The following is a 72089-nucleotide window of genomic DNA, read 5'->3' as shown; positions in this document are numbered from 1 at the left end:
ATACCACATGCCCCAAAAGGTGACCAAGTCCAACCAAAACTCACACTTTGAAAACTTGGCATATAACTGACTATATCTCAGAGTATGAAGCATAACTCGAAGATGTTGCTCATGCTCCTCTCGATTGCGTGAGTACATCAAGATGTCATTAATGAATACGATCACAAAAGAATCCAAATAGGGCTTAAATACCGGTTCATCAAAACCATAAATGTTTTTGGGGCATTTGTCAACCCAAATGATATCACTATGAACTCATAATGTCCATACCAAGTCTGACAAGTTGTCTTAGGGACATCCGATGCCCTAATCTTCAACTAATGGTAGCCAGACCTCAAATTAATCTTCGAAAACACCTTGGAAACTTGAAGCTGATCAAATAAGTCATCAATCCTCGGCAACGGATACTTGTTCTTGATAGTGAGTTTGCTTAACTATCGATAGTCTATACACATCCTCATCGAACCATCTTTCTTCTTCACGAACAACATGGGAGCACCACAAGGCTAGACACTAGGTCTAGTGAATCGCTTATCAAGTAAATCTTGCAATTGCTCCTTCAGTTCCTTCAACTCAGGCGGAGCAATACGGTATGGTGGAAAAGGAATGGTCTGAGTGCCCAGAGCCAAATCAACACAGAAGTCAATATCTCTGTCAGGTTGCATCCCCGATAGATCTGCAGGAAACACCTCTGGAAACTCACGCACAAATGGTACCAAATCCATGGAAGGAACCTCCGCACTAGAATCACGAATATAGGCCAAATAAGGTAGACATCCCTTCTTGACCATACGACGAGCCTTGATATGAGAAATAACCTACTGGTAGAATGGACAAGAGTCCCCCTCCACTCTAATCAAGGCAACCCCAGCATGGCTAAGTTCACTATCTTGGTGTGAAAATCCAATATAGCATGATAAGGTGATAGCCAATCCATGCCTAAAATAACATCAAAGTCTACCATATCAAGAAGTAAAAGATCTACACTAGTCTCAAGACTCCCAATAGTAATCATAGACGAGCGATAGACACGTTCTACAATAATAGAATCTACCACAGGCATGGACATATACACAAGAGCACTGTAAGAATCACGAGGCATAACCAGATATTAAGAAAAATAGGATGACACGTCGGAATAAATAGAGCCCAGATCAAATAGAACTGAAGCATCTCTATGGAAAACTGGAACAATTCTAGTGATAACAGCGTCAGATGACTCGGCCTCAGGTCTAGCTGGGAATGCATAAAATTAGGGTTGGGCCCCACCACCCTGACCTTTGTCTCTCGGATAGCCTCTTGATGGCTGTCCTCCACCTCTAACGGCCTGACCTCCACCTCTAACATCTTGACCTCCACCTCTAGCAGCCTGACCCCTGCCTCTAGTTGGTTGAGCGGGCAGTGAAGAAACTAGTGACATAACCATGGCACGAAAACTCTGTTGCGGTATGCTGCTCAACAATCTCGGGTAGTACCTCTTGATATGATCGGTAACCCCACACTCGAAATGCCCCTCCTGCTACTGTGGCTGCTGAAGCTGAAGCTGACCCAAACAGGCCGGATAACCACGGTGATAGCTCTGGATCGGAGGTGCACTAATAGGAGATGATGGTGCACTATAGATTGGCTGCCTAGGATGAGATACATAAGGATCACGACTACCCGAAGCACTGTGGTATGCCTGAAGCGCTGACTGAAATAGCCTAGGAGGAAGGCCTCTACCAAAAGTACCCCTACCTCCAGATGAGGCACCACTGAAACCACCGGAATGACATGTCCTCTTATAAGAAACCGGCCCCCTCTCCTGACCATGAACCATCTCGATTTGTCTAGCAATATCTATGACCCTATGGAAAGAAATATCAATTCCAGTCTCCTTGGCCATCTGTAGCCTAATAATGAAGGTGAGCCCATCAATTAATCTCCCCATTCCCTCCCTCTCAGTAGGGAGTAAAATAATGATGTGGCGAGCTACGTCCACAAATAGTTACCAACTTGTCATGACCCAAAACCCCGCATGTCGTGATGGTGTCTACCGCAATACTAGGCAAGTCGATAAACACAATAATCACGCAACTTTAAATTGAAAACATACTGAAATAAGCCTAATAGTGAACATCTCAAAATAACTAATAAGAAAATACCGCAACTCAATACTAAATCCCCTAGAATTCGGGCGTCACTGAGTACATGAGCATCTAAATGACAATACAGTCTAACTACTAAAACAACTGTCTAGAAAGATAGAACAACCCTAATAAACTAAAAAGAAGGAGAGTCGAGGTTTGCGGACGCCAAGGCAACTACCTCGAAAGTCTCCAAGCAACTGAAGCTCTAAACCTAGCAACCGTCGTGTCCTGAAGTACCTCGATCTGCATATAAAGTGCAGAGTGTAGTATGAGTATAACCGACCCAATGTACTCAATAAGTAACGGGACTAACCTTGGGCTGAAAGCAGTGACGAGCTCAAATAGGTACAGTCCAAATCCAAATTTTTAACAGTACATATATGACAGGAAGAATGACAGTAATATCTTAGAGAAAACTCATAATTAGTTTGTACACAGTACATAAATGTAGACATGCTTTCAAGTTTAACAGTTTAAGTTCAACACAGATAAAATATGACAAGTATGATATGAGGAATGTTACATCTCTATATCTACATGTCAAATGTGCATGTCATATGTAATGCGTCACAGTGATAACCTCATGTACTCACACTCTCAGAGTACTCAATCTGACTATCTCAAATCTCACTCATCACACTCAGTCACTCAGCATTGTACGTTACCTACACTCACTGCTGGTTTGTTAGACTCCGGAGGGGCGGATCCTGCCCAAGCACTAATAAAACCTGTTGCGCCGCACAACCGGATCCCATGATGAATCAATAATACTTGTTGTTACGTACATTTTGATCCCATCATGAATCAATAAAACTTGTTGCGGCGTGCAGCCCGATCCCATCAATATTACTCACAATCAGGCCCTCGGCCTCACTCAGTCATCAATCTCTCCAGTCTCTCAGGCTCACAACACTCATGCCAATCAGCCTAAAACAATGATAAATGATGTAACAATAAATGATAATAGAAATTGAGATATGATATGAAAATGATGAATGTGACTAAGTACATAATAGCAATTTAAGAAAATAACTTAACAGCAAAGAACAACCTCTATGGATCCCAACAGTACCAGCATATAGCCTAAACATGATCTCTAACATGAATCACAGCTTAATTTCTCTAACACATGGAGTATACATGAATAATAACAAAATTAAATAACTACACAGTTCCACAGAATCAACCGAGTCACAATTACTACGGTGCACTCCCACACGCCCGTCACCTAGCATGTGTATCACCTCAACACCAACCACATAACACATATTTCGTGGATTCATACCCTTAGAACCAAGTTTAGAAGTGTTACATACATCAACTCACGCAAATCTCTACACAACAAGACCTTGCCTCGCGAATCGGCCTCTGAACAACTCGAATCTAGCCAGAAACAACTTAATACAATCTACACAAGCTATTGTAATCAATTCCATATGATAAATCTAAGTTCTTTAACAAAAAGTCAAAAACTCAATCCAAAAGTAAACCTCTGGCCCACATCTCAGAATCTAACAAAATTAACAAAATCTGAACACCCATTCAACAACGAGTCCAACCATACCAAAATTATTCAATTCTGACATCAAATCGTCACTCAATCCCCAAAATCTTACTCTCCAATCCCTAGTCCAAAATTCCCCAAATTCCACCTTAAAACACATAATGTAGGTGGTAAATTCAATGGGTATTCAATATTAATAGATAAAAACAACTGAAAGTTGCTTAGCTCTTGAATTCTAGTGAAACCCCTCTCAGAAATCGCCTCCAACCGAGCTTGAAAAGTACAAAAATGAGAAGAACCTCAAAACCCTCGATTTTATATTCTGCCCAGACATTTTTGCACATGCGGATTCCCCAGTCGCACCTGCGGCTCCGCTTCTACAGAAAAAAGTGCACTTCTGCGGAAAAAAGTGTACTTCTGCAGAATCCACTTACGGACCCGACCAGCCATACCTGCGGCCCAACCCTCACGCCTGCAAGACCACTTCTGCGCATCCGCACCTGTGTATTCCTCTTCGCTTTGGCGATCTCCAGCCACCTCTTAAACAAACGTTCATCCTCAAACAGGTCTAGAACCAACTTGTCAAGACCAGAAATTCCCCCTCCCCCCCCGAGGACCGTGATGGCGCCTAACATCTCACTTGCTAGGCAAGCCAAGGTTAGATATAGTTATTTACTATTTTTAACTCTTCAATTTAAATAAAACCAATAAGTTGAATAAACTGAAGTAGAGTAAATAAACTAATAAACTGTGATATCCAAATACAATCCCAGAACTGGTGTCAAGAATACACAAGCGTCTAGAGTACTACAAATAATAGTCTGAATAAAAACATAATTTTTTGAATCGAAATAAACATCTATGGTAATGTAGAAGGGGACTTCAGGGCTGCGAATGCTATGCAGTTGTACCTCAAGTCTCTGTCAACAACAAGATCCGAGCAAATCTACTGGACGCTGCTAGGACCTACTCTGAAATATGCACAAGAAGTGCAGAATATAGTATGAGTACAACTGACCCCATGTACTCTGTAAGTGCCGAGCCTAACCTCGACAAAGTAGTGACGAGGCTAAGGCGGGTCACTTACAATAACATGTACGTAGTAGTAATAATAATAACAGGGAAGGAAAAACAGGAAATGAAAGTAAGGCAGATAATTTATGAAAATGAACTCAATCCTCGCAATCAGAGAACCCAGAATAACAGATCTCATAATTTCATATAAAAATTGCTGTAAACCAACACAATAACAACAACGAATACAGTATACACAATCTGTTGCGGCGTGCAACCCGATTCCACCGTACACATAATCCTCCCTTATTTTACCATAGCATCAATTATCAATATCAAGAATCACATATAACATCTGTTGTGGCGCGCAACCTGATCCCACCATATCGTCATAATCATCCGTTATTACACCATATTATCATTTATCAATATCAAGCATTACATACACAACCATTGTGGCGCGCAATCCGATCCCACCATATCATCATAATCAATGTCATAATCCTCCCTTATTCCACCATATCAGAATTGTTGTGGCGTGCAACCCGATCGACAAATAATTTCAATAAACTTAGTCAATCCAGTAGCTAAATTCACAATAATCTCTACAATCAAAAGATATGAAAGCAAAACGATAAAGGAACCACGTACTAATCAAATGAATGCTACAAATAATACAAAAGCAGCAAGACAAATCAAGTACGTGATAATTAAGTTGTGCAAGTAAGACAATAAAGGCAAGTAACAATTACTCACGGAGTCATGGAAGGGACGAATGATTCAATACAAGAATAATTAATGACAAGTAATAATTTACGGCATAGAAGGCAATTAAAATATGTAACTTTTAAAGCATGGAATGAGATAATTCATGAAATATGAGAAAACTATGGAAACAATTATTTTTGATGCCATATAACACTCGTCACCTCGCTTATACTCTGTTTCACATGAAATTCACATAACAAGTAGTTCAAGGGTTCCTAATTCCCTCAAGTCAAGGTTAGACCCAACACTTACCTCACTTCGCAACTCAAGCAATCAACCAACCACGACCTTGCATTTTGAACAAACCTACAAATCTAGCAAATTACTGACCAAATGATTCAAAATAAGCTTTAGAAACTACCCATAAATCAAAGATGTTCAATTTAGATAGTTTTTGAAAAAGTCAACAAAAGTTAACCCCGGGCCCGCTTGGTCAAAATCGAGATTTGGACCAAGACCCGATCACCCAATCACTCTCGAGCCCGGTTATGTGATTTGTTTCGAAATTCGACCCCAATTTGAGGTCTAAATCCACATTTTACAAAAATTCTCAATTCTACCCAAATCCCTAATTTCTACAGTGAAAATCCTAAATTTGATGTTGAAATCTCATGAAATGCAATGGGTGACTTAAAAAATATGGATTAAAGTCACTTACCAATGAATTTGGGAAGAAAGGTCTCTTGGAAAATTGCCTCTAGGGTGTTTAGGGTCGAGAGATTGTGAGAAATGAGCTAAATCCCGTTTTTCCCCTCTTTTACCCAGCTACGAATGTCGTAATTGCGATGTCTTGTTCGCAATTGCGAGCATCGCATTTGCGAGACAAGGGTCACAAATGCAAACCCTGTCATAGAAGAGAAGCTCGCAAATGCGAACACAGAACCATCGCAAATACGACCCATAACTTCGCAAATGCGAAGCAGTACACCGGTGGTCAGTGATCGCAATTGCGACCACCTCCTTCGCAAATGCGAAGGTCCACTGTCCGCAAATTCAAACTATTTTTCACCACCCAAATCTCACATGTCGTGATGGCGCCTATCGCAATACTAGGCAAGCCGACAACCACAATAAACCACACATTCTTTAAGTTGAAAACATAATAAAATAATCTTAAAAGTAAAATCTCATAAATACATATACAAAAATACGACTCAATATAATATTTCCCTAATATCTAGGTGTCACTGAGTACATGAGCATCTATACAATAACATGGTCTGACTACTGATGTGAGAATAGTACAAATAAAACTAAAAGATAAAGGAGGAGAGTCAAGGTCTGTTAACGCCAAAGCAGATACCTTGAGAATCTCTTAACTGATAAAGCTCCAAAATCAGCAACCACCGTACCTGGAAGTACCTGGATCTATACACGAAGTGCAAAGTGTAGTATGAGTACAACCGGCCCAATGTACTCAATAAGTAACAAGACTAACATTGGGCTGTAAGCAGTGATGAGCTCAACAGGTACAGTCCAAATACAGAATTTTAACAGTACAGAACTGTAGACATGCTTTCAAATTCAACAGTTAAGCTCAAAACTGATATAATATGCCAAGTGTGACTGGAACGAGGAATTATACATCTATATATCTATATGTCAATTATGCATACCAACTGTAATGCAACACAGTGATAAAATTATATGCATACTCTCGGAGTATCAATTTACTCAGTCCTCACAGTCACTCATTCCTTCCAATCGCTCGACACTCTTACTCGCACTCGCACTCAGTAGGTACATGTGCTCACTGTTGATAAGTCAGACTCTGGAGGGACGGATCCTGCCCAAGCGCTATAATAAGCCAATCATGGAATGAATTAATAAAGCTTGCTACGGCGTGCAACCCGATCCCATAAATATCCTCACAATCAAGCCCTCGGCCTCACCCAGTCATCAATATCTCCAGTCTCTCGGGCTCACAATGTCATGAAAATCAGCACAAACAATGATGATATGATGTATCAATAAATGGCAATAGAGGCTGATATATGATATTAAAATGATAGATGTGACTGAGTACATAATTGCAAATTAAGCAAGTAATTCAACAGCATCACGACCCATGTGGGTCCCAACAGTACCAGCATATAACCTAAGCATGATTTCAAACATGGATCACAGCTCAACTTCTCTAACACATGAAGAATAAATGGATAGTAACAAGATTATTTGACTACACTGTTCCACGGAATCGACCAAGTCACAAATTCTACAGTGCACGCCCACAGGCCCGTCACCTAGCATGTGCGTCATCTCAACCCCAATCACATAACACGTAAATTCAGGGATTCATACTCTCAGAACCAAGTTTAGAAGTGTTATTTACCTCACACCGTAAAAACATCTACTCCAATAAGCCCTTGCCTCGCGAATAGGCCTCCGAACACCTCGAATCTAGCCACAATCAACTCGATACAATAAACACAAGCTATAGGAATCAATTCCATATGAAAAATGCTAAATTCTTAATCAAGGTCAAAAAGTTAACTCAAAACGTTAACCCCGGGCCCAAATCTCAGAATCCAACAAAAATTACAAAATCTGAACACCCATTCAACCACGATTCCAACCATACCAAAATTACTCAAATCCGACAACCAAATCGCCACTCAAATCCCCAATTATTACTCTCCAATCCCTAGCCCAAAATTCCACCTTAAAAACACATATATTAGGTGAGCAAATCAATGGGTCATCAATATTATTGAATAAAAATGATCAAAAGTGGCTTACCTCAAGAAATCACTCCAAACCACTCTCAAAAATCGCATTACTCCGAGATTGCAAAGTGCAAAAATGAATAAAATCTCTGAACACTTCAATCTTATACACTGCCAGGCTTTTCGCTTCTGCGGACTTTTTAGCCGCTTCTGCGGTTTGGATTTTTGCGGTCAAAGCTCCGCATATGCAGAGTTACACTTGAAACTCGACCTCGTGCACCTGCTATCTATCGCCCGCACCTGCGGGTGCGCTTCTGTGAGAAAACATCCGCTTCTGCGGACCTGCCTCGCCAGCCCCCTTTTTCATTTCTGCAATCCTCCTTCCGCATCTGCGAACTTGTAGGTGCGGAACTCCTCTCGCACCTGCGCATATCCTCCAGCTTACCCAAAACCACATCTATGACCCCTTGGCCGCTTCTGCGGCTCTACACCTGCGACAAATCCCCCGCAGGTGCGATTGAACCAGATATCAGCAGTAACAGCATACACCTAAGTCCAAATTCCAATCTGAATTACTCCTGAGTCACCCGTGATCTCATCCAAACATACCAACACATCCCACAACATGATACAAACTTAATCGAGGCTTCAAATCACATCAAGCAACATCAAAAACATGAATTGCACCCCAATTCAAGCCTAATGAAAACTAATGAATCCCAACTTCTACAATCGATGCCGAAACCTATCAAATCAGTTCTGATTGACCTCAAAATTTGCACGCATGTCATAAATGACACAACGGACCTATTTCAACTTTTGAAACAAAAATACGAGTCCGGTAACAACAAAGTCAACTCTCAGTCAAACTTCTCAACTCTCCAACCTTCTAGTTTTGTTCTAACTTTCGCCATTTCAAGACAAAATCACCTACGGACCTCCCAATAACTATCCGGGCACACTCCTAAGTCCAAAATCACAAAATGGAGCTATCGGAACCTTCAAAACTTCCTTCCGGAGACATTTACACATAAGTCAATATCTGGTCAACTCTTTCAACTTAGGCTTCCAACCCTGGAATAAGTGTCCGGTTCATTATGAAACATCCCCGGAATCGAACCAACCATCCCGGCAAGTCACATAACAACAATTGAGCACAGAATAAGCAGTAAATGGGGGAACAGGGCTACAACACTCAAAACGATTGGCCGACTCGTTACATCCTCCCCGTCTTAAACAAACATTCGTCCTCGAACGGGTCTAGAAGCATACCTGGAGTCTCAAATAGGCGTGGATATCTGCTCCGGATCGCCCGCTTGGTTTCCCAAGTAGCCTCCTTGATTGGCTGACCTCTCCACTGCACCTTTACTGAAGCTATGTTCTTTGACCTCAAATTTCGAAGCTGCCGATCCAAAATTGCCACCGGCTCCACATCATAAGTCAAATCACCATCCAACTGAACCGTTCTGAAGTCCAAAACATGAGGCGGATTGCCGACATACTTCCGAAGCATGGATACATGAAATACTGGATGAACACTCGGTAGACTAGGCAGTAATTCAAACATGTAAGCCACCTCCCCAATCCTCTCAAACACCTCAAACGGGCCAATATACCGAGGGCTCAACTTGCCCTTCTTCCCAAACCTCGTAACACCCTTCATGGGTGAAACTCTGAGTAGTACCTTCCCCCACACCATGTAAGCAACAACACGAACCTCTTTGACCGGCGTAACTCTTCTGTCTAGACTGCGTCATGCAAAGCCGATCCTGAATCAGCTTAACCTTATCCAAAGCATCATGAACTAAGTTAGAACCCAATAGCCTAGCCTCACCCGGCTCAAACCAACCCACAAGAGACCGACACCGTCTCCCACACAATGCCTCGTATGGAGCCATCTGAATGCTCAATTGGTAGTTGTTGTTGTAGGCAAACTCTGCAAGCGGTAGAAACTGATCCCAAGAACCCCTGAAATCTATGACACAAGTGCGTAGCATATCCTCCAATATTTGAATAGTGCGCTCGGATTGTCCGTCTGTCTGAAGATGGAATGTTGTACTCAACTCAACCCGTATGCCTAACTCTCGCTGCACTACTCTCCAAAATTGTGATGTAAATTGCGTGCGCCGATCTGAAATGATGGACACTGGCACAACGTGAAGGCGAACAATCTCGCGGATGTAGATCTCAGTCAACCGCTCCGAAGAATAGGTAGTCCCAACTAAAATGAAATGCGCGGACTTGGTCAACCAATTCACAATCACCCAAATAGCGTCAAACTTCCTCGAAGTCCATGGGAGCCCAACTACAAAATCCATGGTGATACGCTCCCATTTCCACTCCGGAATCTCAAGCCTCTGAAGCAATCCTCCCAGTCTCTGATGCTCATACTTCACCTACTGATAATTTAGGCACCGAGCTAAAAACCCCACTATATCATTCTTCATTCTCCTCCACCAATAGTATTGACTCAATTCCTGATACATCTTTGCGAGACCCGGATGAATGGAATACCGGGAACTGTGGGCCTCCTCAAGAATCAACTCATGTATCCTATCTATATTGGGTACACAGATCCGACCCTGCATCCTCAACACCCCATCATACCCAATAGAAACCTTCTTGGCATCGTCGTGCTGAACCGTGTCCTTAAGGACAAGCAAATGGGGATCATCATATTGATGCGATCATATAAGGAAGATCGAGAAACCACACAAGCTAGAACCCGACTGGGCTATGAAACATCTAATCTAATAAACTGATTGGCCAAGGCTTGAACATCTGATGGAAGCGGTCTCTCACCAACAGGAATAAATGCTAGACTACCCATACTCACCGCCTTTCTACTAAAGGCATCGGCCACCACATTGGCCTTCCCGGGAGGATACAGAATGGTAATATCATAGACCTTTAGCAGCTCCAACAATCTCCGTTGCCTCAAATTTAGATCCTTTTGTTTGAACAAGTGCTGGAAACTCCGATGATCCGTAAATACCTCACAAAACACACCGTAGAGATAATGCCTCCAAATCTTCAATGCATGAACGATGGCAGCCAACTCCAAATCATGAACAGGCTAGTTCTTCTCATGAGGCTTCTACTGGCATGAGGCATAAGAAATCACTCTACCCTCATGCATCAAGATACACCTAATACCAATCCGAGAAGTATCACAATACAGTGTATAAGAGCTTGATGCTGAAGGCAAAACTAGAACTGAAGTTGTGGTCAAGGCAGTCTTGAGCTTCTAAAAGCTCTCCCCGTACTCATCTAACCACCTGAATGGCACACCTTTCTGGGTCAACCTGATCAAAGGCGCTGCAATGGACGAGAAACCCTCCATGAAGAGACGATAATATCTGCCAAGAAAACTCCAAATCTCAGTAGCTGAAGACGGACTGGGCCAACTCTGAACCGCCTCTATCTTCTTTGGATCCACCTTAATCCCCTCACTGGATACCATGTGCCCCAAGAACGCCACCGAACTGAGCCAAAACTCACACTTGGAGAACTTTGCATAAAGCTTCTCCTCCCTCAACCTCTGTAGTACAATCCTCAAATATTGGGCATGCTCCTCTTGGCTATGTGAGTACACCAGGATATCATCAATGAATACTATAGCAAATGAATCAAGGTAGGGCTGGAATACACTGTTCATCAGATGCATAAATGTTTTTGGGGCGTTGGTCAGCCCAAAAGACATCACAAGGAACTCATAGTGACCATAGCGGGTCCTCAATGTCGTCTTGAGAATATCCGAGTCCTGAATCTTCAACTGGTGGCACCCAGACCTCAAATAGATCTTAGAGAACACCCTCGCTCCATGAAGCTGGTCAAATAAATCATTAATGCGCGGAAAGGGGTACTTGTTCTTGATTGTAACTTTGTTCAACTACCTATAGCAGATGCACATCCGCATACTACCATCCTTCTTCTTCACAAACAGAACTGGTGCACCCCAAGGCGGCACTCTAAGCCTAACAAACCCCTTATCAAGAAGCTCCTTGTCACAACCCAATTCTCCTATAGGCCGCGATGGCGCCCAACGTTACCGCTAGGCAAGCCAACAGTGAATTAAACTATGTTATTTCTCTTATAATAAGTTTTCAAGTGATTAAATTCCATTAATTAAAAGGCTAAGAAATCGCAAATTTGTAAATAAATAGACGAAAGCAATTGAGTACAATCATAACCATAGAATAATCCAAAACCATATATCTGCTAGTATGTGTGCCAAGACCTTGTGTCATAAGTGTATGAGAACTAATAGATTATACAAACTCTAGTCGCTGTCTGAAATGAAAATAGATAGAAATAAATGTAAAGGAGAGACTCTAGGTGCTGCGGAACGGCTCAGGAAGTAGTTCACCACTAGGCCTCGGGATATCTGGGATGCGCGTCGGTAGGACTGCCAGATGCACCTGCCTCAGATCCTGCACGATTAGTACAAAAGTGTTGCGTGAGTACATAAACAACATGTACCCAGTAAGTATCTAGTCTAACCTCGAAGAAGTAGTGACGAGGGGTCGACTTCGATACTTACTATGGGCTAACAATAAAATATCAAAATTCTAAATAATCATGAGTTATGTAAACAACCATAAATCTCATTAACAGGCAGGAGCAAATAATTCGTTCACAAATTAATAATTTCCAAATAAATTTCCATCATTTATAAGTGTAACCCCATAAGCCACAAAATAATATCAAGTATGATTAGGCTCGAGCATTATTAAGTACGATTTATACTGAGGTCATACGACACGATCCAGAATAATGTGTACATTGCCGAGGGACGTGCGGCACGGTCCATAGATGCATCTATCTACTGCCGAGACGTTACGCCCTCTCCATAAGAAGAGAGGATACTTTATAAGTATTTGACTTAAACGTTATAACAAGGCTAATACACAACGTAATGAAATTTCCATTAACGACCAAGTAATCTGCTGAAAATTCAAGTAAGTGAAATTCGGTCTTTCACAATTCCTCTAACAAGTTCTAATATAATTTGGCACTTAAATTCATAAGTAGGGTGCAAATATCACAAGTAATCCATGATTTGGGCCCTAAAACTACCTGGACATAAGCACAATTAGTAGCTACGCACGGACTCTCGTCACCTCGTACGTACGTAGCCCCCGCAAGTAGAAGCAAAGATTAATTAAAATCACCTATGGGGTAAATTCCCTCTTAAAGGTTAGACAAGAGACTTACCTCATCTCAAAGCTCGCTTTCCGGCCTCAAATTCACTCTAAAGCCTCAACTCGGTGCCGAACAATCCGAAACTAGTCAAATGTTGTATAAATCAATCAATATATGTTCAAAAGTTCATATTCTAACTATTAGAGTGGTTACCCAACCCTAATTGAATGATTCCTAAAATTCATCCGCGGGCCCACTGCCCGGATTCTGAAAATTTTCAAAGAAAGTTGTTACCCATAACCTTACGAACTCAAATATATAATTTCCACTCAATTACATAACCATTTTCGTGGTTAAATCCCAATTTTATCAACACCTAGATTTTTTATCTAAACCCATGATTTTCACATTTTTTCATCTTCAAATCTACCCATAATCTATGTATTTAACTCACATTGTATAGAAATTACTTACCTCAAAGTGCTAGGTGAAAACCTCTCTCCAAGAGCTCCAAAATCGCCCAAGATATGAAAGAAATGGGTTAGAAATGGCTTAAGTCCTGTAATTAATGAAGCTCACTGCCTCCAGGACTTCCGCTTCTGTGGCTCCTTGGTCGCATCTGCGGCTCCGCACTTGTGGAAAGGGACTCGCAGATGCGGTCCTCCCCTTAGTTGTTTCCCTCACTTCTTTGACCAGTGGCTCGCTTCTGCAAAACCGCTTCTGCGGTGATCTCGACGCACCTGCCCCTTCCCCCGCTTCTATGATCATCTGCTTCGCGTATGCGCCTCCGCAGGTGCGGTCCTTTCCCTGCTTTTGCAATTCCTAGGCAGCCTTTGTTGGGCCACTTCTGCAAGCTCGCACTTGCGGCAGGCCTTCCGCAGGTGCGATTACACCAGAAGCTGGATGCTTCAACCATTTCCTTGAAGTCTAAAACTTGGTCCGCACCTTGTCCGATTAACACCCAAGGCCCCCGGGGCCCCGCCCAAACATACCAACAAGTTTGAAATCATAATACGGAATCGCAAAACTAAGAATCACACCCCAAACCAAATTAAATTAACTTATGAACTTCAAGTTGTTCCAACTTACTCTGAACGCGCCAAAACATACTTAAACTACTCGGAATGACACCAAATTTTGCATGCAAGTATTAAATCACCATACGGAACCATTCCCAGGCTCGAAATCCCAAACAGACCTCGATACTCCAAAATCTACTCTAAACCAAATTTAAAGAACTTTAAAACCTTCAGGGTGCCAACTATCAATTTTAAGCCTTGAAACGCTCCCGGGTCATCCAAACCCCGATCCGAACATACGCCTAAATCCAAAATCATCACACGAACCTATTGGGGCCATCAAATCCCGGTTCCAAGGTCGTTTACTCAAAATGTTGACCAAAGTTAAACTTAGCCCTTTTTGCCAACCTTAAGGAAGCGAGTGTTCTGATTTTAATCCAAACCCTTCCAAATCCCAAACTAACCATACCTGTAAGTCATAAAACAGTAAAAGCACATACGGAGAGTCTTATTTAAGGGAACGGGACCTAGAAAGTAAAACAACTGGTCGGGTCGTTACATTCTCCACCTCTTAAACAAACGTTCATCCTCGAACGGGTCTAGAATCATACCTTGAGTGCTGAACAAGTGTGGATATCTACCCTGCATGCCCTCCTAGGTCTCCCAAGTTGCCTCCTTGACTGGTTTACCCCTCCACTGAATCTTTACTGTAGAAATCTTCTTGGACCTCAACTGGCGAACCTGTCTGTCAACATTGGCAACTGGCTCCTCCTCATAACCCAGGCTCTCATCTAACTGAACTGTGTTATAGTCCAACACATGCGTCATGTCAGCATGATACCTCCGGAGCATAGACATGTGAAAAATCGGATGAATTACAAATAGATTGGGAGGCACAGCAAGCTCATAAGCAACCTCCCCAACTCGTCTCAACACCTTAAATGGATCTATGAACCTTGGGCTCAACTTTCCCTTCTTTCCGAACCTCATAATCCCCTTCATTGGCGAGACCTTCAAGACAACTTTCTCACCCACCATAAAAGATAAATCATGTGCCTTCTGATATGCGTAACTCTTCTGTCTGGACTGTGCTATACAAAGTCGCTCCTGAATCAACTTTACCTTTTCTAAGGCATCTTTCAACAAATCAGTACCATACAACTTATCCTCGTCGGGCTCAAACCATCCGATGGGAGAATGACATCGTCGATCATATAAAGCCTCAAATGGGGCCATCTCGATGCTGGACTAATAACTATTGTTGTAAGCAAACTCGGCCAAAGGCAAGAATCGATCCTACTGCCCTTTGAAGTAAATCACACATACTCTGAGCATATCCTCCAAGATTTGAAATGTCCGCTCCGACTACCCATCGGTCTGCGGATGAAAGGCTGTGCTAAGCTCTACCCGCATCCCCAACTCACTTTGTACTTCCCTCCAGAAATGCAAAGTAAACTGAGCACCCCTATCTGATATAATAGAGACAGGCACACCATGCAACCGAACAATCTCCTAAATATAAATATGGGCCAACCTCTCTAAAGAATACGTGGTCACAACCAGAATGAAGTGTGCTGACTTGGTCAACCTGTCGACAATGACCCAATCTGCATCAAACTTCTTCAAGGTCCGCGGCAACCCAACTACAAAGTCTATAGTAATGCGCGCTCCCATTTCCACCCAGGTATAGTCATCTACTGGAGTAGGGCACCTGGTCTCTGATGCTCATACCTGACCTGCTGGAAATTTAGGCACCTCGCCACATACTCAACTATGTCCTTCTTCACCAGCTACCAACAATAATGCTGCCTCCGGTCGCTATAAATCTTTGTAGCACCTGGATGAATAGAATACCGAGAACTGTGTGCCTCCTCTAGGATCTTCTCCCTCAATCCAACAACATTAGGAACACATAGGCGACCCTGGAGTCGCAGAACACTATCCTCACCGAAAGTAACTTCCTTGGCACCACCCTGTAGTACCGTCTCTCTGTGAACCAACAAGTGCGGATCATCAAACTGGCAAGCCTTGATCTGCTCGAATAGTGAAGACTAAGCAACGACGCATGCAAGAACTCGGCTGGGCTCTAAAATATCCAACCTCACCGGTCTATTAGCTAAGGACTGAATGTCCGAAGCTAATGGCCTCTCCTCTGCTGGAATAAAGGCCAAACTACCCATACTCTCCGCCTTTCTGCTCAAGGCATCCGCTACTACATTCGCCTTGCCCGGATGATAAAGGATGGTAATATCATAATCCCTTAGTAACTCAAGCCACCGACGCTACCTCAAATTGAGATCCCTCTGTTTGAACAAATGCTGCAAGCTGCGATGATCGGTGTAGACCTCACAGGACACCCCATAAATATAATGCCTTCAGATCTTAAGAGCATGAACAATCGCAGCCAACTCCAAATCATGTGCAGGGTAATTCTTCTCATAGGGCTTCAACTGACGTGAAGCAGTATACATCCCTGAACCGGAAGGCAACACTAACACTGGTGCTGAAGTCAATGTGGTCTTGAGCTTCTGAAAGCTCACCTCTCAATCATTGGACCATTGGAACGGAACACCCTTCTGGGTCAAACTAGTCAAATGTGTTGCAATAGATGAGAAGCCCTCTACAAACCGACGATAATAACCTGCTAACCCCAGGAAGCTCCTGATATCAGTTGCTGTGCTAGGACGAGGCCAACTCTAAACTGCCTCGATCTTCTTGGGGTCTACCTTAATACCCTCGCCTGATAGAACATGCCCCAAGAATGCCACAGAATCCAACCATAACCCACACTTGGAGAACATAGCATATAGCTTTTGTTCTCGCAAGGTCTGAAGCACCACTCTCAAATGTTGTTCGTTCTCCTCCATGCTGTGTGAGTAGATCAAAATGTCATCAATGAAGACAATGACAAATGAATCAATGTATGGCTTGAACACCCGGTTCATCAAATCCATAAACATCGTCGGGGCGTTAGTCAAGCCAAAGGACATCACTAGAAACTCATAATGGCCATATCTAGTCCGAAAAGCCGTCTTCGGAACATTTGAATCCTGAATCATCAACTAATGGTACCCCGATCTCAAGTCGATCTTAGAGAATACCCTGGCACCCTACAACTGGTCAAATAAATCATCAATATGCGGCAATGGGTACTTGTTCTTGATTGTAACCTTGTTCAACTACGGTAATCAATGCACATCCACATAGTCCCATCTTTCTTCTTCATAAATAACACCGGTGCACCCCAAGGCGATACACTAGGTCTGACGAACCCCTTTGCTAGTAACTCCTCAAATTGTTCCTTTAACTCTTTCGGAGCCATGCGAGATAGTGGTATAGATATAGGTTGGGTACCTGGAGCCAAATCAATACAAAAATTGATATCATGATCTGGTGGCATGCTTGGAAGATCAGAAGGAAACACATCGGAGAACTCCCGGACTACGAGCACTGAATCGATCGACGGAGCCTCTGTAGTAGTATCTCGAACATAAGCTAGATAAGCCAAACAACCCTTCTCGACCATGTGTCGAGCCTTCAGAAAAGAGATAACCCGACTAGATATGCTAACAGATGATCCCTTCCACTCCAATCTAGGCAACTATTGCATTGCCAAGGTAACAGTCTTGGTATGAAAATCATGGATGGCGTGATAAGGAGATAACCAGTCCATGCCCAAGATGATCACAAAGTCAGTCATATCAAGCAACAGAAGATTCGCTCTAGTCTCATAATCATAGAATGTAACAATGCAGGACCAGTAGATCTGATCCACAGCAACAGAATCGCCAACAGGAGTAGACACATAAACAGGAGTACCCAAGGACTCACGAATAACACCTAGAAAATGAGAAAACAGAGATGAAGCATATGAATATGTAGATCCTGGGTCAAATAGTACTGAAGCATCCTTACCGCACACAGAAATAATACATGTGATCATGGCATCTGAGGCCACTGAATTTGGTCTCACCAAAAAATCATAGAACCTAGTTGGAGCGCCACCTAACTAGCCTCCACCCGACTGGCCTCCACCTCTAAGGCGGGCCATACCCACCTGCCCTCCGCATGTGGGCGGCCAGACGGCTGGTGGGGCAGCTGGTGCTGTAATCATAGGCTGTTGACTCTGCTTCACTGCCTTGCCCCGAAGCCAGGGGCAGAACTTCCGCACATGACTGAGATCTCCCCACTCGAAAAAACCTCTCGGTACGGTGAGCTGCTGACCTGAAGTTTGACCCTGCTGGCCCGAATACCCACTGGCGAAACCCTAAATAGCTGGTGGGCGGTATGAACTCTCTGGCATAGCGCTGAAATAGGGTCACACTGGAGCACCCCAAGGTGGCGACGGTGCTGGATATGTGGGCCTGCTAGACTGACCCCTCACAAACTGGCCTCTGCCCCCAGCCGGGGCATCTCTAAACTCTCCAGAATACCGAAACCGCTTATCCCCCGTAGCCTGCTCCCAGCTATGCTGACGTACACCCTCAATCCTCTGAGCTATCTCTACAACTAGCTCGTAAGAAGTCCCCATCTCAACCTCTCGGGCTATGATGGCATGAATGCCAGTGTGCAAACCTGCAACAAACCTCCACATTATCTCTGCATCAGTGGGAATGATCATCAGTGCTTGGAGAGACAAATCTGAGAACCTCGCCTCATAGTCGGTCATAGACATCTGACCCTGCTAGAGCTGCTCGAACTGAAACTGTAACTCTTCCCTCTGAGAGGGCGGAATATACCTATCCAGGAAAATACGGGGGAACCAATCCCAAGTCATGAGAGGAGAATCTGCTGGTCTGCCGAGAAGATATGACTGTCACCACCTACGGGCCCTGCCCTCCAGCTGGAAAGTAGTAAAATCCACAACATGGGACTCCAATATCCTCATGTTATGCAGTCTGTCCCTGTACCGATCAATAAAGTCATGGGGGGTCCTCATGTCGCTCACCTTCGAAGACAGGGGGGATGAAGCCCTGTCCATCTATCCAATAGATTCTACGGATTACCGGCCACAGCTGGTCTAGGCCCAGGTATAGCTGCTGCAACTAGCTGAGCTCCACCCACTGGTAGTGCGCCCGGGGTCTGATACACAGCAGTTGCATGCCCTGTGAGCTTGAGCAGTAAGGGTATGTGCTCCCCCTCCCACCAGAGATGTGGCTGGATCTACTTGAAATAAACCAGTCTAGATCATAGAATCCATGAACCGCAGCATACGGCCCATGACCTCCTGGAATCCCTACGCAGACATGAAATCCATCGGAGCTGGCTCTACCGTAGGCACCTCACCCTACTTTTTAATAATAGGATCCTCTACTGGATCCACTGGTGGCATAGCTGGAGCAACTCAGGGACGTCCTTGTCCCCTACCATGGGCTGGAGCCCTCCCTCGACCTCTAACGACAGGGGGAGCAGCTCCTCCATGGTCCGGTACATCCGTTGTGCACGTTCTCACCATCTGTAAGAGAATGAGAGAAAAATACTTAGTACTACATCAATTGCACGATAGGAAATGAAGAAAGAGTAGTTTCCTAACACCCTATAGCCTCTCGAAGATAACTACGCACGACTCTATACTGATCCGCAAGACTCTATTAGGCCTGCTCATAACTTGTGAGACCTACGTGACCTAGTGCTATGATACCATGTTGTCACGACCCAATTCTCCTATAGGTCGGGATGGCGCCTAACGTTACTGTTAGGCAAGCCAACAGTGAAATAAACCATGTTATTTCTCTTTTACTAAGTTTTCAAGTGATTAAATTCCATTAATTAAAAGGTTAATAAACCTCAAATTTGTAAATAAATGGACAAAAGCAGCTGAGTGCAATCATAACCATAGAATAATCCAAAACCATATGTCTGCTAGTGTGTGTGCCAAAACCTGGTATCACAAGTGTATGAGAACTAATAGATTATACACAACTCTAGCCGCTGTCTGAAATGAAAATAGATAGAAATAAATGCAAAGGAGAGACTATAGGTGTTGCGGAACGGCTCAGGAATCAGCTGACCACTATGCCTCGGGATATCTAGGATGCGCGCCGGTAGTACCGCCAGGTGCACCTGCCTCAGATCCTGTACGATTAGTGCAGAAGTGTAGCGTGAGTACATAAACAACAGGTACCCAGTAAGTATCTAGTTTAACCTCGAAGAAGTAGTGACGGGGGGCCGACTTTGACACTTACTATGGGCTAACAATATGAATACAAAAATTCTAAATAAACATGAGTTATGTAAATGATAGTAATAATTCATTAACAAGCAGGAGAAAATATTTATTTCATAAATTAATAATTTCCAAATAAATTTTTGTCATTTATAAGTGTAACCCCATAAGCCACAACATAATATCAAGTATGATTAGGCTCCGAGTATTATTAAGCACGATTTATTCCAAGGTCGTACGGCCCAATACAGAATAACTTGTATACTGCCGAGGGACGTGCGGCACGATCCATAGATGCATCTATCTACTGCCGAGGCGTTCGTCCTGCTCCACAAGAAGAGAAGATACTTTATAAGAATTTGACTTAAACGTTATAACAAGGCTAATACACAATGTAATGAAATTTCCATTAACGACCAAGTAATCCACTGAAAAATCATGTAAGTGAAATTCGGTCTTTTACAATTCCTCTAACAAGTTCTAATATAATTTTGGCACGTAAATTAACAAGTAGGGTGCAAATATTACAAGTAATCCATGATTTGGGCCCTAAAACTACCCGGACATAAGCACAATTAGTAGCTACGCACGTACTCTCATCATCTCGTACGTACGTAGCCCCCACAATTAGAAGAAAACATTAATTTAAATCACCTATGGGATAAATTCCCTCTTATAAGGTTAGACAAGAGACTTACCTCGTTAAAAGCTCACTTTCCGGCCTCAAATTCACTCCAAAGCCTCAACTCAGTGCCGAACAATCCAAACCTAGTCAAATGCTGTATAAATCAATCAATATATGGTCAAAGGTTCATATTCTAATTATTAGAGTGATTACCCAGCCCCATTTGAAGAATTCCTAAAATTCATCCACAAGCTCGCGTGCCCGGATTCCGAAAATTTTCGAAGAAAGTTGTTACCCATAACCTCACGAACTCAAATATTTAATTTCCACTCAATTCCATAACTATTTTCGTGGTTAAATCCCATTTTTATCAAAACCTAGATTTTTTATCTAAACCCATGATTTTCACAATTTTTCATGTTAAAATCCACCCATAATCTATGTACTTATCTCACATTGTATATAAATTACTTACCTCAAAGTTCTAGGTAAAAACCCATCACCAAGAGCTCCAAAATCACCCAAGAAATGGGTTAAGTCCTGTAATAAATAAAGCTCACTACCTCCAGGACTTCTGCTTTTGCAGCTCTTTAGTAGCATATGTGTAAAGGGCCTCGCAGATGCGGTCCTCCCCTCAGTTGTCTCCCTCTCTTCTTTGACCAGTGGCTCGCTTCTGCGGTGAGATCGTCGCACCTACCCCTTCCCCTCTGCTTCGCATCTGCGCCTCCGCAGGTGCGGTCCTCCTGCCGCTTCTGCGATTTCTGGGCAGCCTTTGCTGGGCCGCTTCTGCTATTGCTGGCTCACTTCTGCGAGTTCGCACCTGTGGCTGGCCTTTCGCATGTACGATTACACCAGAAGCTGGATGCTTCAGCCATTTCCTCAAAGTCCAAAACTTGGTCTGAGCCTCGTCCGATTAACACTCGAGGCCCCCAGGACCCCGCCCAAACATACCAACAAGTTTGAAATCATAATACGGACTCGCTCGCTCCTACGGAAAGCGGAAAACAACATCAAACTAAGAATAACACCCCAAACCAAATTGAATTAACTTATGAACTTCAAGTTCTTCCAACTTACTCTGAACGCGCCGAAACATACTTAAACTACTCGGAATGACACCAAATTTTGCGTGCAAGTCTTAAATCACCATAAGGAACCATTCCTAGGCTCATAATCCCAAATGGACCTCGATACTTTAAAACCTACTCTAAACCAAATTTAAATAACTTTAAAACCTTCAAGGTGCCAACTATCAATATTAAATGTCGAAACACTCCCGGGTCATCCAAAACCCAATCCGAACGTACGCCCAAGTCTAAAATCGTCATACAAACCTATTGGGACCGTCAAATCCCTGTTCCGAGATCGTTTACTCAAAATGTTGACCAAACTCAAACTTAGCCCTTTTTGCCAACCTTAAGGAACCGAGTGTTCCGATTTTAACCCGAACCCTTCCAAATCTCGAACTAACCATCCCCACAAGTCATAAAACAGTTAAAGCACATAGGGGTAGTCTTATTTAGGGGAATGGGGATGTAGAAAGAAAAACGATCGGTTGGATCGTTACACTCCTAAAGTTGTTCTTTCAATTCCTTCAACTATGTTGGTGTCATACGATAAGGAGAAATAGAAATGGGCTGAGTGCCCGGCACCAAGTCAATACCAAAATCAATATCCTTGTCGGGTGGCATGCCCGGCAGGTCTACAGGAAACATATCCGGAAAGCCTCGCTCTATCGGAACTGAATCAATAGTAGGAGTATAAGCACCAACATCTCTCATAAAGGCCAAATAGGACAAACACCCCTTTCCAACCATCCATTGGGCCTTTAAATATGAAATCACCCTGCTTGGAACATAATCCAGAAAACCTCTCCACTCGATCCTTGGCAACCCCGGCCTTGCTAACGTCATGGTCTTATTCATGACAATCAAGAATAGCATGACATGGAGACAACCAATACATACTCAAAATCACGTTGAAATCAACTATACTAAGTAATAAGTGATCAATTGTAGTCTCCAATCCTCCAATGGTCACCATACACGACCAATATACACGGTCCACAACAATAGTATCTCTCACCGACGTAGATACATGAACAGGTGAAACTAAGGACTCACGAGGAATATCCAAATAACGATTAAAATAGGATGATACATAGGAATAAGTAGAACCATGGTCAAATAATATGGAAGCATCTCTATGGCACACTGAAACAAAACTTGTGATCACTGCATCTGAAGCAACGGCCTCTGGCCTGGCACGAATAGCATAGAATCTAGCATGATCGCCCTCCCCTTCTAGAGCGACCTCTAGCTGTCTGAGCCCCAACTCAAGCTAGCTAGGCCGGTAGTGAAGTAACTGGTACGGAAGTCACCGCCTAACCCCTCTGCTGAACTGGACCTCCAAAGCAAAATGGTGGTGGGGACTGAATCGGGCCCTGAGAACCAGAATAACTGCTTGAAGGACCTGGCACAAATGAACCCTGAACCGAGGGAGTAGGGGATGAACTCAGAGATGGGAGAGCACTGAGAGATGACTGACCCGGACGAGCATTGTATGAACTATGGCTAGTTGATGCACCCCGATGAACCTAACGAGTCTTCTGAGCAGCCCTCTTGGCCTCCCTCTCCTCACGCTCCTAACTACGGACCAACTCTAGCTACCGAGCAATATCAACCACCTCGTCAAACCTAGCACCTGATGCATTCTCCCGAGTCATAACAAAACGCAACTGATAGCTGAGGCCATCAATGAACCTCCTAATCCTCTTCCTCTATGTGGGAACCAACCAGATCACTTGACGAGCCAACTCCGTCGATTTTGAAGGGTATTCATAATCTTGGGTTGATCTGTGTGTTTGGGAACCTGGGGTATATCAATGTGAACCTTGTTCATGAGTTCTATGCAGGATATGATCCGGATGATCCAGAGCAGTGTGTGCCCATTCGTGGCCGATTGATTAATTTTTTTGCATCGACTATATGAAATTACGTGGGAGCTACGGATGTTCCCCATCATCCCTTAGGTAACTTCATTACCTGCCCGACATATCAAGAGTTTCTACACATTCTATGTGGTGTCAATTTTGTGGCGTCCTAGATCCGTGACAAAAAGATCCAACATCATAGGAAATTTCCAAAGAAGAAGATGAAGCCAGAAGCTCAAGTTTGGTTGACATTGATCAACACGCATTTGTTACCATGTAACCATGAGACAATGATCAGTCGTGAGAGGGTATGCCTGCTTTATTTCCTAATGATTGACCAAAAGGTGAATGTGGGTCAGTTGATACACCACCAGATAGCGCATGTGAGAAAAAGCAAGTGAATTGGTAGGTTGTTCTTCGGCAAAATGCTGACACAGTACTTGAGAAAGGAAGAAGTAGAGGAGGAGCGAGATTTTGATGTAGTCATTCCAACACCCCTCTGAGGGACGCACATCACCAGCAATCGGGCGAAGGAGGAGAACGATATGTCTTCACTTACAGGTACCGAGTACAACGCTCGTGATGACAGATTTATGGCTCATTTCTATGGGATTCTGGACTTGCAGCTTCAGATTGGAGGGGGTCGGCTAATCTAGAGGAGAGGACCAACTTACATTAGCGTTTTGCGCTCAATGCTCATGCCTAGCGTCTGGTCGGGCTTGGTGAGGGCCAGCGACTACCTGAGAACGAGGATGTCAACACACCGAAATGTTCAGAGGTCGAGCTAGAGCAGTTTGAGGAGGAGGCTGAGGATGATGCTCTTAGGGGAGCAGATGATGAAGAGTGGATAGTTGCAGATGGGGCCTTCTATGATGAAGGCGATGCTGAAGACTGATCAGGGAGTTTTTCCTATCACTTTACTTGTTTTTATTGCTTTATATATGCACTGAGGACACTGCATGACTTAAGCATGGGGTGGGAGATTCTCTTTTCTCTGTGGCATGTAAATTCTACTTTAGCATAGAATTTGAAAAATAAATAAATATTGAGAAAACACAAAAATATTTTAGTATAGTACCCTAGCTTTAGTCTTTAGGTTTTAGGATTGCTTTTAGTATTTTAATTTGAAAAAAAAAACAAAAATCGAAATATATAGAAATGATTGGACTTTTTCCAACGATGGATTTCCTAAGCAATTTTCTTGAGGGATTAAAGTCTAACCAAAAACACAAAAGAATTGAAAATAGAAAAATCCAAAAATATGTCTTTTTAGTAAAAAAAAAAAAAATATTTTAGGTAGTAATAATCCCTTGTAGTTTTTCTTTGTTCCTCAGTTCTTTTTTATGGAATGTAGTTGAACCGGGTAGTAGTAGTAGTTCTTTTTTTTTATATAGTAGATTAGGATGGAGGAATAAAAAGATGGGGGAAATGAGATTTTTAGGTACCTTTTGACTTATTTGATAGTAGTATATTTAGGTTCTTGCATGTGTATAATTACCTTCCCTATGGTTTGAAGATGCTTATGATGCCTTGTTGAGTAAGATAGCATGTTTATTGATGCCTATGTCTCTTTTTCTTGGCTTGTGTCACTTTGTGCTTAATGCTTAATAATTTGTGGCTCCTTAAATACTTGCAATTGTTTGAGAGTCGAAATGGAACCGTCCTTAGTGAATCATTAGAGTCTAGAACTTGCCCGGCATGTGAGTTGAAGCGAAATTCTAGGCTTTGCTCGGTTTCAAAAAGGATTTTAGGCTTTCATTAATCTTTTTGAGCTAAATGCTTACCACAAATAAAAATTATCCCTAGTCAACCATATTGAGCTTATAGACTTTTATTTGGAAACCACATTACAAGCCTATACCCCTTTATTCTTAATTGCCATTGTTTTGATCCTTTTACCTCTTAAAGTACTTTAATTATAAAATGAGCGCTAGAAGAAGTAAGGAGAGAACTTGGGTGACTTTTGAGTGAAAACACTAAAAGAAAAAAGGTGCACGTGTTTTACAAAAGAATACACTACTAGCGAAAATTATAAAGAAGAGAAAACTTGCAAAAGAAGAAAAAAGTAATACATAGTTGAGAAGAAAAAATATGTAGATGAAGAAATTGATATATTGTCCTTGCTAGTAGGTGTGAAATAAATTAGTGCCTTAAAGAAAAAGGGAACGCTCTTGGGGTAATATTGTTTGTGAAATCAAAGTTTGGATTGAAGAATTTGCGCTTAAAGTTAAATATGTGATGTGTTAAAGTGTTCTAAAAATATATCATAATAGATCGAGCCAGCCTACATCAGTGGAGGTTTACATAATGGGCAAGCCTATGGTACTTTGTGCATGCATGTGACTTCTTTGTGAGAGTGAGGAATTTCTTTGACATATGTGAGTCCTTCAAATATATTTGAGCATTTGATTTGAATGTGTGGATTCAACTTACTCTTTTGTTCTTGTTGTGAGGGCACATGATTTCGCGAGAGATATGTGACGTTATTAGATTTCTCTATGATATTAAGTGTTCAAGCCATGAATGCATTGTGATATTGAGTCGGTTTGTGAGGCTAGGATTATTATGAGTATGTTGTCTTGGTGTTAAATAAATTATTGAAGTATGGCATAAATTAAAGGGACGTGCGTGTTTAAGGCATATGCTAAAGTTTAATTGTTGTTATCAACCATAGTCATAGGTATGGTATGCTTCGGATGTGTTAAAAGAAAATAAAGTACTCAAGGTTAATATGAATTGGTGGTTAACTCGAGGACGAGCAACGTTTAAGTGTGGGGTAGTAATGTTTGGCCATAATTCTATATTTTTAGTACATTACTCACCTTATATTTTGTTGGTTTAGTGCTTAATTGTGCGATATTTGAGCTAAATTATGTTGTTTTATGTGTAGGAGTATCGGAAGACAAAGTCGAGTGAAAGTTGAACTAAAAGAGGACGAAATACAAAAAAAGAGCACAAAAGTACAAATTACCCAAGCCTGGCTACATGCCAGCATCGCCAGCTCTATAGCCAGCTTTGTCTCGCTATAGGCCTCGCCTCGCGAGGTCCCAAGTGTGCTACAAGCCTGGCCTTGTGAGTTCAGGTGCCCGACGGCCAGTTGTTCGCGAATTAAAAATATTCCAATCTGGATTTGGACTCAAGGACCTCGACCCTAACATATAAATACTCCCTAACTAAGTTGAGGGAAGGTTGGACATTATTTGGAGAATAAAAAAGGCTATAGAGCGCTGTGGAGCAAGGAATCAAATGTGGTTTCCCTCCGTTTCTCTTTACTTTGTAGTTTAATGTCTTTGAACATCATGATGATTGTTTATACATTTATGAGTAGCTAAGCTTTCTCATCTAAGGTTTGATGGAACCTAATGAAGGATGATTTTCTACTGCGTTTAATATAAATTTGTCATTGATCTTTCTCTACTTATTCAACTATGTTTTCCTTGTTGTTGATTGAAGAGCTCTCAATTAACTGTGCATATTTAGTATACTTCTTGAAAGAAGTTACGCATTTAGGTAGTCATTGAACAACATCACTCCTAACGCATTTGAGAAATCAATACGGAGGGTTTAAAGGTGGGATTAGAAATAACAAAACCTTGGCGCGATCGTAATAAGCGGTGAATTAATGCTAGCTAGCGTAGTTCGAAAGAATACATCTAGTAAATTATGGTAGTTGCTCGAAAAAAAACTATGACACCCAAAGTACTCACAATCGGTATAGAATACTTAGGCGAATTTATAGAAAACGTAGCGGGGGAGATTCCGACAATTGGGGAAATCATAACCCTAGACTTTTCCAATCTTGTTTACAACATTTACCCTGTTAGTTATAAATTTACATCATTTTAATTATTTTGCTTTTATTTAGTAAACACTCAACTTATTATTCAATATTTCTGAAAGTTGATTAATCGAATTCTTGCGAGACTAGTGAGTGGCATTCATAGGTTAATTCCCTATGGGATTTGACTTCGGACTTGTAAACTAGATTATATTTGCAACGACCGCTTAGTCTTTTTTATAAGACATAGTTGGACATGATCAATGGTTAAGATGAAGAAAATAAGTCTGAATAAGTGAAATTATGCTCTTGTGCATCGTTGTCGGATTCGTGGCAGCGTGGGTGATGAAATGAGAAGGAATATAGGTTTGTTGGTAGGAAAAATTTAATTATTCTAAGTTTTCTTTGTTGAAAGTTTGGATCATGTAATGTTCTACTGAATGAAGGATATTAAACAGTTTGTTTGGTAATGTGATATTTGATGAAGTTATTAAACGCGAGTTTGAGTCTATTACGCAACTAAATAGCTAGTTTATTAATGGACCCAGTGTCTATTACGCAATCAAGTAACTAGTTTATTACTAGACATATTGTCTATTAGGTAATCTCTAGCTTGTTGTAATACAAAAAGAAGTGCATCGGAAAACAATTACAGCAACAACACATAATCGACAAAAGGTAGTTTCATTACATAAAGGTAGATCCAAATATCACAAATTACAACTAGTTCACCAAAAAAAATTGTCTCATGACCAATTCAAACATAGGAATTAATGGACATCCTGGTCACCTTCACCTACTCCATCTGTTTCACTTTACAACTCATCTTCACCATCTTCAGCTTGTTCACCATCATCTTAGCAACTGATTTCGTTCTCATGCTACCTACATGCAAATATGCAATATCACATTTAATAATTTAAAACTTACGATCGGAATAATAAAAACAAGCCCTAGCTCCAGTAAAAAGTTATGACCAAACGACAATCGACCACAGGTTTATTAATAAACATTAGATCGCCAGACTGACAAAAATTTAAAATACAGAACCAAAAGGTAGTCGAACAAGGAAATATAACCACCCACGTCATATAAGATATGGTTATACACAACCAAATCAAAATTGCAAATGCACATGTACGAATTCCTCTACAAACCTCAAATCACAGTGGTAAGAAACGAAAAAATAGGAATTTAGGATTTACCCAAAATTAAAAAGTTTTGAGTAAATGTACAGTGCTTGTTGGGCCTATATGGACGATTCAACCTAAAATCGAAGCTTGATTCTTGTTGGAGGCCGTTTGAAACCACCGTGGTCAAGTGCGTGAGTGAGAGAGAAGAAAGAGAAATTGACGGGAAAAATAAAAGAAATAAAGATTTTTCAATGTTTAATAGCTGACCTTATAAGTTTTGGAAATATTATAAAGGTTCCAACTATCTTAACCCACTTATTTAGCTATTTTTCTAATCAAAAGAAATTGAGAAAAAAAAAAGGAGGTAATATGTCAAATTCAAGTTTGATGGAGGTCTTTGTGACAATTTCTCTCTGGAGACTGTAGCAACTTTTGCTAGGAAAGGAGCTCATTCTGCGCAAAACGTAAGAGTAAAAATCTACTTTCGCTAACATAACATTTTCGCATCCAAATTTCAACAAATTTTATGATTGGGTACTTACATGTGTTGCTCTTTGGCAAACTGAAAAAGACTTTAAGTTTACATGTGTGCGGCCAATACTCTTCCACTAAGAAAAATCAGAAAAGGACAAAGTATATATCATTATTCTCAGTATTCCAAACATGTCCAGTATCTTATAAAAGATACTTCTTTGTTTTTTTCAGGCACTACTACTCTATGATTAATTTTGTCCACCATGAAACTTTGTACTAGAGGTTTATCCACAAATTTAAAAGCTCCAATCTTTGTGAAGAACTCAAAATCAGCTTCAACTGTGAAATGGTTTCAGATTTCTGGTTTTGAATTTCCAGTTTCCTTATCTACTATTTCAGTTCGTTGCACCCGTTCTTCAGTTCATGTTTCATCACCAGTTATTCAGTCTGATATTGATTCAAGCACGCTTCATATTCCTGAAGAAAACTTAGAGAAAAATGTAGAGAAGGTGACATCTTAATTGGAATATATAGAGTGAATTATAGTATTTGTTTTATGTTTCACTCTCTTAACTTGTGATATATGAAATTTGCTTTCTTGCAGGTTATTTATAGCTGTCGGTTTTTCACTATTCTTGCAGTGTGGGGTTCCTTGATTGGATCATTTCTTTGCTTTATCAAGGTTAAGTCTTTTACTCTTTTGTATTTTGATCATTCTTTTTACTAAATTATGCAAATAATTTCTTGTCGTTAAGTAAAATTTTGGATATTAAAGGTTCCTTTATTCAATTTGTTATGTTATAACTTTGTCACTATAATCTAAGAGGGTCCTTTATGGATGGCACAAGTTCAAAAGGCTAGTTATTTATTCTTCTTGGTAGATTTTTACTTATAAACGATTTTAAGTAATAATTGTTGTGATTTGGGAATATTGCTTAGATTGATGAAATTCTTATTTTTTCTGTATGATATATAAGGGGGAAGAGATTAGATAGAAATGGAGTAAATGTTATCCCCAAAATTGAAGCCGGGAAGTTTAGAGTTTTGAGACCTCAGATTTTATAGCTAGCAGCATACGGCTGATGACTTGCAATTTCATAGAAGAGGGACTTGTGCTCTGTATAAGGTACTAAAACCTAAGAGAAAAAGTGTAGAGCAGAGATGCTTTTGAATTCCTAAAATGTCACTAAAGGTGTTAGTAGTCAGTTAGCATCTATCTATCTGCTAATACTATTTCAGAGATCATGTCCCTCTTTACAGAAAAATTACGGAAGATTTCTCATGCTTTTCTGTTACAAAATATAACCTTGTGATGTTATCCAGAAATACTTAAATTGACTTCATTTCCATAAACAGGGTTGCTCATGTGTGGTAGAATCATTCCAAGCATACTTTGCAAGCCGAACCAAGGTTATTGTGTATCTCGTTGAGGCTTTAGGTGTGTCATTAATTGCCTACTATTTATCTTCCTTTCTTTCTCATTTTATTGCTACTATTTTTTATGTAACAATTTGAGGCTTTCTCTAATGCAATTAGATTATGAGTTTCACAATCAAGACGCGACAAACAAGCTATTCTTTAATTGCTAACACAAGAACAACAAACGAGTTTAACTTCTTGCAAAAGAATTTTTACACTATCATCGCCATGTTATTAAGTATTTTTATTTAAGTTCTTTCCCTAGCTGCACATGAATGCACAGAGAAGGCCCTCGCTCAGGTTCTTTGACATCGACTCGGTTACTAGGAAGAATGCGCGAATCTCTTTCTCTTTACTTACGCAATTTCGGAAGAGTCTAGTTGATAGGATTCACTCACGGGAAGAATTCAAGTGAAATTATTTTTGAGTTCAAAGATGGTTCTATTTCTCAATCTTTCTGGCTTGCTCCTACGAAACCAAGGTTGAAAGATTGAAAAAATCTCGAAGATCAGGCTTGACTGACCGACTTCATTGACGGCGCATTTCGTTCTGGGTGGTGTTTCAGTAATTATGAGTGGCACTTTTTTATGGTCGAGAAGATCCACAATTCTTCATTGATCCACAAGACCTGGATTCCATACTGAGGGTGCACCTTGAACCCTTCCCTTTCATCAGTACGTTTAGTCCTTATAAATTACCTAAATTGTACGTCAACTGCACCTGAAAGGGGTGCCTGAGTCAAGGCTAGTGACAGGAGTGAAGTCCTAACATGGTAGCCGTACTGGAAGGTGTGGCTGGATTTCAGGGAGAGCTAATGCTTGTTGGAAGTCTGCTCTTTCCCTATCTTTGCTATCGATCGAACCATCTCGAAAGCACTAGGATCCGGATCTGTCTTTTGGTCGAGCAACCGCTACATTTCTTGAACGGCTACTGCCTACTAACCAGTCAAGTGAAAGGAGTCCGCTTACCCACTCCCATTTCCCCCCATTGCTAGGAGTGATCTGAAGATAACTATAGATAGCAGACCATCATAAGTGGACTATAGATGTGATTGCACATTACTAAGGTTCTTCTCTGTGGTTTAAGCAACTTGCAAAGAATGAAACACCTAATATATTGTAATTGTGGTCAGGAGAATAGAATGTTTAATCTAATCACAGACTATATCACATATCCCGAGGCGACATGAAATTAAAATGTGCCCTTGAGGTGAGGAAAAAGGACACAAGTTAATTAGTTGTTGCTTGTTAAACAATATACTGTATGATCTGAGAATAGAATAGATACTAATGTGATGATATGCATTGCATGCCTCTATAATATGTTTTCTCTTGTAGATATATATTTATTAGGGACAGTGATGTTAGTGTTTGGGATGGGACTGTATGAGCTCTTCATCAGCAACCTTGACAAAGGAAAATCAATGTCAAGGGAGAAAAGTAGTCCATATAGATCAAATCTCTTGGGCATGTTCACTCTAAAGGTTTATATCTCTTCTTCTTGCTTTTAATTATGTCTTCAACTATTTTCTGTTTGTTAACAAATTAAATATAATTGCCAGGAACGGCCGAGATGGTTGGAAATAACTAGTGTCAGTGGGCTGAAAACCAAAATTGGCCATGTTATTGTGATGCTTCTTCTTATAGGCTTGTTTGACAAAAGCAAGAGGGCTGTTATAAACTCTCCATTTGATCTGCTTTGCTTCTCTGCTTCTCTGCTTCTTTGTTCTGCCTGCCTCTATCTGCTTTCTAAACTCACCGACGACAACTGACTATTTTGTAACACAAATGCATTTTGTATAATATAAACATCTTTTCTAATGAAACTCGCAACTCTCTTTGCTTTGGTATCATTTTTTCCCCTGTTATTTCTAAGGACAAGGTATATAAATGTACGAAACGTCAAATTAAAATATTTTCCTATACTAGGCGGTTCATGTAAAAAACGGTTTATATTAACCAAAGATTTGAAAAAAGGCAAAGTATTGTTGCTATTGTATTAGCTTTGTCTTAAAAACTAATTTTTCTCTTTGAAACCGTCAGTGTCATCAGCACTTAACCATGAAATAAATGTTCATAAATCATAGTACGACAAAAAATTAATTTTTTTTTTTGGAATCCCAGAAAAACCCGCAGTCTCTACAGTCTCTGCCCTTCGACTTCGAGTGAGCAATGGGTAAACCCCCACTGTATAATAGTGGACAAACCACACAGAGATATAAATCGCATTAAGCAAATACCGTGCGACAGGCTCAGACCCAGAGAGGCATTGCGGTGGATAAAACTCACGTCTTCCGTGTCGAAAACGCCTGCCAAACCCAACTGGGCCGTCCCTTCGGCACCAAAAAATCATTTTACTAATCCCATTTAAGTCTAATTTCAAATAGTTCCAAAATAGTGCAACTGATTGTAAGCATCCAATTGTGGGTTCCACCGTCTTTGTGGAAATTTCAGTAATCACTTCCACTATCTAAGTACCAAATTCATCAATTTTTGTCTCTTTGCTTTCCAGATCATTTTGGCAAAATTGCATCGTTCACTGGCAGATACAGCTCAATACGTCAAATACATTTACTTATTTCTGTCTTGTTCAATTTATCTACTTCCTCATCTGATCTTTAATTGAGAAATTAAATAACTCTTTCCTTCTGCTTTTTTTTTTTTTTTTTTTTTTTTTGTAGAATGGAATTGATAGTTGTTAAGTGTGAAGGGGAGGAGAAAGAGTATAAAATAGTCAAGAGTACAAAATTTTTAAACATATAACATAAGAAGGTAATCTAGTGGAGTAAAAATTTCTGATATTGATGATGTATATAACTTAAATTCTATTGCATATTTTCTTCTTACAAAAAAGGGAATTACTTTTATAGTATTGAAGAAAACACGGGGTTCTCCATAATTTCCCAAACTACTTTATTTAAAGAAATAAACTTATTATGTCAAGAAATCTGTTACAATAATTTTATCTAATAATAGAAATCTGTCCTCAGCCTTAATTTCCCCTTCCCCACATAAACCTATTCAAGAAATAAAAAGATCCTCAGTTAACCATAAAGACAACCCCCCCCCCCCCCCCAAAACCCTTTCATGTCTCTCTCCTACAACAACTTGAAAAAACCATTAGAACAGTTGGGATTTGACTAGTTGATATGTCATGGATGAGATTGCATTGATCCAAAAAGGGCTCAACTAAAATCAAGAAATGATGCCTATATTTCCAAGAAAATCAAACACCAAAGTCTTCTCTTGATGAAAAAGTTGCAGCCCTTCGCCAAATTAAAGAGGGCTAGCACCAAACTATTCTTTGAGTAATCTTCAAGCTTTTTTTGAAACCTCTTCTTTTCTACTTTTGTCTTCTTTTTTTCTTTATTCTCTTTCATCTCTCATTGAAACACACTCGAATAAAGAGAAAAAAAAGGAAATACTGTTATGGAAACTCACCAATTCATATACCCAATTCTAGTCTTCTTTGTTACTGCCCTTGGCCTTGTCTCCATCACTCTATGCATAGTTGCTGAATTCAAGAAAACAAAGGTTTGTTTTATGTTTTATATCCACACACTTCCCTTGAACCAAATTTATTTATTTTTTTTGGTTTTTTATGTGTGTTTGTATTTAATTTGCAGAAGAAAGATCTCAGGTTTGATGGGAAATTGTGTTACTTGCCTGGAAGTGTGGCTTTTGAATTGGGAATTGGAGCTTTAATTTGTTTATTAATGGCTCAAGTGATTGGGAACTTGTTGATATGCAGAATGTTCTTCTCAAGGGACAGTTGGAAAGCTAAGAAAAAACCCACCCTGCTTATTAATGGCTTCATTTGTGCTCTTTCATGGTAGGTGATGCATCCATTTCTAACATGCAATTTTACAAATCCTCTACTCTTTATTCAAAATGATTGATTTATTGGAACTACTATTTTTATCATGTCTAAATAAGGATAAATTATCAAATTGCGTAGCACAACTTTAATTTTGTACATATTGGTTTGATAGGATAGTAACTGCGTTTTTTACTTGCTTTTGAGTTTCACTTGTATAAAAACTTAAAAATAGATAGATACGTGACGAAGTGGCAAGGTACGAGTGTTGAAGCATAACGTGCAACATACGAAAATAATTTCAAAGATTTCTTCTTCTTCTTCTTTTTTTAATTGGTTTCAGCTTTCTTTATTTTCCCAGGAGAAATAGTAGTGCATGTGCCGCTATACTTACCCACGGATAAAATAATTATCTTTAATTATATGTTTCATGTTGTCTCTCTTTTTGCTTTCTTTTTCTCGACAAGCTTCAAAGCATAAGAGCATAAGCACATGGACAGCTATGTAGAAAATGTTGTGCTGAAATCTGAAATTATGCCTAGTTAATTATAAAATTAGTAACAAGTTCCAAAATTAGTTAGTAATAATTGGAAATAATATTTCGTATGGTGTAATTGCAGGGTCAGCTTTGTAATGGCAATAATTTTAATAGGGGCAGCCAGTAGCATGAGCAAGAGTCAGCCACTGGGTGAAGGATGGGTTGATGGTGAATGTTACATAGTCAAAGAGGGTGTCTACATTATTTCAGCAATTTTGGTCTTTGTAACTTTGAGCTCAACACTTGTTCCCTTCATCTTGAAAATAAGGAAGAAGAACCAAGTTGAAATAAGATGGCAACATACCTCAACAACATGAATACAAGATGCATAGACAGATTTAGCAACAGTTTTTCTTATTCTTTCTGATAGAGAATCAAAGCTCTCGATCCTAAAAGAAAAGCACACAAGATCCAACTTTATAGTGCAAGAAGTGAATACAATTATCAATCAGTGCAAATGCAAATGAGCAAAAATATTCTATTTTGCAGGTTTTGGACTTTTTTTTTTTTTTTTTTTTTTTTTAGAGGATGGGGAGTGTACTGGAAGGAAGAGAATTTAGTAAAGGCCTAGGTTTTCGTGTGGTCCCTTTCTAATGTAAGATAAAGTGATAGGATAAAAAGGATAGTGACGGTATAGTAAATGCATACACTTCTTTTCCTCCCCACGTGGTGGTGATATGTTTACCAAATTGCAATCTGGCATCAGGAATACTTTGAAATATATTACTCCATTTACTTTGAAATTTTCAAATTAATACTACAACGAGTCAGCAATACATGTGACCAGTCAGAACAATCCTCCACCATCGAAATTATGCATAGACACTAGTCAATTGTCCAGAAAATATCTCAACACAACATGTTAATTAGAGGGACCAGTGCTGATCCCCTCCCAAAATTATGTTCCTATTCCCTATGGGAAGTAACTCGAGAAAAGTTTTTATAGTGTTTCTTTAAATTGAAAGGTTTATTTGCAGTTTGACATAATATTTTGAGTTCAAAGACAATAGTTTGATCACATTAACTATTTTGCAGCTTGCCTGTTAAGCAAGCGTAACATTAACTTCATCAATAGTAAGAAATATTTCAGTAACTCTTTAAGTAATGTTAATATCTGAATATTTTTCAAGAGATATCTCCACATAAATTTAGGATTAAATTCAATATTAATCAAGAATGAGACAATGATGCTAGAAATGAATGACCGTTAAATGCCTAAAACTTATGTCTACACAGGGACCTCATATATATAACAATAGAGACGCGAAAACCAATTTTCACAGACAGTGAGCATGTTACAGCAAAACTGTTGAAAGACTTGCACCATTTTTGAGAATAATCCACATTTCGAACAAAAAGAACCATAATAAACTTTCAACCGAATTACAGAACAATTTCGAACACTATGATAAGAATAAAACCTATATCTAAGTATGCAGGCAAAGCATATCCCCACCATCGTTTTGCCAAGAGGTCCATATACGCACAAAATGAGCACCTAGCAAAAGTATAATGATAGCAACAGAGCTAGCAATGCAAGAGAAATTAAAGCAATATATTAACCTGCAAGTGCACCTTCATTAGAAAACGTCACTAAAAGGATATTTCGGTCTAGACAAGTATAAGATAGAACATGATTTTTTAAACCGAAGAAAATGATAAGAAGACAAGTTTACTTCCTCAGTCCGATTTGAGCTAAAGAAACTACAGTTTGGGAGTATGACGACTCTCAATCCACCTTGAGCAAAAGTTGCGTAAATTAGGTAACAGAACCAAGTGAACTGATCAAAAAACTCAAATTCCCATGGAACCCATACCATAGAAATAGTTGCATAAAGAAGCCTACAGAGAAAACTGACTCACTGGACCAAAAACAACATGAGCCAGCCATGAAAAACAGTTCCTAATACACCTGTATCTGTAGTAATTGGCAGTTTGGTATTGAACTCCTCAGCAAATGTCATTAAACTAGCGGGAGATTTTCTCTGACATTTGTTTGAGTACTTCTGAAAATGAAATAAGCAGACACCGGGCAATACTCCTCTGAATATGCTACATCCTCATGTACCCTCCACGGCCCCTACTGCCATAGTTATTATACCCCCTTCCCCTACCATAGCCACCACGGTGCCCACCATGTCCAGGCCCATAGCCACCATATCCAGGATAAGGCCTCTGTTGATGGTTACCAAAAGTCTGGGAGAAAAACAAAAAAGGAGTAACTACTTAGTTACCACCAGTAGTTTGTAATATTTGGTCAAAATCCAGTGAATACTTATTTGAGACAAACCTCAGTATCCTGCCTCATCCTCTGAGAAAAACGATTCTGCCCATTCCTACCTCCACGAGCAACTGTGTTACGAGATATATTATCAAAGAAGTCATCCTTATTATAGGCAGGCTGCACAGAGAACAGAATAAGAATTATATGGTCAAACTTAAATGCTTATGGTGATCATAATACACGTGACACGACTCAAGAGCTGGTAAAGAGGAATATAATACAAAGTAGCATGTGGATAATTCAATTATACATGATAAACGTGACACCTACTTTGGGATCAGCATTACAATCCAAGCCATAACCGTCTTCATTCCCCTTGTTCTCATTGCCAATGTCCTCACTGTCCATTGTTTTAGCTGTTTGTTTTGCTTTTCCAAGATAACCCCATACTTCATCCTTATTAAACTTCCCATTCATTGCAACAAAATCGAATTCTTCAGTAAACTCAGAAGATGATTGCAACTGCAACAGTTTAACAAAAAATAAAAAAATAAAAATTGTCAGAAGCTAGATGTCCATGAAATTGCTTCCAGAGGCATAAAAATGTATAAAGCAGAACCAGAAGGTTTTCCCATATAAAGCAAAGAAACTTCCAAAGCAAAGGTGATTTGCATTGTTAAGGAAGCATCATTTGTTTGGCAACTCTTTCGGAAATGATATGGATCTTGAAGTCCCTAAACTTCTGGATCACGACGATTGTTACAGCAGCTATTTTAATGCAATTCTCATCTTAAAGTGCCCAAGCAACGTAGAAGTGGGCTAATACTTCTCGTTTAAATAATTAACTTCTTAGACAAATCATTGTTCATAAACCCCCCATGATGTACTTTCAAGGTTTTGCACCTCTCAAGCACAAAGAAAAGAGAAAAACAAAAGCACATCGCTAAAGTTTTTCACAAAACTAGCGAAAGCGTTCTTCAAACTCACGTGAAAAGAATACAAGATGAAAAGAACCTTACCCACTCGTTTCTCAATCTCGCAAGCAAGGACGTTGAAAAAGGAAGAAGAATGAAATAAAAGATAAATCACGTTTTTGAAGCAAGAGCTTAGAAAACTAATCACCAATATTTTTTTAGCATATTGAGCCTTTTAAATAGGCCTTACAATGAGTAAAATTGATGAGGTTAAGGAAAATTAATCCTAATTGAACTAGAATAAAAATAAGGTAAAGAAAAGCCTATTCTAACTAAAATAGGAAAGGGAGTTCTAGAAGAAACGGATATACCAACTAACAATCCTAGTTTGACTAGAACTACAAATATAATCCTACTAAAAAGGGGAATAAGAAATCATAATCTTTACGGAGAAGAAATCCTAATCTTAAGATTCTTGGATTCTAGGTCTTCTTGATCTTGCATCATTCTCCCCTGGTTGAAAAAGACTCGTCTCGAGTCTAACATACTCCATAGACGGCTCAAGATTTGCTATAGTAAAGAATAGGGACCCAATGCTCACCAGGCTTCAAATTACATTTTGCTAACTTATCATAGAGCTTTTTCGCGTTGTAAGAAAACTTAACATGTGGTCGAACTAAATCCCACTTTCTAAGTTTCAATTTCTATCCAGCCTTCTCCATGTAATCTTTCTATGTTGACTCTCAAACTTCAACTCATGACATGAAGTTATTGGTGTTAGACCTTCATGGAACTTAACCAACCCCATGTCAAGCTTTGAATTAAGCATGGAGATCGAATGCATCAATTGCAACACTTGTAGACCAATAGTCACTTTGATGATAACCATATATATTTACGACTGGAAGACATCTTGTTTCTCCAACATACCTCAAAGGCTTAAACTCTTCTTTATTCATGTATATTTTTATGGACTTTAGGATTAATGCAATATGCTAATTTATTTGGAGTGATAGAGTCAACAATCAAGTCAATATTGTGTTGAGCATCTCTGAAAGACGGAAAGTCAATAACACACATTGTTGGATAATCTAATGGATTGTCATACAACTTTAGTGGTAAATCGTCAAATTTTGGATCCCATGCATGTTTCTCATATCTTTGATAATGGTCTTCATCAGTTTCGTCCTCTTCACTCCCTTGATTATCCAAAAATTTATTATATTCGGCATGGTGCCTTGACACTCTCATGCCTTGGTCAGCTATAGCTTCTTCCGCTTGCTCAATATATCCTGCTCTACGCGGTTGAATTGATGGATCTCGAAGTGGAAAACGTCGCGGTAACACCGGTATGTTGTGTCTTGATGGTTCTTTAAGCCATCTAGCTGCACTTTAATTTCTTCGTTGGCTCGTACAAGGGCTGTAGTTCTTAATCTCTAAATTTTAAATTTTAGATTGATTGAAGAGGATTCCAAACTTGCTACTTGCTTCTCTAGGAACATGATGAACAATAGCAAATCAAGACTCGAGACCTGGAAACTGTGCTCTGATACCAAATTGACGTACTTTAAAGGTTTTGCACGTCTCAAGCACAAAGAAAAGAGAAAAACAAAAGCACCTCGCTAAAGTTTTTCACAAAACTAGCAAAAGAGTTCTTCAAACTCACGTGAGAAGAATGTAAGATGAAAAGAACCTTACCCACCCGTTTTTCAATCCCGCAAGATTGCAAGAAGCGTTAAATAAAGGAAGAACAATGAAATAAAAGATAAATCACGTTTTTGAAGCAAGAGCTTAGAAAAATAATGAAATAAAATGTTTTTGAATCAAGAGCTTAGAAAAACTAATCACCAGTGTCTTTTTAACATATTGAGCCTTTTAAATAGGCCATACAAGGAGTAAAATTGATGAGGTTAAGGAAAAAAATCCTAATTGAACTAGAATAAAAATAAGGTTAAGAAAAGCCTATTATAACTAAAATAGGAAAAGGAGTTCTAAAAGAAATGGATATACCAACTAACAATCCTAGTTTGACTAGAATTACAAATATAATCTTACTAAACGAGAAAATAAGAAATCCTAATCTTTACGAAGAAGAAATCCTAATCTTAAGATTCTTGGACTTCTTGAATTTCTTGGACTCTAGGTCTTCTTGATCTTGCATAACCCCACCACCCGAGCCTTTTGTTCCATCTCTTTGGTTCCTTTGGCCCAAATCTCTTTCTTCATCCTTGTAAATTCCAGATTTTCAGCTTGAGTTGCCGGTGGTAAAACCTAAAATGCAGAGTTAATTTTCACAAGACTGGTGCTATCCTGCCATTGTTTCTCTCTTAACTATCATACTCAGAAAATACACCCCTTCCACCCTCCCCTCTGTGAGAGGCCTTAATATGTCATCCTACATCAAATAACTAACTTTCATCCTAAGTCCTAACCTACTCATACCCACCACATGTTCTACACTTTACGGGCACACCTTATATAAAAAGTTTACTTAAGCTGCAAAGAGTGGAAAGAGGCATAAGCTTTTGCGTCTTAAATCCAAAAAAACTGCTTATGTAGGGCCACAGACCTCTTACAAGAGTATTCTATCTGCCGTCTCTGCACTGTCAATCCAACATTCTCAAAAATTTCCTTATTTTTACTAAATTTTTACTAAGTTCTAGCTCTAGATTTTTTCTTTTTCCAAATAAGAGCCAAAATAAATGTATGCCCACTTACGGTTACAAGTTTATAGCAAAGGCATTATTGTCCATGGCATGTCATCCAATTGGATTTACCCCTCAGAAACATGCAGCAAACTATGTATAAATCAATAGAGGAAATAAATGTGACCTTAGAATTTTAAGGCAAAGGAGAAAACAGCGATAGAATCAAACCATCAAGCATATCACACATTTCTTAGATGTCTAGACGGACCATACCCCAAATAAAGAAGACACGCGAGCAGGCAGCTGATCTACATGGTAAAGAAGTCATTTGTCGAAACATAAGCCACTTTAATAATAAGCAGAATCAATGTCACAACGATTCAACCACTTTAAAATTGATATCCAATACACTTGCCACTACAAACAATAAGGCGATTGAACTACATAAGGGCAGCAGATAGTTCTATACTATAGGCAATAATAACTACAGGAAAAACATCAACTAGCCACTCATAAAAAAGGAAGAGTTAAATAACCTTCTTCGCAGCAGGTGGCAATGGCAACAATGGCGCTTGGACTGCTGGAGTAGCAAGTGATGAGGGATTCAAAGGTTCTGAGCTCAGAGCACCAAGGTCCTTCTGATCTGAATATAATTGCCCAGATAATCTGGGTAGAGATAACTGATCCGGAGTTAGCAGTCTAGGGGGTTGCTGTGGAAAGACACCTGATGAGGAATCTACAACTGGGGATACAGGATAGAAGGGTGAAGTGTTAGAACCTATTCTAGCAAGGATTGGAGCACCAGAGTTGCCCACACTTTGACCAGATTGGGGAAATGCCGAAGGAGCATACGCATAAGAACCCACATTTTGACCAGATTGGGCAAATGCAGAAGGAGCATACGCATAAGAAGACATTGAAGATGATACATTTAATAAGGGAGATATAATGTTAGTACTAGGAGCCATGGGAAGTTGTTGGGGTGCAAGACTATGTCTACTAGTTAAAGATAAAGAATTTGCAGTGTTAACCAAAGGCACTGAAGCTACGGATTTTGATAGAACAGTTGATGTGAAAGGTTCAGGACCCTGGAGTGGATAAGCCTGCAGCAAATCCTGCATCATTGGATGTGAAACAGCAGGTAGAAGAGAATGCTGTGGAGCACGGTGACTGCTTGCAGGTTCACTGTGTCTTTGTCCGTAAGTTGGCGTTGTATAAGAACCAAAGTTGGATTGAGTTGCCTCAGAACTGCCTTGTTCAAAATGGTTTACTGATTGATGTGAAGCTGGCACACTATTCAAGGAAGCAGGTCCCTTGTAAGTGCCATATTCTGTCAAAGATCCACCATTCAGCGAAACTGGTTTTGAAGAGCTTGGATGGACTCCAGCACAGCGTGACTACAGGAATAAGAATGGCATTACATGACTTGGAGTAAATATAAACTCTAGCACTACTATCAGTTTTTTTATTTTTTTTGGTAAATAAAATCAGAACAATTTCCATGCAAATTTTACCAATAGAAAATTTAAGGTGTCATATCTTGTAAATTAACATGGAGATTAAGCACCTGAATAATTGCAGGATCGTTATCCAATGATTCTTCCACTTGAGGAGGTGGAGAGGACTTTACTTGCAAATCCTGAAAGAGAAGATATTTTTCTTAGAAATCAAAATGCAATGGCTAAGAGAGGAAATGATGATGTTCTGCCCAAAAAAGAAACCCGTTACCACAAAGATATTAGTGAACTACAAAATCTACAAAGAAATTGAAGCAATGAAATCACTCCAAATGCTTCAAAGAGATCATCACACTATGGAAATATGACAGAGAGGTTTTTGCAAACTAGGTAGACTTCTTGTATATAACAGCTGAGAGTTATTATAACAAAGGGAAAAACATCTTTTTTCCAATCTAATACTATTAAGAAGTTGGCCAAGTATACTCAGTTCCATCTTCTGGAAGCTTTCTAATGAAACGTTACTTTACCTGATTCTTTTAAATAAATAAAAAAGTTGGGCAAGTATATGAAACATGGCAGCAACGTAATTGACTAGGTTTATGCTGGTTGTCAACCTACGGCAACCCTTCTTAGTCTATTTAGGCCTGGGACCGGCAAATATGAGCAAAGCCACAGACCAAGTCCATATGGAACGACATAGACAGTGAGGATTAACATAGTCGACCCCAACTAACTTGGTATCGAAGCAGTTGTTGTAGTATACCCAATGTGGCCACATCACAGATCCGTCAAACGGAAAAAAAAAAAAAAAAAGACAGAGACCAATCGGAGCCTAGCTACAGGATCTCTTAACTAGTAGGTGTTCCAATTTTCAAAACCGCACCATTGTCTATTTTGGAAGATTTGGAGGAAGACCAGAAGATTATTTGGAAGAAGTGAAAAGCCTCTCTTAGGAGTTTCTTCATGTTTAATTTATATTTTACTTGTAAAGAAAGATCCCTTTTTGTATAGATAGTTGGATCAGTTTTTTTGTAAGACTAATGTTGTATGCAAACATGTTCTTTTGGTAGCGTCTTGGTGCAACTTTATCCATTGACTTGATTAATCAATATATATCAACATATATACACATACGCGTGCACAAAAGTTCTGCACAAAATCCCCTTTAGGTTGTCCGGTATCAGCAGAACATACCATTCCCAAAATAATGAAGTATTATATAAATATTTTGAATATATGCTCAGTATTCTAATTAGTTAGATCAAATGAAGCGAATTCATAAGAGACATAGTCAACATGACATGGCACAATAACTCCCTGTCAGAACGTATAATTGGTTCTCATCGAGTAATGATATGTAACAGCATGCACAGTTTAGTTAATTTCAGATGGTGTTATCATTAAAAAGGCATCAAGAAGATGCATAAGAAAAAAAAGATACAAAGCGAGATGACTGTTAGGTGTGCTAAGAAACCCCCTCCCCACCCACCCCCACCCCCAAAAAAAAAAGCTAGGATCAGAGCTAACAAGGTCCAGAAAATAGTCAGTGCTAGTATATAAAAATAAGAAATTAAAAATTTTAGGCGTAGCTATTTGAGGATAAGTATATATGATTAAAAGAGGTAGCATCACATTAACAGACTGCGTTGAGTCTCTTTACTAAAAGTAAAACCAAGCTTTCTATACCATCAAAATATATCCACGTACCTTAATGTCACTCCCACGAAACAAAATGTAGTCATAAACTCTATCATTTGGAGGAACCTGTGGACTGTCTTTCTTACGCCCCTCAGTTCCGTATGATCTCACTGTAAATAGAACATGGGTCAACAGAAGTTTTTTTTTCAATAATTGCTGGGAGTTCCGAAATGGAAATAATCATAAACATGCAGCCAACATCCCCTTCTAAAATTATCATTTTAATCCTCTATCTAGGGAATCACAATTGTAATGTACAAGTTCTTGTGAAACTAATGATTTACAAAGAAATGCAACAAAGCAGCGCAACGAAAAACTAAACTTTATTCCATCAAGGAAAACCAGTGATTCACACAAGGGTGAAGGGCGACGCTTCTCCATTTACCCCATTTTATGCAAGTCAACTCAACCATAAACGTATAAATATTTATTTGTGTTACCATTACTGGTTAGACTTCAGTAATGGTAACACAAATAAATATTTATACGTTGTATATAGTACATTTTCTAATAAGAGAAAAACCATTCTGAGATTTTTTTTTTTTTTTGAGATGGAAAATAACCATTCTCAGGTTTATCTGAATTGTGGAATTGATAGTTTCATAGAAAGATATCAAACTGGATTAGAAATTTGGAGGATTAAACCCAATAGTGTATAACCAGTTATTGGTTGCCCAAGTGTGTCAAACATTTTAAATTAACCCATGAGGAAAGTGTGACATATAAATGGGCCAAAGCCATATTATTGAAAGAACCAATCAAAAGATAATTTAGAAGCATTATTTTGCCAACCTCACCAAACTAACCAATGGTCTAAAGTTAGATACTTAGAATGGACACTGTTTGCTCTAACTATTACCAGGCAAAAGGTGGCCCGTAGGAAAATAGAAATTTGATGTAATGCACTCCTCCTAAATTCTAAAACAGAATTTTAAATAGGTCTTAAAGTCAATTGACATTGTTCTTACTTCATATAACTCACTCAATTGCAGCTTCTTCAATTCCTTTGTCCATATAATCACTTTTTGTATTAGTAGTATTTCTTCTTGCATTTTATATATAACAGATGCGTATATTTCTTCATCAGCACAGTTTTTCACTAAAGAAATGAGCTTTAACAGCACTTTGCATTTACATCCTCCACAGACCTTGAGGCATCTTTGAGCCTTTCACATTTGACAACACTGAAAACTGTAATACTTCCAGATATTTAGCAGAAATGGCAGTTTGACAATCTGAACTAACAAGCCATTCTGGCTAATTTGTATATCGGATTCGTCTGCGGCGGATTCGTATTCGTATATCGGAAGTTTCATTCCAAGCAAGAAGTACACAGTCAATTAGAACTCTCCCTCTCTCACTCTCTTCAGCGAGTTACTATCAGCCCAACACCTGAGCTCATAATCCCAAAACTAATGCTTCAATTCTCCCGTTTTTAGATAATTTGCTGGCCTGTTTCCCTAGATTCTTAGCCTACAAAAATTCTACTACAAAATATAACCTGGTCATAAGTTGTCCCTCGGATTGCGTTCCGACTCTGTGCACGTGTTCTAGATATTTAAGTTGTCGCATGTCAATTACAATTGATCAAAGTCTATATAAATGGCCCTTGACCTGCTCAATTTTCCGATTCAATATCTTGTCCAGTTTCTAAAAATAAACCACATATACATAAAGATATTTTTCCAAACTAAGCGATAATTCATTTCCAGTTTTCTATTAACAACAAAATAGACAGATAAAATAATGTGCGCATAAATATAAGTAATAAATCACCAGAAAATTTATTCCTTATTATTAATTTTAAGGAGGATAATTTAATAAGAAATATGACAAGAGACAAACGCGTTGTTAAATTCTAATACCGTTCTTCAAGCCAAGGGAAGAGTCTTGAGGATTAAGATAGTAAAGCACTCCTTCGTAACGAATCTCAGACTTGGATGTCAGACTAATGAAACTTCCGATATACGAATCCGCCGCAGACGACGACGGCGATGGTGACGCCGCCGCTGCCGTCGACGACGACGACGGTTGGTTGATACCGGAATCATTCGCCATTGTTTGACGGAAGAGGAAAATGTAAGGAGATTTTAGGGCGCTTTTTCGCTGTGTGTGTGTGTGAAACCGGGAATCAAATGTTTGGCTGTTTGTGATAGTAGTATTTTGCGAGTTTCTTCTTTCTTGCTTTTCTGTTTGTGATTTTACTTTTCTTGTGAGAAGAGAGGGCGGTTTCTACTTTCTATTTAGGACCATACCCTTTAGGCTAGTTTAGAGGGTCCTCTCTGGAGTCTCGAAGGTTCTTTCAGAAGTTGGGTTAGTTCATCAACTCAACACCTAAGGCTAATTTTCTCAAATAGCCCTTTTTGAGGCTACGCTTATATTTATTCTTGTTTTACAAAACTTTATTACTATAATTCATGCATTTCACAATCGATTTCAGTAAATTTTAGACCAAAGTGTTCTAAAGTTTAGATGAATCATCATGAAAGATCGACTTGCACCTAAGACCAAAAAATAGTTCTTTCTTTTGTTGGCATTTTTGAAAATCATTCTAGTCAATAGTGTGATATTACTCACTCAAGCATTTGATTGGATACTAGTTCATCTCATTATTTTTGCCCTCTTTTATTTTACATAGAGCCTAAGCACTTGTCATATATTAGAAGCAATTGTCCATATGCTATTATGGTAGTATTAGTTACTGAGCTCTACTCATCTAAAAATTTTGTATGATTTTGCTGTTTGTGCCAGCTATTTTATTATCCACTTCAAGTTCATCACAAACGTTAACATAAGTGACATTGTTTATCAAAAACATTGCAAGAATTCATCATTTTTTATCAATAAAGTAGGCAATTATATATCATCCAACATCATCTTCCGAATGTATCTCACATATAAGTTTAGGCATTGTAATATCAAACTAGGGGATGACATTAAGTAAGAACATGCAATAATTATTCTTTTATGCTCGTATAGTAACCACCTTACAAGACTGTAAATGAGATGAAACCTCCGTGGATGACGCCCCAATGATGTAACATGGCATCTCTTTTTTCTATTCTTACAATACTCATGTGTCTAATAGTGAGAGTGAGGAGATACAAATAAACTAAAAAATTAAGAACGTCTTCAACATGATTATTCTTAAATTTGATCATGTAAATGCCACTACCCTATGGCTTGCAATAAACTGAGGTTTACCGAAGGGGACATGAATCCTCGAGGCTACATAGTAGTCTTGTGAGTTGATTTTATATGAATTTGCTTAATTGAATTTCTTGTAATTTGCTTAATTATGTAAGTTGGTCAGTTTTTTCAACTTATACTCATTCTTTAGAGTTCTCATAAAGATGAAGTATTCGAATAAATTGTGAATAGGGAATCAGATCAAAATAATAAGTAATAAACTCATATATAAGATAATTGGTAAGTGTTTTTGCACTATTCTCAAGTAACATTACTAGATTTGATCGCAGCCCTCCTAACATTTTAAAGCGTGATGTCCAATAATATAGTGTCACTATGCTGGATCATAACATGACTGCTCTAGATGTCGATGGTGAAACTCATATTTTTAGGATTTGAAAGAGTTCATTATGCTGTAGAAAACTGATACATATTATCTCGTACCTTTATCTTCAAGATCTTTCACTCGTAGCTAAGTGAAGGAGCTACAAGCTTGTGGATTACTTATGATAAAGTGGGAAGCTTTAGTGGATCTCTTTTGGAGAAGACCACAACATATTTTACCATTCTTGTGTGGAAGGAAGATCATGATATAGAGCTTGAACTAAAGAAGAAGAAGTTGGAGAAGGCAGCCCAAGTTTGTGGACTGTAATTCTGGAGCTAATTGAGTTCATGAAGTCAATGGTGGAGCCGATTGAGTTTGTGGAGCTGAACAGAATGGAAGAAAAAAGAGTAGTTTGGGAAACATGGAACTGAACTCCAAATGGCTCCACGAATGGGGTGAAGTTGACAGTTTTTTCAATTGTGGGTCTAAGCATATTTAAGGGCCTATCTTAGAGATATTTTATACATCACTTACTATTTTCTAGCCCTAGTATTAATACTCATGTTTTCTCTTTGGGAAGGGTTAGTTAGATTATGAACAAAGAGTTGACATCTCTCGTTTATTATGTATTTTTTTTTAACCATTTATATTTGAATATTTTCATATGAGTATTTAATTTGAGTTGTATTCTAATTTTAATTTTTTAATGATTAATAGTAATATTATTGAGTAAATTTTATGGTGAATCTCTTGATTGCTTTGTGATTTGCCCTAGGTTTTACAAGAGAATCAATCTCTTGGGAGCCTAATATTTTAGGTGCTTTATGTAATTGTTTTAGGGGTGATTAAGATTCCTAGTCTCTAATTGTTGCTAGTTCTTTAACAAATGTTATAGCTATCTTCTATCTTTTATTTTCTTGTTATTCTATATTTTTGTTCTACTGTTGGATTCGCATAATCTTGATATTAGAGCGTCAGTTGAGGATTTGTTCTATCAAATTCTTGATTCGGGTTTTGATTATCATATTAGAAAATTAAAATAAAAGGCAAAATTTTCACTAAAAAAAGGTAAGTTTTGAGTTGGGATATTGTGTTTTGAAAATATGAGGTTGTTTTGGAGTTTTGATTGCTGAGTTTTATTGAGAATTATTTGGAGGCTTCACTTGAATCATTTGTTATTGAAATCTATTCCAGATTCGAGTTGGAAATTTGAGTTCCGTTGAAGAACTTGAAGTTCTTAAAGCGGGTTTGAAGATTTGGGTACCAAATTCTTGTTAGAATTGAATGGATGTCAAAGAAAACTCTTGATATTAATTGAGAATACCTAAATGTAGAGTTTAAATATTTTTGAAAGTAATTTAAACAAATTTGGATTGAATTGTAGCAAAATTGATTCGAAGAAGACACGTTGAATTTCCAAAATCGTGGCCACGATCCAAGTCGTGGACTTGAACAATAGCTTACTTAAAAACTCAACTCAGGGTCGTGGACTAGATCGTCTCTATAATTGGAAATCGTGGAACTAACTCAGACCTTAGCCCGGAATTGTGAAGTGAATCTTCTCCATAATTGTAAATAGTGGAGTTAGCATCAACAATTTCTCACTATCAGTTTTTGAAGGTTTTGAGTTGGTTTTTGGGTCCAAACTTGTGATTTTTCATTATGTTTTAATTTCTTTAAACTTCATAGGCTAGTTAACACTTAGTGTTTAACCGTTAAAATATACAGTTGAATTTGTCTACATGATTTATAGATGCGTGGATTAAAATAATCTGATTAGTGAGATTATAAATGAAAAGTAACAATATAAAAAGATACTTAGAGAATGAAACAAGCCCGATCGGAATGAAGTTAATAACGAAACTCGGACAAGTATTTTTGTATATAACTATAGAATTGAGGTTGAACGAAGGAAAGTTTTTTTTTATGATTCTTATTGATCGTGTCCTTACAATGAGTACAAATACCTTTATTTATAGCTAAATTTAGAGAGACAAGATTCTCAAATCTCTCCCTCTTAAAGATAAATAAAAAACCATCTTAATGGTTGTATAGCATTGGGAATAAATGTTGACATCTTCTATAATGGCTGCCCCTTTAATTTGATTTCTTTCAAACGGTGTCTTGTCTTTGAATTCATTCCTCCAGACATTGCGTCCCTGGTAACTGGAAGATGTGAGACCGATCGTACGACCTTATCCGTTATTATCTGGTTGTTGATACACCTTCATCCTATCACTACTACCACGTGTCTGCACGTGAGGTGTCCATCTGTAGACTTTAAATTTTACCCATTACAGATAGTCCCCTACTTGATGTGATCGAAAAATAGATAAGACCTTTTATTTCTTGGAGGGAAAGTTCTTAAACAGTTTCTGACACTTGAAAGGACGCACGTCTTCTTACATTTACTGATCCTGACACATGCTTCTCTGTGTTACCAAGGTAATGATAACTCTGGTTTCAAATCCTTCAGTAAACTCATCCCTCTTTTTTACTTTTTACTTTACCCTTTTCCAAATTCCTTCAACACTCCATAAGTGTCTGCAAACTGCCTTCTTCTTCTAGCAAGACTTCCGATTACCAAAAACAAAATCAGCCCTTATCAATGAACATCGATCTATTCCGTCATGTCTTCACCAAGTGTTCCAATTTTCACTACCATTAACCCTTCTACTACCGTCACGCATGGCGATTCCACAGCGGCCAAGACTGTACCATCAACAACAACCGATGACATTGCAATTTGCAATGGCAAGGGGCCTTCCAAAAAGAAGAATAAACCCAAAAAAGCGGACGTTGAGCCCCTCACTGTGAATATGATCATTCCTTAAGAATGCTCTTTTGATAAGGATCTCCTAATCCAGAGCACTTCCTCGAACCCAACAAGTGATTGGGGCAGAACGGTCGGCGGGTATCCTTCTTCCATTTGGCCAGCCGACATTCCGATTGTGAAAGAGGATTGTGGCTGGAAAAATATTGAAGTCTTGTCCCCACTAGACGTGGAGAGGGTAACTTTCAGCAAACAATGGTATACTTTTATTTACACATACCCTTTCACCCTCAGTCTCAGGCACGAGATTAATCCGGTTATTCTTGACTTTTGTCGGAGCTACAAAATCTTCTTAACTTAAGTTAGTCCGGCACTGTGGTTGCATGGAAAGGTTTGTAGCCATCGCTTCCAGGGACATCATTCCCTCGTTGGGACCTCCAATTCCCGAGTCATGGAACTCTACTCGTACATTTTCTTATCCGCATGTTTCTTTTTTTCCCTTTCCTGAATTTCTCATCCTCTTTAAGCTTTTTTCTCTTCTTCTTTTTTTTAGCTACCCACTAGATGACTCCAACAGATGAAGACCTTTCCCGGTGGATTCAAAGAATTTTGGTGTCACGACCCGAAATCCTAACCATGAGGCCGTTATGGCGTCTAACATCCACTTACTAGGCAAGCCAATATTAGCTAATTAATTAACTATTTTAATAATTTAAAATAGAATAGTAATAATATTTTAACGATTAGTAAAAACTGAAATACATATGATAAATCTATAAATAGCACGTCTATACTAATCTCAGAAATCCGGTGTCACAAATACATAATACTACAAACATGGTCTGAAATAAAATATAACCGTATGAAACTAGAATAGCAGTAAAACAAGATAGAAGGGGACTTCAGGGACTGCGGACGCCAAGCAGCTCTACCTTAAGTCTCCTGCCAAGTCAATCCGAGCGAACTCCTCTACGCATCGTAGGGACCAACACCGAGATCTACACAAAAAGTGCAGAAGTGTAGTTTGAGTACAACTGACCCAATGTACTCTGTAAGTGTCGAGCCTAACCTCGATGAAGTAGTGACGAGGCTATGACAAAACACTCACTATAAACATGTACGAATAATAATAACAGAATACAGAAATAGAGATAAAGTAGTAAACTCATAAAAACGGACCCGAAGGTCAACTACCAGAGGGCCCCAGAATAACATCATCTCAAACCTCATATCACAGTGCCGAGATAAAACTCTACAACTACAACACATCATACTCTATTGCATCCTACTACCCGATCCCAATATTTATCACAATACCTGTTGCAACGTGCAACCCGATCCCAATATCATTTCACAATATCTGTTGCGGCGTGTAACCCGGTCCCAATATCATATTAATATATGTTGTAGCATGCAACCCATTCCAATATCATTTCATTTAAATACTGTTGTGGCATCATTCATAATATCAACTCATAAGCATATACGACTCTACACAACCAGCAACGTAATCTTAACACAAAAGGGAAATAAAGCGTTCGAAGCATCAAGGAACTTCCAGTACAAGCGGAGAATAACCAATGCCTCATATTCACAAACCTCGACAAATCATCATTTCAAGAATAGCTAAATGACTCACATAATCAGAATAAGATAGTGAAGGCAACAAGTAATGCAAAGATAATAAGATCAAGTAAAACATGAGACAATGGAGATATACAATTAATACGGGTAGGAACATATAGAAGGCAAGCAAGTATTGAGTTAGGCATAAATAAATTGAAACAAATAGCAATTGAATAACAGATAACAAGTAAGGCATGAATAACAAGTAAGGACATGTAGCAACTAAGGCATGTAATGAAGTATAACAATGGAATGAATAATGACGTAAAGGTATTAGCCCAACATACATGCTTTAACCCATGACTACACATATACACTCGTCACCTCGCATATATATTGTTACCAAACATAATCCGCGTAACAAATAGACCAACAAGATCTGGTTCCCTCAAGTCAAAGTTAGATACGACACTTACCTCTTTTCGCAACCAAATCACAAACCAATCACGGTTTTTTCTTTCGAACAAGCCTCCAAACCAACCAAATCTAGCCAAATATTGTTCGAACAATTCAAAATAAACTTTAGAAACTACACACGAAAGAAAAAGGTTCAATCTTTGATGAAATTAAAAAAGTCAACAAAAGTCAACTCAAGGGCTTGATTGATCAAAATTCGAGATCTGGAACAAAACCCAATTACCCAGAGCCTGGTTATATGATTTGTTTCGAAATCTGACCTTAATTTGAGGTCTAAATCTCAATTTTATAAAATTCCTAAATTCTACCCCAAACCCCTAATTTCTACCATAAAATTTCTAGATTTGATGTTAATGCATGAAAAGTAATGGCAATTGATTAAAAACTAATTAAAGTTGCTTACCAATAATTTTGGGAATAAAATCTCTCAAGAAAATCGCCTCTAGATTGTTTAGGGTTGAAAAATAGAGTGAAATGATCTAAGTCCCAATTTTTTCCTCTTTTACCCAACTGCAGATGTTATAATTACGAAATATTGTTCGCAAAAGTGAACCACTCTTCACAAAAGCGAAAAGCTATCCTGGCATCAGCTGTCGCAAAAGCGACTAAAAACACACATTTGCGAACCTCCCATATTCACATTTGCGACTCCCACCTTCACATTTGCGAAAGATGTCCGGACAAGCTCTAGTCGCATTTGCAACCAACCAACCGCACAAGCGAAGCCCTATTGATCGCATTTGCGATAATATCTTTGTAATTGCGAAGCCATCAGCCCCTCCCCAATCATCGCATTTGCGAGTCCAACTCTGCAAATCTGGACTCGCAATTGCAAACAGGTTCTTGCAATTGTGAGACCTGCAATCAGACACTAGCAACTGCTGGGCAGTTCCAAACTCATCCGCAATGCACCCGAAACTCACCCGAGCCCCTCGATCATCAAAACTCAAGAATTTCTTCTTTAAAACTCATTTCCACAAATTTTCACATAACTCGTCAAAATAAGCTCGGGTCACTCCAGACCTCAACCAAACATGTGTATAAGTCCAAAAATATCATACGAACCTACTACAATCATCAAAATACCGATTCGAGGTTGTTTACCAAGAATGTTGACCGTAGTCAACTCAAGTCTCATTTTAGGCCAAAAATCATATTTTTAAAAAATTTTACGTTAAATCTTTCTGGAAAATGACACAGACCATGCACGTAAATTAAGAAATATCAAATGAAGCTAATAGTGGTCTCGAAACATAAAAATAAAGGCTAGTACTCAAAATAACCTATCGGGTCATTACATTTGGATACTTCCACCCCGGAACTCCGTACGTGGAAAGAAATTTCAATAAATAAAAATTAAAAAGTGTGAATATCATGGTAAGAATACCTTCATTCAACTTCTCTGTCAGCATGTACCTTCTTTTGCAATAGAATCATAACCTTTTTCATTCTTCTTTACATTTCAGGCCTTCCTAAGGGATTGTCTATTTGCCCAGTCGTCGAGATTTCATTCGAATCGAAGGTGGCTCAACAATAGCTCCAAGAAGTCCTTGACCGAAAAAGGGCTCGTGAAGTGGCATCTGTTTCCTGTAGAGCTACATCATTCACCAGACCCCAGCCTCAAGAGAAGAAGGGTAGGAGAAAACTCTCTTCCAAAGTTGGGGAGATATTACAACCTTCGAGCTCAAAGGCGATCCTTGCAGGGCCGTATATAATGGCCCTTGATGAAGAAGAAATTGAAGACGATGTTGAAACAATTTCTCTTCAAAGGAAAAAAAGAGACAAAACCCAAAGAGTTTATCTGGGGGAGACAAAGAGACTCTTTCAAGAGTTTGAGTTAGCGGAAATAGTTGATTCTCCCTTCTGAGATTCGATTATTTCTACCGGTCAAAAGGATAAAACTTAAGTATTTCCCTAACCCCTGTCTATCATCGTGCGTTGTTGACCCCAGACTAAGTATTCCTTCTCCAATCCCCCGATCACCGGAATATGGAGAGCACCTTCCCATCTCCAATCTGTGACCCTAATGGTAAGCGTAGTGTTACCATTATGATTCTGGGTGAGTGACAACTTCTCTCTGAACCGGTTAAGGTAGGCAATTATATGAACCCCCTGGCTACAAAAAAGGATTCAAAGAAGATGAACGTTGTTTTCGCTGAGTGTCTCATCAACAATAGCATGCACTTCTCTGCTCAAGTACTTTTGCTCTTTTTTGTTTGCGAAGTCTTCCCTTACCTTCTTCCCTGCATACTTTAAACTTTACTTTTTAGGCCAATCTTCTTGCTTCTGAGGGTGTCCAAAGGATGATTTTGGAGAAGAAAAAACTTTGGTCTAAGCGTGATCGACTTGTTGAGCGTCTTCTAGACTTTAGAAGCCAAACTTACTCAAATAGAAGACCTTGAGGCCCGGTTGGAGCAAACGGAGCAAGAAAAGAGAGCTTATAGCCAAAAATCCACACAACTTCATATTGAACTTGCGATACTGAAGGGCAAGTGGACAGAGCTACACGATGCTCTTATTTCGGCTGCTATGCGAGAGTCAGCTTCCATGGAAAGGATCCGGGCCTTGGAAGCTGATTTACATTCTAAGACCGAGGAAGCCAACGCGACTGAAGAGAAAAGGGCCAAAATGAAGGAAATACTTCGAAAGAATATGTATCAAAAGCGGGAGCATGCAAAGACTAATTCTTAGTAGATACCTATGGGATATTGAAGGTTAAGAACGAAAATTTGTAGTCAAAAGTCAAAGAGCTCTGGGCAAGATTCCGAGTTCAAGAGGAGTCCTTTATGCTAGAGAAGACTTATGATGACAGAACGTGACGGAAAACTCCAGAGGACGTCAAATCCGGCATTGAAAACATAGACGACTATATTGCCGAGGCTCGCACCTTAGAGATAACCTCCTTCAAGAATATGCCCGCCTGACCTCATGTTATTCCAACTTCAAGTTCCAAAGACACCATCTATGCGTCTTACAAACTTGAAGATAAAGATGAATATAAAGATGAATATGAAGAACCTGAGCATGATGATGAACGAATACTTGAGCAAGCCTTAGATGCACCAACTCCAGATAAAGACTCGGGACCTTCTGCTCCAGAAAGTGTGGTTCTGGAAAACTCTCCAACCCTTGAGGCCTCCAAGACCTCGGCCTATGCTAATCAGATAGATTAATTTATTTTGTAAAAATCTTTTAACTTCTCCGGGCTCACTTTTAGGCCCTGAACTTGAAATAAAAAGATTATTTTTTCTTTACTTTATACTTTGAATTATCTTCCAAATTCTTTTCACATGACTTGATACTTGAGAATCTTTCTGTCATTTCTTCTAGTTTTGAAGACCTTTTTCCGGGATTTTAAGTTAGCAAAAAGATATTTCTTGATCTATGAATTTTTATTGGTAAAGTTTGGGAAATTTTGCATCCGGTTAACTTTACTACTAGGTGTTTTAACTTCCGACTTTTAACCTTATTACTGTAAAAGCTTCATAAGAGAGGGCCCTTATGCTTATGCTACTCTTGAAGAGGACGTCTCCTATTCATTCCGCTACAATTATTTGATATTTTAGTAATATACAAATAAAGGGAACACCTAACTATTTGGACAAGAAATAAGATATAGATGAAAAAAGGGATTTTTCATTTATTCCTTTTATTCACAAAAATACATTTGACAAATAAGAAAATTACATCCGTCAAATAACCGAGTTGCCAATTCATGTGGCTAACTCGTAACTCTTATTTCTACTAGACTTGATGTGCAGTTCTCGTTCCCGGCTTGAGGTGATCCATAATGAATGAACTTTTGTGTTCATAACATGTTATCCTGATTCGTTTTACGACAGTCCTCAGTATTGCTGCGCTTCTGGATAATATTTTCATTTACTTCTATTTTGAAGCTATCATCAACACTTTTAGCATTATCAACCAAGCTCTCGTACCGGCAGTTATAGTTCCCCCAGTGTTGGAAAGTGAAGTATGAAGATTCAAACACAGGATTTTCGGTAACCAATCATAATTTATTATAGTAATTACGCTTTTCGTTGCTGCCTCATTAAAAATCTTTGCTAGAAAAATCCATTTGGGATAAAAACTAGATGAAGGAAAAAAGAGTGCAACACGTATTTTTAGTTTAAACACTAACCTTCAACAAAATTACTTTTTAGATGGCTAACATTCCATTTGCTTGGAAATTTAACTCTATCTTAATTTTTCAATTGATACAAGGCTTTACCGGTTATACCTGAAATCCTGTAAGGGCCTTCCCAATTTGGTATCAACTTTCCGACATTGACTTCTCAAGTGTTGTGAGTTACTTTTCATATAACCAAGTCTCCAACCTTAAAATAACAAAGATTTCCTCTTCGGTTGTAATACCTCTCCATTTTTTGCTTCTATGCCATTATCCTAATAAAAGCCAAATCTCGGTGCTCATCAAACAAATCTAATTTGATCATCATAGACTCAATGTTTTCTTGTTCGCTTGTCTGAAAAAATCTATAGTTGGTTCCCCTATCTCTATCGGAATTAGAGCATTTGTACCGTATATGAGGAAAAATGGTGTTTCTCCGATGCTTGATTTTGTCATTGTACGATACACCCATAATACTCTTGGTAATTCTTCAGGCCACTTGCCTTTGGTATACTCTAACTTTTTCTTCAAATTCTGAATTGTTATTTTGTTCGTTGACTCTGCTTGACCGTTAGCTCTCGGATGGTACAGAGATGACGTAATCCTTTTGATTTGCAACCCTTCTACAAATTTCATAATTTTGGAGCCTACAAATTGTGGCCTGTTGTCATATGAAATTTATTTTTGGACTCCGAATTGACAAATGATGTGATCCCATATGAAATCTATCACCTCATATTTTTTGATTTTTTTGAAAGCTCATGCTTCAACTTATTTAGAGAAATAACCAGTCATAATTAACAGAAAATTTACATATCTGGGTCCTTGAGGAAAAGGTCCCACTATGTCCATTCCCAACTTCATAAACGGTTGCGGTGACACAAAAGAGTTCTACTGGCTGGTGTACCATCTGAGCATAGAACTGACACTTATCACATTTATGAACAAATAGCTTAGTGTCATGCTCTGTTCAGGGCCAATTGTGAAGCCCCATAAGGTTTTTAATACGATGAAGCCTAATTCAAGCTTAAGAGAATAATTACTAAGACCTCGAAGTACGTATGGACCCATGCAAGGGTAGCGGGGTTATTAGGACACTTGAGTATAAGATCATAAGGGTTGGTGATCCCTAGGTTGAGTGGCTAAATGCATGACTTGGAGACTTTAGCAAATGAATGAGGAAGAGAATTCCTATCGCCAGGTGTAGCTGGGATGTGTAGCTACGCTAGCATGCGTAGCTAAAACCAGGAAGAAGAGAAGAGGAGAAGGAGAAGCTTTAGTTGGGAGTAGCTAGGAAACGTAGCTACGCAACCAGGAGTAGCTAGGGTGTGTAGCTACGCTGGCACGTAGCTAAAACTAGTGGGAAAAAGAGAGGAGCTTCAGAGGCCTAGATAGAGTGTGTAGCTACACACCATATTTTCTATAAATAGAAGGAGGCGGGGAGAGAGAATTTGAGCAAGGTTTTTGAAGCTTTGATATTTTAGAGAGAGAAAGGGTCAACCCCCACATCTAACATGCTTCCAGGTATGATTTCTTGGTACATCTATGATGTTATAACATCATTATATATTATAACTAACACATATATGGATCCAATCCATAAGAATTCACTTGAATCTTGAAGAATCACCAAGAACACCAAAGAAGAGATTTTTTAGGGTTTCCTTCAAAAGGTAAATTCTTCTACTCCAACCTCATTTATGAGATATAAATGAGTGTATATATGGTATTCATGATATTAAGAAGGATTTTAATATAAGTAATTATGAAACCCTAGTTGGATATTGATGGTTGATGGTTGGGGAAGACATAATAGTAACTTGGGGTATTAAATGGAGATTGTTAAGTTGTTTATAACACTAATAGGCTATTAAGTACTATAAATGAGATTGTTAAGAATGGATGAACACATTTGGTAGGAAAGATGAACTCTAAGTACCGATAGTCAAGAGTAAAGGCCTAAATGGGTGTTGTTCGGTATTGTTGGGCAACTCTTGACTCATGTTGAATATAATTGTGTAGATTGTGATTGGTTAAAGACCTTGGATACTTGTGGTAAAGTTTTGGGAGCATATTTAGGTATATTAAAACCTACTACTTCATGGAGTTTTACCTCTAAATTGAATTTTGTAAAATGGTTTAGATTACACCATTCCTTGCACTATAAATGGCTAACAAGTTTGGATTACACCATTCCTTACACTATAAATAGCTAAGTGTCATTTATGAGTTATTTTATTGAAAATATAAAGTGTAACATTGTTAAAATATCTTTACATATTAGAGTGGCACTTGTTGAACTAATATATAAATTCTCATTTTATTTTCCTTTTAACATGAAACTGAAGGAGGTTTTCATTTGATTTTTGTTCAAATGGTTGGATCGGTTATGAAAACCGTAATTTTATTTGAAGTAGATTTCTTTGAGGCTTATAAGCTATAAATCTTTTTTAGAAAAGTCAAATATTTTGGGAGTTACTTGTGGAGACTACCGAGATTGATTTGAATCTTGAATTTGTTACCATGTAACTACACGTACCAGTGTAGGGATATATTCGAAGGTTAAGTCAAGGTTTGTGGGATATAGTCCCCTGATTTGCAGGCAAATGATTATTACTAAATTTAATGAGGTTAAGCCGATTCATTTAGTGTTGTTTCTATTATGTCGGTGTCGGTATAATGCTCCCACTAAAGGTAAAACCTCACATGATTTTGGTTGAACTTAGATGCTAAAGGAGATGACTTTGAATATGTTTTACATTATTGTTTCATCTCCTTGTTTAACTTATGAATTTATATAAATTCTTTCCTTTATATCTATGCTTTGAAAATCTCTTGATCGTCTTTTCTTATCTTGTTCCACTCTTTGGGAAAATAGTTCATGATTCATACTAGGCATGTGGAGCTTAGATATTTTGGTCAAATTTCCATTTTTATTTTCAGGCATCGGTATTAGGCAGTGCGAGGCCTGTGGATAGGACAACTCCACATCTCTAGTTGATACTTTTGGTGAGGCTCCACTATTACTATTGTGGAGTAACATTTACTTTATGCTTTTAGGTTACGGGGGTCTTTCTGGGTCGAATATATTCACTCCGTATCATAGAGATTCAATAGATAGTAGTAGTTTATTCTTTTGGGTTGTAAGCTATGGTTATTCATATGGCATGCATTAATGAACAATTACATTTGTGTATTTTGTTTAATGAATAGAATTATTTTAAAGGTTAAGTTTCATGCATGGATTTTATTGTTTAAAATGTTTATGTTTCAAAAGGCTTCCTCATGCATAAAGAGAGGATTTATAAATGGGTTTGGTTCGCTCGGGTCGGTTAGTATGCCGAGTACCAGTCACATGGATCTTGGGTTGTGACAAACTTGGTATCATAGAACTAAGTTCTAAGTCAAGTCCTAGGATGTCTATGGAATCGTGTCTAGTAGAGTTCTCTTTATCAGTGTGTTGTACACCACACTTATATAGGGAAGGCTACATGGACATTATAGAAATGTTTTGTTCTTTCTCCCTATTCTAGATCATGCGGTAGAGCTTGAATCTAAGAGGTAATATTAACTCGTGTGTTATATCGATTAGCAGAACATGGTGAACACATGCAGTAGAAATGTGAACAGAGAAGTTGCTCCTATGCCGGTGCGGCTTCAGGAGGGACATCCGTCAGACCTTGGGGCTGACCTCCAAAGACTGCAAAGGCACAGACTGTGCCAGCTCTTGTAGCTCCTAGAATGGTGGAGGAGCATGAGGAATAAGTTAATGAGGCACCTGCCTTACCTCTAGTGCCAAACCGCTTAGATGAGACCTTCTCGACATAAGGAAGGACATGGATACTTTTGTAGAGATCATGGATATGTAGGCCCAACAGAAACTGCAGATGGGTTTTCAATCTCTCCAACAGGGAGGCATGAGAGCACCAGTGACTAAGGACATGTCACAACTGTCCATGAAGTTTGTAAGGCATAGATCACTAACGTTTACAGGAACAGATTCTCTCACTGATTCACAAGACTTTCGTGAGGAGATCACCGGGTTGTTAGGTTAGCAGTATACCAGTTGAAAGATTTGGCCGACCTGTGGTTCAAAGGAGTGGAGAAAAGTAAGTCGAAGGATGCACCTCCAATGACTTGGTAAGAATTCACCAAGATTTTCATCAATAAGTGGTTGCCGCTAGGAGTTAGGGCCGCTCTCGTAGTATCATTTGAGACCTTAAAGCAGGATACTGTACCCGTTTCAAAGTACAACATCAAGTTTGAGAAGTTGTCTCGCTATGCTCCTACCATATCCCTACGGATGATGACAAGATTGATCGCTTTGCCTTTGGTTTGATTTCGAGTATTCGAAAGGATGAGACTAGTGGAATGAGGAACACTACTTATGCTGACTTCATGGACTTGGCTATGGATCTTGAGAGGATTCATAAAGAGGAAAAGTTCAACAAAACATAGAATAAGAAGGCACGTACCTTTGGTACTTTCAGTGCAGTGCACAGTTCAGGAAAGGGTCAGAACAACAAAGGGCCATCTGGGCCACCACAATCTATGGTACAGACCTCTTTTAGTGGTCCACCAGTAGCTTATAGTTCGGGACATAGAGGTCAAACTAGACCATCTCAAAGTGACCGCAGGACCACTCAACAGGTTCAAAGTAGTGTAGGTTCACGTCCCAGATATTCTGACCCTTCTCCAATGATTCTAGGCCCATTCTATGTGTGTGGTCATATAGGTCACATAAATATGTTCTGCCTCAATGGGCAACAAGGATTGAGGGCCCATCCGAAAGCTTTTATGGCTACTACTTCAGATACACCACCCCTACCTCGGAGAAATGGAATACATGGTGGTCGTAATACTAGAAAGGCACATCAAACAGCTACTACTTCTCTAGGGATTTAGCCCTTTTTCTATGCTATGTCTACTCGCCCTACTGCAGCGGCTTCAGATGTCATTGTCATAGGTATACTCACTATTTGCACACTTGATTCTTATGCTCTAATGGATCCTGGATCAACGTTTGCCTATGTTACCCCATACTTTGCTTTGAATTTCGAGGTAGAGCCAGAATAGTTACTTGAATCGTTTCTTGTGTCTACTCCGGTTGGAGATTTTGTTATTGCTTCTCGCATCTATAGGGGTTGTCTAGTTATAGTCCAAGATCGAGATACTACAGAAGATATTATTGAGTTGGAAATGGTTGACTTTGACATAATTATGGGGATGGATTGGCTATTCAAGTGTTATGCCACCCTTGATTGTCGTGCTAAAGTAGTCAAGTTTGAATTTCCCAATGAGTCAGTTTGTGAATGGAAAGGCAATATTGTCGAACCTCGAGGTAAGTCTATTTCTTATCTTAATGCGAAGAAGATGATAACCAAGGGATGCCTCTACCACTTAGTTAGAGTCATAGACATGGATGGTGAGATACCAACTCTTCAATTTGTACAAGTTGCCTGTGAGTTTACATATGTCTTTCTCGATGAACTTTCGGGTTTTCCACTGTATCGGGTTATTGATTTTGGGATAGATGTGATGCGAGATAGACAACCAATATCTATTTTGCCATACCAGATGGCCCCAGTAGAGTTAAAAGAATTGAATGAGTAATTGAAGGACTTGCTCGACAAAGGGTTCATTAGGCTGAGTGTCTCCCCATAGGGTGAACCAGTTTTATTTGTGAAAAAGAAAGATAGATCTTTGAGAATATGTATTGACTATCAGCAACTTAAAAAGGTGACTATCAAGAATAAGTATCCATTGCCTCGGATAGATGACTTGTTTGAACAGTTACAAAGGGCAAAGTACTTCTCAAAGATTGACTTAAGGTAAGGGTACCATCAGTTAAAGATCCGAGAGAAAGATTAAAATTCTAAATATTACATAATCTAAACTAAAATAATTGAAATAAATTCAATTGGAATAATTCCAAGTATTCCCAAAATAGCTTTTTGTACCAGCTACGGGCATTATGAATTTTTCTTGATATCATTCAGGTTCACCAATGCACCTGCAACTTTTATGGATCTGATGAATCAGGTTTTTAAATCGTTCATTAATATGTTCGTGATAATGTTCATTGATGACATACTAGTCTACTCGTGAAGTCAAGAGGACCATGCTAATTATTTGAGAACGGTGTTGCAAACACTATTAGAGCATAAGTTGTATGCCAAATTCTCTAAGTGCGAATTTTGGCTCGAGTTAGTTGTATTCTTGGGTCATGTGGTATCACATGAGGGTATCAGGGTTAACCCCCCAAAAGATTGTGGCATTTAAGAGTTGGCCTAGACTGACTACATCGACAGAGATTCGAGCTTCTTGGGATTAGCGGGCTACTATCGGAGGCTTGTTGAAGTTTTTTCTACTCTTGCATCTCCTTTGGCCAAACTAACACAAAAACTTGCCGAATTTCAATGGTCGGATGCTTGTGAAAAGAGCTTCCAAGAATTAAAAGCGAGGTTGACTACGACACCAGTGTTAATCTTACCGATGGGCTTAGAGGGCTTTACGGTGTATTGTGATGCTTCAAAAGTTGGGTTGGGGTGGTGTTGATGCAACAAGGTAAAGTTGTTGACTATGCTTCAAGGCAATTGAAGAATTATGAAAAGAACTATCCCACTCATGACTTAGAACTCCCCGTGGTGGTATTTGCATTAAAGATATGGTGCCAATATCTGTACGATGTCTATTGTGAGGTGTATACCGATCGCAAGAGTTTGCAGTACATTTTCAAGCAACGGGAACTGAAGTTGAGGCAAAGGAGATGGATTGAACTTCTCAACGACTATGATGTTGATATTTTCTACCATCGCAAGAGTTATTTTCAACAAGTAACTTGGCTTGTTTGGTGGTACGTGAACAACCTATGATGAGAGAGATCCATAGCTTGGCGAACTTGGGTGTACTAATTGTAAAGGATGATAGTGGGGATGTGAACATACAAAATGGGTCCCCGTTGTCCTTGATTGAACAAGTAAAGTCCCATCAATATTACGATTTGTATTTAGTGGAGTTTAAATGTAACGACCCGATCAGTCATTTTGTGTATTATTTCCCTGCCCTCCTATTTATTGCTTCTTCTATTTTAATTTGTGGCTACGTGACTTGTTGGGGTGGTTGGATTGGTTTCGGAAAGGTTTTGGAGTGAATTGGGACACTTAGTCCCAAGGTTGAAGGCTTAAGTTGAAAGAGTTGACCGGAGTTTGACTTTTTTGTAGATGACTCTAGAATGGTATTTTGATGGTTCCAATAGCTTCATATTGGACTTAGGCATATGTACGGATGTTGATTTATAGGTACGTAGGTTGATTTGATACTTTTTGGCGAAAGTTGGAAAGTTGAAGGTTTGGAAGGTTGAGAGGTTTCACCGATAGTTGACCTTGTTGATATCGGGTTTAAATTTCAGTTTTGGGAGCTGGAATAGGTCTGTTGTATCATTTGGGACTTGCATGCAAAATTTGAGATCATTCGGAGTTGATTTGATATGGTTTGGCATGAGTTTTAGAAGTTGGAAGTTCATTAGTTTTGTAAGGCTTGAATTGAGGTGCGATTCATGGTTTTGGTGTTGTTTGATGTGATTTGAGGCTTCGAGTAGTTTGTATTATATTTTTAGACTTGTTGGTATATTTGTATAGGGTCCTGGGGGACTCGAGTGTAGTTCGAATGAGTTGTTGATCATGTTGGGACTTAGAGAATTATGCTGAAGGTTTCAGGTTTTGGTGCGATCGCACCTGCGAAGGATTTGGCTGCAGGTGCGAGACCGCAGAAGTGGTATGTCAATTGCAGGTGCGGATGAAGGCTAGGCTAGGCAGAGTCCGCAGATGCGGAAGGGTATCCACAGATGCGAGTCCGCAGATGCAGACTGGTGGTCACAAAAGCAGACTGGGATGGACCTGGGGAGGAGCGTAGTATGCAAGGGATTTCCGCATCTGCGAGCCCGCAGATGCGAACGAGTGGGCGCAGAAGCGAAATTTTGACAGAGGTTGGGTACCGCAGATGCGGAGGACGTATCACAAAAGCGGTCCCGCGGGTGCGGCGAGGGGGCCGCATGTGCGAAAGTTCTGAACTTAAGTGATTTTCGCATAAGCGGAATTTGGTCCGCAAAAGCGGCGTCGCAGGTGCGACCAATTGACCGTAGATGCGAGTATCTTTGGGCAAATTTTATAATAGAAGGGTTTGGTCATTTTATAATTTTTGGAATTTTGTAGCTCGGTTTATGGCTATATTTGGAGTGCTTTTCATCCTCATTGAAAAGGTAAATGAAATTTAATCACTTTTGATGTTAGATGTTGGTTACCCATAGATTATTACACCTAGTTTATGTGAACTTAAAGTGAAATTTGGTGATTTTGGGGTGGATTTGTGGATGGAATTAGATGAAATTAGTATGGTTGGACTCGTAATTTAATGGGTGTTCGGAATTTGTGAATTTTGACGGGTTCCAGGGTGCGGCCTTGAGGTTGACTTTTTGTATTGACTTTGCATATTTGATTCAAGACTTAGATTTATCATTTGGAATTGTTTCTGATGGTTTATATTGATGATATTAAGTTGCTTTGGCTAGATTCGTCGCTCAAATGCCGATTCGCACGGCAAGGGATTTTTGGAGTATTAATTTGTGCACTTTGAGTTAAGTACATATCTAAACTTAGATTTGAGGGTATTTAACCATGGGAACTACGTTATATGAAAGGTATTAGGGTGACATACATGCTAGGTGACGGGCATGTGTGCGTGCACCGATGTGTTCTTGGTTTAAGATGGCTTTTAGACTATTATAGGATTGGTTGGATAACATGCCTCGTTATATCCGTGTTTCTAAACCTCTTTATTTATTTGAGTTCCTATTCATGTTAGAAATCATGTCTAGTCTATGTGCTATTTGTTTGAGATTTGATAGGGCTATTCATGATGTTTATGCGCTATTTTCATTATTTGTACATATGTTCTCAGTCATGATGCTACATCCGTGTTCTATATATCTGTCTTAGTACTTTCTTATCCGATTCCTCACATGTTGATTGATGCCTCGTATGTGTAACATTGTTGGATTGAATATAGTGAGATATGGTTAACTGAGACTTGACTAGTTTATGACTGAGATTGGGGAAAACGGGGCTATAACTCGCGAAACGACCAGCCGGGTCGTTACATCCTCCCCCTCTTAAACATCCGTTCGTCCTCGAACGGGTCTAGAAACATACCTGGAGTCTCAAATAGGCGTGGATATCTGCTCTGCATCTCCCGCTCGGTCTCCCAGGTGGCCTCATCCACATGCTGACCTCTCCATTGCACCTTCACTGAAGCTATATCCTTTGACCTCAACCTTCGAACCTGCCGATCCAAAATAGCCACCGGCTCCACATCATAAGTCATATCACCCTCCAACTAAACCGTGCTGAAATCCAAAACATGGGACGGATCTCCAATATACTTCCGAATCATGGAAACATGAAACACTGGATGCACACTCGACAAGCTAGGTGGCAAGGCAAGCTTATAAGCCACCTCTCCTATCCTCTGAAGCACCTCAAAAGGCCCAATAAACAGGGGGCTCAACTTGCCCCTCTTCCCAAACCTCATAACACCCTTCATGGGTGATACCTTCAGCAAGACTTTCTCCCCAACCATAAAAGACACATCACAGACCTTCCTATCCACGTAGTTCTTCTGCCTAGACTGCGCTGTGCGAAGCCGCTCCTAAATCAATTTCACCTTATCTAATGCGTCCTGGACCAAATCTGTACCTAAGAGCCTAGCCTCACCCGGCTCAAACCATCCAAACCGGAGATCTGAATACTCGACTGATAACTGTTGTTAAATGCAAACTCCGCGAGTGGCAAAGACTGGTCCCATGAACCCCCAAAGTCAATGACACAAGCACGCAACATGTCCTCCAATATCTGAATAGTGCGCTCGGACTGCCCATCCGTCTAAGGGTAAAATGCTATGCTCAACTCAACCTGAGTACCCAACTCTCGCTGCATGGCCCTCCAAAACTGTGATGTGAACTGAGTACCCCTATCTGAAATGATGGAAACTGGGACACCATGCAGGCGAACGATCTCTCGGATGTAAATCTCAGCCAACCGCTTTGAAGAGTAAGTAGTACCAACTGGAATGAAGTGCGCGGACTTGGTCAGCCGATCCACAATAACCCAAATAGCGTCGAACTTCCTCGAAGTCCGTGGGAGCCCAACTACAAAGTCCATGGTGATCCGCTCCCACTTCCACTCTGGTATATCTAATATCTGAAGCAAGCCACCCGGTCTCTGATGCTCATACTTAACCTGCTGACAGCTGAGACACCGAGCCACAAACCCAACTATATCCTTCTTCATCCACCTCCACCAATAGTGCTGCCTCAAATCCTGGTACATCTTCGCGGCACCCGGATGGATGAAATACCGTGAGCTATGGGCCTCCTCAAGAATTAACTCTCGAGGCCCATCTACATTAGGAACACATATCCGGCCCTGCATTCTCAGCACACCGTCATCACCAATAGTCACATCCCTAGCATCACCTCTCTGAACCCTATCCTGAAGAACGAGCAAGTGGGGGTTATCATACTGACGCTCCCTGATACGGTCATAAAGAGAAGACCTGGAGACCACACAAGACAATACCCAACTAGGCTCCGAAATATCCAGTATGATAAGCTAGCCCGCTAAAGCCTGAGCATCCAATGCCAAAGGTCTCTCTGCTGCTGGAAGATATGCTAAACTCCCCAAATTCTCTGCCCGGCGACTCAAAGCATCGGCCACCACATTGGCCTTCCCCGGATGGTGCAAAATAGTGATATCATAGTCCTTAAGAAGCTCCAACCATCTCCGCTGACGCAAATTAAGATCCTTCTGCTTTAACAGATACTGCAGACTCCAGTGATCAGTATAGATCTCACAATGAACCCCATACAAATAATGACGTCAAATCTTCAAGGCGTGAACAATGGCTGCTAACTCAAGATCATGGACATGATAGTTCTTCTCATGGGTATTCAACTGGCATGAGGCATATGCAATCACCCTACCCTCCTGCATCAAAACACAACCAATGCCTATCCTCGAGGCATCACAATACACATTGTAAGAACTTGAAGTTGATGGTAGAACTAATACTGGAGTTGTGGTCAAAGCAGTCTTGAGCTTCTGAAAGCTCTCCTCACATTCATTCGACCACCTGAATGGAGCACCTTTTTGTGTCAATTTGGTCAAGGGTGACGCAATAGATGAAAATCCCTCCACAAAGCGACTGTAATAACCCGCCAAACCAAGAAATCTACTAATCTTCGTGGCTGAGGACGGTCTGGGCCAACTCTGCACCGCCTCTATCTTCTTCGGATCCACCTGAATACCCTCACTTAACACCACGTGCCCCAAGAATGCTACTGAACTGAGCCAAAACTCACATTTGGAGAACTTTGCATAAAGCTTCTCCTTTCTCAATGTCTGTAATACAATCCTCAAATGCTGATCATGCTCCTCTTGGCTACGAGAGTACGGTAGGATGTCATCAATGAATACAACGACGAATGAGTCCAAATGGGGCTAGAATACACTGTTCATCAAATGCATGAACGCTGTTGGGGCATTGGTCGGCCCAAAAGACATCACCAAGAACTCATAATGGCCATATCGGGTCCTAAAAGCTGTCTTAAGAATATCTAAATCCCGAATCTTTAGCTGGTGATAACCGGACCTCAAATCGATCTTGGAGAACACCCTCGCTCCCTGAAGCTGGTCGAATAAATCATCAATACGAGGCAAAGGATACTTTTTCTTGACTGTGACCTTGTTCAACTGCTTTTAATCAATACACATTCTCATGGAACCATCCTTCCTTTTCACAAATAGAACCGGTGCACCCCAAAGTGACAAACTAGGCCGAATAAACCCCTTATCAAGGAGTTCCTGAAGCTGTTCTTTCAATTCCTTCAACTCCGCCGGTGCCATTCGATACGGTGGAATAGAAATGGGCTGAGTGCCCGGCAACAAATCAATACCAAAGTCAATATCCATGTCAGGCGGCATGCCCGGCAGGTCTGCAGGAAATACATCCGAAAAATCACGCACCACTGGAACAGAATCAATGATAGGAGTCTCTACACTAACCCTCACAAAAGCCAAATAAGATAGGCAACCCTTCTCAACCATGTGCTGAGCCTTCAAATATGAAATCACCTTACTTGGTACATAATCTACAGAACCGCTCCACTCAACCCTCGGAATTCCCGGCATAGCCAACGTCACCGTCTTAGTGTGACAATGTAGAGCAACATGACATGGAGATAACCAATCCATACCCAATATCGCATCAAAGTCAACCATACTGAGCAACAATAGATCCACTCGAGACTCCAGACCCCCAATAGTCACCACACATGACCGATATACGCGATACACAATAAAAGTATCGCCCACAGGAGTAGATACATGTACAGATGAAACTAAGGACTCACGGGGCATATCCAGAAAATGGGCGAAATACGAGGAAACATATGAATACATGGAACCAAGGTCAAATAATACTGAGGCATCTCTGTGACAAACTGAGACAATACCTGTAATCACAACATCTGAAGCAATAGCATCTGGTCTAGCAGGGATGGCATAGAAATGGGCCTGACCACCCCCTGATATGCCTCCTCCTCTAGGGCGACCCCTAGCTGACTGACCTCCACCCCGAGCTGACTGGACGGGTGGTGAGGTAACTGGTGTTGTAGTCGAAGGCTGACTCCTCTGTGAGATAGACCTCCATGACAACGAGGACACTTCTTCCATATATGCCCAAGCTCCTCACACTCAAAACAACTCCCTGGTGCTGGCGACGGAAACTGAAGGGAACCCATAGCACCGGGATGACTGGTAGAAGAACCTGGCATGGAAGAGCCCTGAACAGGTGGAGCATGGGACGAACTCTGAACTGGAAGGGCACTAAGTGATAAGTGGCCCTGATGAGAACGGTGAGAACTATGGCCAGATAATGCACCCCGATGCAATGGCCGAGCTGACTGAGCCTGCCTGAAATGACGACCTCTACCGTGCTGGAACTGACCCCCAAAAGGAGCACCGCTGAATCCACCCTGACCACGAGGCCTCTTGGCCTCCCTCTCAACCCTCTCCTGACCGTGAACCATCTTAATCTGTCGAGCAATGTCGACAACCTCATCAAAAGTAGCACCCGAAACCCTCTCTTTAGTCATGAGCAACTGTAGCTGATAAGTGAGACCATCAATAAACCTCATGATCCTTTCCCTGTCCGTGGGAACCAACTAGATCGCATGACGGGCCAACTTGGAGAACCGCATCTCATACTATGTCACAGACATATCACCCTGGCGAAGCCGCTCAAACTGTTTGTGCAGCTCCTCTCTGCGGGATCGAGGCACTAACTTCTCCAAAAAGACCAGGGAGAACTGCTGCCAAGTAAGGGGTGTTGCGCCAATAGGCCTACGCCTCTCGTAAGTCTCCCACCATCTGAGTGCAGCCCCAGAAAACTGAAAGGTAGTGAATGAGACCCCACAAGTCTCCAAAATTCCAGCAGTACAGAGTATCCTCTGACACCTGTCCAAAAGGTCCTAAGCATCCTCTCTCTCTGTGCCACTGAAAGGTGGTGGCTGGAGTCTCCCAAATATCTCCAACCTACGTTGATCATCCTCAGGCATAGCAGGAACCACATAATCCTGAGCAACTACAACCGGCTGGGCTGGTGGTGCCTCCGGCGTCTGAAGTCCATGAATAACCTGCTCGGGTGTGCGAGCGATGGGAGTCTGAGTGCCTCCCCTGGCCTGAGAAGTGGCTGCCACCGTCGAAATAGAGACCGCCTGAGCAAGGCCAGTACACACTGTCAGAATCTGAGCTAGAGCCTCCTGAAGGCCTGGAATCATAATAGGTACAGGTGGTGCCTGAGTTGGTGCATCAACAACTGGAAATTGGTCCTGATCTAGGACAACCGGTGGATCTGCAGGTACTGCCCCAGATACTGTATGGGCTGCACCTCTGCCCCTACCACGGCCTCTACCACGGCCTCAGCCTCTCGCGGCCCTGGATGGTGGTACTGGTGGCTGGCCCTCCTGACCGGTAGTACGAGTCCTCACCATCTATGAGAGAATGAAACAACATATGTTTAGTTACTAGAATCAACAGATTCGCATGACAAGAATTCAAGAATGTGGAGTTTCCTAAAGGTTCTGCAGCCTCTGGAAGATAAGTACAGACGTCTCCGTACCGATCCGCAAGACTCTACTAAACCCGCTCATGACTCGTGAGACCTATATAACCTAGGCTCTGATACCAATCTGTCACGACCCAAAAACCTAATCTGTCGTGATGGCGCCTATCGTGGAACTAGGCAAGCCGACTCATTTCCAAACAAACCGATATTTTCATTTCAAAGATAATTTCAATACTATTTAACATAAAACCTTCATTTAAGGAGTTCAAATTAAAGAAAATAGAAGTGCGGAAAAGAAAAGCCCGACATCGGGGTGTCACTAGTCATGAGCATCTACTACAATCTGTCTAACAATATCAAGGCTAACTCAGCCTGGAAAATAGCTAATTACAACTAGAGGAAGATAAGAGGGAGAAGAGTAGGGGCTGCGATCGCCAAACAACTACCTTGCTATCTCCAAGAAAAATATGCAACCAGAATACTCAATAATCTCTACCGTGTCCAACTACACCTGAATCTGCACACAAGGTGCAGGGAGTAACGTGATTACGCCAACTCAGTAAGTAACAACAATAAATAAAGACTGAGCAGTAGTGACGAGCAATAATGCATATCTCAGTAAAGTACAACAAGCTTTAAAAATCAGTGTTTGAATCAAATCGTCTTGTTTAAACCCGGTTCCAGTAAAAATCATTTAAAGATATTTTTCCAACAGTTTTTCTAACAAAGGATCAATGCAAAGGTGAGCAAAAATGATGAAATCATAAACAGCCCCTCGGGCAAAACATCACTCATATACAGCCCCTCGGGTAAACCTCATAGTCACTCGTGCCACTGGGGCATACCTCACAATCACTTTTGCCACTGGGACATATCTTACAATCACTCATGCCTCCCAGTCACTCAGCACTCGGCACTCGGCACTCGCACTCAATAGGTACCTGCGCTCACTGGGGGTGTGAACAGACTCCGGAGGGTCTCCTTCAGCCCAAGCGCTATAATCTGCACGGACAACTCACGTGCTGCACGGACAACTCACGTACCATAATAATAAAGTATGCTTCAGGCGGGCAGCCCCGATCCACACTCATCCTCACAAATCAGGCGCTCGGCCTCACTCAGTCATAAACCTCTCAAGCCACTCGGACATTTCAGTAAAACAGGGCATTCGGCCCAAAACATTTATATGCATCAAAATAGAGTCATAAAACTGAGTTATGCGGTAAACAAGTATAAACATGACTGAGTATAGATTTTCAATCAAAAACAATGAGAGGATAGTAAGAAACAGCCCCTAAGGGTCCAAACAGCATTGGCACAAGGCCCAAACATGGCATTCAGCCCAATTTACAGAAATGCTTTCTAAAACATATAAGTAT

General features: G+C 39.9%; 3 protein-coding genes across 4 annotated transcripts; 2 read left to right on the top strand and 1 right to left on the bottom strand.

The window, feature by feature from the left end:
* Nucleotides 1–29544: 29544 nt before the first annotated feature.
* On the top strand, nt 29545–32619 carry LOC107772445 (uncharacterized). Its single transcript, XM_016591953.2, has 5 exons — nt 29545–29862; nt 29958–30035; nt 30710–30791; nt 32110–32255; nt 32334–32619. Exons 1-5 carry the CDS (start codon nt 29617–29619, stop codon nt 32541–32543), a joined length of 762 nt encoding a protein of 253 aa, XP_016447439.1. The 5' UTR covers nt 29545–29616; the 3' UTR covers nt 32544–32619.
* Nucleotides 32620–32768: 149 nt separating this feature from the next.
* LOC107772446 (protein MODIFYING WALL LIGNIN-1) lies at nt 32769–35614 on the top strand. The gene is made up of 3 exons (XM_016591955.2): nt 32769–34305; nt 34398–34603; nt 35209–35614. The coding sequence occupies exons 1-3, from the start codon at nt 34201–34203 to the stop codon at nt 35441–35443; spliced, it is 546 nt and encodes a 181-aa protein (XP_016447441.1). The 5' UTR covers nt 32769–34200; the 3' UTR covers nt 35444–35614.
* A 1088-nt stretch (nt 35615–36702) lies between these two features.
* Nucleotides 36703–46389, bottom strand: LOC107772447 (protein decapping 5). Of its 2 annotated transcripts, none has more exons than XM_016591956.2 (7): nt 45936–46389; nt 44080–44180; nt 42480–42551; nt 41449–42309; nt 37681–37872; nt 37417–37527; nt 36703–37322 (listed from the first exon to the last, which is right to left on the bottom strand). In XM_016591956.2, the coding sequence occupies exons 1-7, from the start codon at nt 46126–46128 to the stop codon at nt 37179–37181; spliced, it is 1674 nt and encodes a 557-aa protein (XP_016447442.1). In that variant the 5' UTR covers nt 46129–46389; the 3' UTR covers nt 36703–37178. The 2 variants fall into 2 exon arrangements, with proteins under 2 accessions (XP_016447442.1, XP_016447443.1); XM_016591957.2 differs by lacking the exon at nt 45936–46389 and adding an exon at nt 45039–45914.
* Nucleotides 46390–72089: the final 25700 nt, after the last annotated feature.

This window comes from Nicotiana tabacum, chromosome 23, assembly GCF_000715075.1.
Source record: "Nicotiana tabacum cultivar K326 chromosome 23, ASM71507v2, whole genome shotgun sequence".
Lineage (NCBI taxonomy): Eukaryota > Viridiplantae > Streptophyta > Magnoliopsida > Solanales > Solanaceae > Nicotiana > Nicotiana tabacum.
The sequence above is the reverse complement of the archived record's forward strand: the minus strand, read 5'-3'. Positions and strand labels throughout refer to the sequence as shown.

Bases quoted from the DNA above. Each gene is read 5' to 3' on its own strand.
- LOC107772445 (XM_016591953.2), top strand. From the start codon at position 29,617: ATGAAACTTTGTACTAGAGGTTTATCCACAAATTTAAAAGCTCCAATC. The intron at 30,792-32,109 runs GTGTGTCATTAA...TTTCTCTTGTAG, and splicing joins GTATCTCGTTGAGGCTTTAG to ATATATATTTATTAGGGACA. The intron at 32,256-32,333 runs GTTTATATCTCT...TATAATTGCCAG, and splicing joins TGGGCATGTTCACTCTAAAG to GAACGGCCGAGATGGTTGGA.
- LOC107772446 (XM_016591955.2), top strand. From the start codon at position 34,201: ATGGAAACTCACCAATTCATATACCCAATTCTAGTCTTCTTTGTTACT. The intron at 34,306-34,397 runs GTTTGTTTTATG...TTTAATTTGCAG, and splicing joins CTGAATTCAAGAAAACAAAG to AAGAAAGATCTCAGGTTTGA. The intron at 34,604-35,208 runs GTAGGTGATGCA...GTGTAATTGCAG, and splicing joins TTCATTTGTGCTCTTTCATG to GGTCAGCTTTGTAATGGCAA.
- LOC107772447 (XM_016591956.2), bottom strand. From the start codon at position 46,128: ATGGCGAATGATTCCGGTATCAACCAACCGTCGTCGTCGTCGACGGCA. The intron at 42,552-44,079 runs GTACGTGGATAT...CTTCTCTTTCAG, and splicing joins TTCGTGGGAGTGACATTAAG to GATTTGCAAGTAAAGTCCTC. The intron at 42,310-42,479 runs GTGCTTAATCTC...TTATTCCTGTAG, and splicing joins ACGATCCTGCAATTATTCAG to TCACGCTGTGCTGGAGTCCA.